A 68280-nucleotide genomic window follows, 5' to 3' on the forward strand; every position below is an offset into this window, starting at 1 on the left:
CAAACAATGGGTAGATGTAGAGAATAACATCTTCCGTGTCCCCATACACACAATACCATGGCACAACTCTGGCCAATCCTTCCTTATGCACAAACAACACCCGACCATTACTCCGACACTGAGAATGTGGTCACACATGAGTCATTGGCGGCGGACATATCACCATACCCATCACCGCTATATCCACTGACTCACAATCCGCTCTTCAAGCCTGGTGAATCGGGAGCGGCAAACCGAGAATATCATACCACAGCATACCTACCTTCACGAGACCTCCTTGACAATGAGGGAGTTAGGCCCCTGTCGTCCCTACACCCGCAGGGAACTCCCACGACCCTTCAAAAATTTCTCTACGATCAACTCATTCACTTTTTGCGGACCAACAAATACCCCCAACAAGGTCACCGAGCACTGACCAAATTCGAACTTACGTGCACCCAATGCACACTCAAAAAGAAACAGGTCAAAACCACATATGCCTACTACAGGACACTAGCCAACCAATCAACCTACTCTACAAAAAACACTGGGAACAAGAACTGCACTTATCTTTCGCAGATAATGACTGGAAGCAAATATTCCTCCTGACACAAAAATCATCCACCAGCTTAGCGACACAAGAAAGTAACTATAAGAAAATAGCTAGATGGCACTACACCCCATCCAAACTCAAACGGGCATTCCCAGGCACGTCCAATAACTGCTGTAGATGACTAGAGGCCATTGGGGACATGGCTCACATCTGGTGGTCATGCACGGTGAACCAAAAGTTCTGGTCACGGATCTCCAGTCTCATACACCTCATAACGGGAACCACCATACCCTACCCACCTGAAACACTCCTATATCTTATATTGCCTCCCTCCATACCAAGGGACACTAGGACCCTAGACATACATCTGCTCAAAGCAGCAAATCTGCTTATCACCCTCCACTGGAAAAAAAAAAAAACAGCCCCACCTACCATTAGGGACTGGGTACGGAGAGTAGAAAGCATTAGAACAATGGAGGAAATTAGCTTCTCACTAACCGGCAAATACCACATATACATGACCTCCTGGGAACCCTAGTGTAACTTCATGAACACCAGTCAAACAGACCGATAGTGACACCCACCTGGAGATAATATGAGACCTTGAACTACCAGCGAATCTATTTGAATATCAACGCCCTTATTATTTTTGGTCTTCACTTCCCCTCTATGTCGACTACAAGTATTTCTGTTACTGAATGTGAACTTTGTACTAGACATTATGACTAAAGCAGCAATGTTATACACATTTTTGAAGTATCAATTGTTACATTTGCAAGAATTTTAAAATAAACAATTTCTAAAAAAAAAAAAAAAAGGAAAAAGGAAAAAAAGCCGAACAGACACTGCTTGATCCGTTTTAGGTCAGCTTTGGGATTTCTAGGTAGTCTCAGTAAAATCCATTCTGAGTTCTCCTTATAACCCGCAGAAAAAAAAAAAAAAATATATATATATATCTGCGAGCGGTTCAACAGAACACTGCTTGCCAAGACTGGGAGCGACTCCTACCGCACTTCTTATGTGCATATTGGGAGGTACCGCAGGAACTGCTTTGGACTATTATATGGGAGAAGATTACGAGGACCTCATCACAGTGCATTGGGATGGGGGAATGTGCTAAAACTCTGTGACCACATGGAACAGTTGGCTAAGTTGGTAAAAGAGAACCTCCAAGCTGACAAGGGGTGACAGAAAGTATGGTATGACCGGGGTACCCGACTGCGTAGTTTCCGTGTTGGACAAAAGATTTAACCGGTCTGTCATGATTAATTACAGGCGGCATGGCAGGGTCCCTACAAGGTGGTGGAGCATATCTGCAATACCACCTATGTAGTAGCCAGCTGTGCAGATGAGAGAGTAAACTGCTCCTTCCACGTTAATATGCTTAAAGAGTACAAAAAAAGGAAGGACGATGTAACTGCAGTGTGCGCCCCAGCTTCTGAGGATCTAGACAGCCTCCCATTACCTGACTTGCTAGAGGGAGACTCCCAAGTTGACCTTATCGCTCAAGTCAAACTAGGAGACAAACTGACTGATAAAGAAATAGTTCAGGCCCACAAATTATTGAAAGCTAAACGAGAGACCTTCTCCCAAGACCCTGGGTACATCACCCTGGCTGTACACAACGTGGAAATCCCAGGACAAGCACCTATGAGGCAACCACCCCTACCACATTCTCGAGGCAGTCCGGTAAGAGATACGGAAGGATATACAGTAAATGCTGTGACTAGGAGTGATTGAGGCTTCAGACTTGGCTTGTAGTCCTAGTACCGAAGCGGGACAGAACAACACTCTTCTGCGTGGACTACAGGCGACTGAACGATCGGACTCTTACCAACTCTTATCCCATGCCCTGGAGGAACTATTGCATCATATAGCATGGGGACAGTATCTCGCCACAACAGACCTATGCAAGGGCTACTAGCAGATTCACCTGGCCGAGGAGGCTATCCCCAAGTCGGCATTCGTCACCCCGCTTGGCCTATTCCAATATCAGGTCATGCCGTTCTAGATGAAGAATGTCCCAGCCACCTATGGTGGATAGGTTCCTCAATGGCTTCCAGGAATTTGCACGTTTGTACCTGGACAGCATAGCTATCAATTGTGACTCCTAGGAGGAAGATTTGATCCATGTAGGGAAGGTTCTCGGCCGAATTAGAGCAGCTGGCTTAACTCTGAAGCCAGACAAGTGTCACATTGGTATGGCTGAAGTGCGGTATCTGGGACACAGAGTAGCTGGGAGACTTCTGCCCCTACCCGAGTGGCCACCACACACTGGATAACACAGTTCTACTTCACCCTTTACTAAGTCTTGGCTCGTGTTTTTTTTTTAATTCTTTATTTTATTTGTGCATGAAAAATCACATAAAGCACACAATGCCACAACAGCTAGAGCATGCAGAGCGTCATACATAGATTTACATTGGTTAGGCATTAAAACATAGCACAGTTTTATGGATTATTATTGCATGACAAAGAGTTATATCTAATAATATTATCAATAACAGCGTTAAACTAGGTTATCCAGGTTAGATTGTTATCAGCTATATATCAGAGAATTTACAACATTGAAAACAGGTTAGACTACAATGTTAAACCGGTGAGCTATAAAACCACCTTGTAAGCACGTTAATAGAGGTGAGATATCCCCAGCAGTACCTTTCTACATTAGTAAGCATGTTGGTAGCCTGGCTGTAATCAGGCTAAGTTAAGTAATGACATGCAATTAGCCGGCATAGATGTATCTGTACCATTGAGTAATAAAACGAAAAAAAACAAAAAACAAATAGATAATGCTGCTTCTATCTATAACAAGCTCGTGTTGGGATAAAGTCACCCTCACAGGCCAGCAGTATGCATAAGGGCTAGTACTCGTGTTCGCCAAGAGGGACAGTTAATGTCCAGGGTGTAGTAGCAGTTTGTGAGTACGTCTCTCAACAGTCATGCTGTCCCAGGGCCGGTCCGACCCTCAGCCTGTTCCCCGTCTGGGAGAGTGCAGCAGGTCTGTGCCAAGGTGCTGGTCATATCGGGTGTTGGGCAGTGCATGATGGGTGACTACCTTCGGGTGGGCCCGCTCCGTCTCCGATTTCTCCGATGTAGGAGCCGCTTTAGAGGCTGTTGGAGGCCCCCGCTGTTTGGTAGGCATGTGGGGGGTACGGAGTTGAGTGAACCCGCTTGTCAGCTCTGTGTCGGGACGCTTTGTGCGGCTTCCTCCTCCGCTTCCCCGCTTGTGTAGCGCCAGCTTTCCGCCCTGGCTGTGGTGGTTTGTCCCCGTTCTGTGGAGGGCTTGTTGCAGCCGTGGGTCTTGTTTGGCTCTGTTTAGCTTGTTCCCAGTATTGCTCCCAAAAGCGTTCAAATGCCAGGGCAATGGGATCCCTGGAGTCTGGGACACACTTGGTCACGTGTTGGCGGCCATCTTTGCCCACTCTTGCTGTGCTTGTCCCCTCGGGTCCGGTTGTGGTGTGATGACCCCCGCTGGTACATGGGGGGGTCATCACACCACAACCGGACCCGAGGGAGAGCGGCCGTCTCTCCTCGTCTCGACCTTCCGCAGGCCGCAACTGTATCCCGAGCATGCGACCGGCCGGTTCAGCAGTAAGGCTCCGTCCCGTCTTGGCTCGTGTTTGGGTGAGACAGCTATACTCTGTGCAAGAGAGCTTAATCACTAGGACCCTGTTACAGGTTAGGAAAGTTTGGATAGACCCCAGCCAAGCTGCAGCGGGTAGGGGCTATAGCACTACTGGTGTCCCAGTGATAGCTAGGAAGCAAGCTTGGCAGAGGTGCCCAGTCAGGGTACCATGCAGTCCATCAAAGTGTGTCCAGGATTGTGTGTCCATGAATGGAGACCCCATGCTGGGGGTCTGTGTATAAATTCTGTGTGCCTTGCCTGAATAAACCAGATCTACTCCCAGCACTGGCGTACATACCGCGGTCGCAGGGGTTGCAGCTGCGACTGGGCCCGGCCCACCAGGGGGCCCGGCCACCTAGCGACTCGGTATGTACGCCAGTGTGGGCAGACTCTTCTACTGGGGGGACAAGGAGCTGGCCACATCAGGGCCCCCGAGGCCGGCCCTGGTGTTACCGGGCGCGCGCGCGAGGGAGCACTCTCCCCTGAGCGCTCTCTGATCAGCTCCCTTGCGCGCCCCGCACTTATGCTGCAGCCGGAATATGAAGTTATATTCTGGCTCCGGCATCAGTAAAAATGCGCGAGGGAGCTGGGCAGAGAGCGCTCAGGGGACAGTGCTCCCTCACGAGCCAGCAGGACCGGTCGCCGGGCAGCCCCTGGACTGGACTGGAAAGGGAGGCTGCGGGATTAAATCTGAAAAAAAAACACACAAAAAAACGTGTGTATGTGTGTTAGTGCTACAGTGTGTGTGTGTGTGTGTGTGTGTGTGTTAGTGCACATTTTTGTGCCAGTGTGTGTGTTACTGTGTCTGCTAGTGAGTGTCAGTGAGTGTGTTAGTTTTTGTTTGCGTGTGTTACTGTGTGTTAGTTGTGTGTGTCTGTTATTGAGTGTGTGTCTGTTAGTGAGTGTCAGTGTGTGTGTCTGTGTGTGAGTGAGTGTGTGTGTCTGTTACTGAGTGTGCTAGTTTGTGTGTGTCTGTTAGTGAGTCTGTTAGTGAGTCTTAGGTTAGTGAGTCTAGTGAGTCTTAGGTGTCTTAGTGAGTGTGTGTTTGTCAGTGAGAGTGTGTGTTTTGTAAGTGAGTGTGTATGTGTCTCTGTCTGTCACTGAGTGTGTCTTTGGCAGTAAATTTGTGTGTCTGTTAGCTAGTGTGTATGCGTCTGTTCGTGAGAGTGTGTGTGTGTTTAAAACCCCTTAAGCACTTACCTTTCTCCAGCGCCTGACTCCCTTGGCGCTGGGGATCCCTCCGCCCGACCTGCCTCTCAGCTCCCAATGCGCATGCGTGGCAAGAGCCGCGCGCGCATTCAAACCGCCCATAGAAAAGCATTACTCAATGCTTTCCTATGGACGTCGAGCGTCTTCTCACTGTGATTTTCACAGGGAGAATCGCGGAAGCGCCTCTAGCCGCTGTCAGTGACACAGCCACTAGAGGCTGGATTAATCATCAGTGAAACATAGCAGTTTCTCCGAAACTGCTATGTATTCAGCTGCAGGGTTAAACTAGAGGGCCCTGGAACCCAGACCACTTCATTGAGCTGAAGTGATCTGGGTGTCTAAAGTGGTCCTTTAAGGAACCAAGACCACTTCATTGAGCTGAAGTGATCTGGGTGTCTAAAGTGGTCCTTTAAGTGTATGTGTATCTGCATACACTTGCGTACATACCGCGGTCACAGGGGTCGCAGCCCTGCAACCCGGAGCCTGCCGCCATGTGTTGCGACCCCGGGCCGCGCAGAGTAAGTGTGGGGGGAGGGGCACGGATCAATTTTAGCACCGGGGCCCCATGGGTCGTGTGTACGCCACTGACTCCCAGCATTACGTTTAGACAAATGTATTTGTGGAAAGCTGTACTAGCTAATACAACGGGAAAGGGAATCCATGAAGGTGATACCCTGGTGGTCCGCCACACAGATCAACATGTTAGCTCCTAATTTGGTGCTAAAATCAGGACAATTTTTGCTGTCATGTTTTTATCATGATTTGAAATAGCATTGAAATGTTTTTGATGTTTTGGAAAAAGTCCCTAGAGTGCGGAACTCATTGCTGTTGTTTACTGTGCCAGACCTACACCAGGCTTCATAAAGGATTTCCTGGAGAGCACAGTGTGTGTGTGTTTTAATATAACTGGTCTTAGTTGTTGTTAGAGGGTAAACATAGATATATAACATACAATTATGTAATTATGTAATTTAAAAATTGCCACGACTAAGAGCTCTTCTGCTATGATCTTACTACATCCTACCTGAGCTACCTGTCTGAACAAACGAGGATCAAAATCCCTTTTCTCTGTTTCTTTACGACACGAGCTTCAACCCACCTTGATAACACGGGCCCCTTCCCTTTCTTGCATAAGAGTGAGAAAGAAAACCTTGGAATATATTCTTTTAATAGTTATCACAGTAATGTTTGTGGAGAACATCAGGCTCATCCCAAAGGAGATGTGTCAGCTTTCACCGGCTCTGCTAGATCGTGACAACCCTCGGGACCCATGGAGCTGCTAATGAATTCTTGGTTAGATAGTTTAGTACATTCCACGATAGATGGCATCGACCTCCGTCCTCTTATTTTACCTAAATGTATTCGTTTTATCCATTCGGAAACACAGCGTGAGAGCAGAGTGTGAAAAGATGGAGTAGGGACAGTGGAGGGTGTGTCATAAGACTGTATCCAATCAGAGCGTGGTTAGATCAGCCAATAAGATGCTAGCTGGAGATGTATAATTTGGAGGCTGCTGCGGGCGCGTATTATTGCTTGATCTTCATAGAGAATAGTGACCATGTCTGAAGCCGCCCCAGCTCCCGCCGCCGCACCTGCGGTAGAAAGCGCCTCCAAGAAGAAGCAGCCCAAGAAAGCAGCCGGTGTCAAGAAAGTCGCTAAGCCCTCCGGTCCTAGCGTGTCCGAGCTCATTGTCAAAGCTGTGTCCGCTTCTAAAGAGCGCAGCGGGGTGTCCCTGGCAGCTCTGAAGAAGGCTTTGGCTGCTTCTGGTTATGATGTGGAAAAGAATAACAGCCGCCTCAAGCTGGCTCTCAAGGGCTTGGTGACTAAAAGCACTCTCGTCCAGGTCAAAGGAAGCGGAGCTTCCGGCTCCTTCAAGCTCAACAAAAAGCAGGCGGAGAGCAAGGACAAGGCTACCAAGAAAAAGGCACCGGCTAAAGTCAAGAAGCCTGCCCCGAAGAAAGCCACCAAGTCTCCAGCCAAACCTAAGAAGGTAGCTGCAAAGAGCCCGAAAAAGGCCAAAAAGCCGGCCGCCTCCGCTAAAAAGGCCACCAAAAGTCCGAAGAAAGTCAAAGCCGCCAAGCCCAAGAAGGTAGTGAAAAGCCCGGCTAAGAAGACCGTGAAGAGCCCTGCCAAAAAGGCAGCCAAACCCAAAGCCGCAAAGAGTCCTGCAAAGGCTAAAAAGGCAGCTCCCAAAAAGAAATAAGCCTTGCTCGCATTTAATTTTATTTTCCAAACCCCAAAGGCTCTTGTAAGAGCCACCACATTCTCATTTCAGAGCTATATATCAGTGATGGCAACGTGTTTGTTTTGGTGTCATGTCACACATACCGTTCCCCCTCCATCCCTCATTCTAAAGTCAGGAATAACCTAATGAATCCTGTAATCCCAGCATCTAGTGCTCGAAAAGATTACACAGGAATGTATCTTGTCGGTGTGGCTAAGTCCCCGTATACCAGTGCTACACTTGAGCGTTGATTTTTTATTTTTTTTTGGCTTAGAAATTCCCTCCGTTCTAAGATAGTGAGGGTGTTTCTTCATTAAATTGCGAAAGGCCAGTTTTAGTGAGAAACGCATATAATATATAGAATATCACACAGTGTCCTTCCAGACTAGATTTAATGTTATTGCCTTTTTCAGTAAGATAATAAAGCAGAACATATTTTAGGGATTGCGATTTTGTACATGGTGATAATAAAAGGGACTGTCCTCGTCCTCTCTCCACGTGTGAAACGGGCGCTTATTTCGATATTCAAAGAGTGATAAAGCCCAAGAAATGATACCTTGTGCAGTAGCTAAGTCGACTATCAAAGAAACACTAAAGACATGATAAAATGATTATACTTCAAAAGATTTCACGATTGTGAAATCTTTTGAAGCATAAACAGCTTTGGTTTTAAACGCCAGAACCATTTCGAGCACGGAAGGAGAGGGTTAAGCATATTATTGAGAGGGAAAAAAAAAAGTGAAGGGGCGTATTTAAAACGCCCGCCTCCTTTGCTGCAGGTCCCCATACGGTCCGTCCGAGGAGTATATAAGGAAGAGCTTTGCACAGCATTTCATATCGTTCGTGCAGAAAGAAGAGCAGAACCATGTCTGGCAGAGGCAAAGGAGGAAAGGGTCTCGGAAAAGGTGGCGCTAAGCGTCACAGGAAGGTTCTTCGTGACAACATCCAGGGCATTACCAAGCCTGCAATTCGTCGCCTTGCTCGCAGGGGAGGCGTGAAGCGTATTTCCGGCCTCATCTATGAGGAGACTCGCGGGGTGCTGAAGGTATTCCTGGAGAACGTCATCCGGGACGCCGTCACTTACACCGAGCATGCCAAGAGGAAGACTGTCACCGCCATGGACGTAGTTTATGCTCTTAAGCGCCAGGGCCGCACTCTCTATGGCTTCGGAGGTTAAAACTCGGGCTTGACTTTACCGCACACCCCATTAACCCAAAGGCCCTTTTCAGGGCCACCCACTTTTTCACTAAAAGACTGAACCTAATCACTTTAACCCCTTCCACACCTGATAAATTGCCTGCTATCTACATAGATACACCGAGAAGGAGATAGTAGTAGAGGCTGCTCCCAAACATCTAGACGGGAAAGGTTGCTAAACACTGTATCTGTAGACCGCATGTTTGAACCATCGGAGGATTTGGAGCCGCCTTCTGTTAATGGTAGGGGATGTAAAAAATTATGATCTAGTGAGGTGCATTTAGATTATGAGCAAGTACGTACACACACTGTCAAGAAAGCTCTGGTTTTGGTGTATTGTTACTGTTGCCTACATTTAATACATGCTTGCAGCCACTTAAATAGAAACATTGTTACTAGCTTTGCATATGCACTCCTGTGTTAACTATGTATTCTCCTCTAAGCGAAAAAGTAGTCTTTTTCCTGCTGCCTCTCCACACGATGGATTCTAAATAGTGAAGTTATTGTAAAATCGCCAGTGAAATAGACCAGCAGAGATGATGGCTACATCGTTGCCTGACGTGAAAATGGGATATGTGGGGACATTTGAGCATTGTAGTGTGAGGGCTCCGTAGCTAGCCCGCTCAAAGTCACAGGCTAAAAGACACGTTTTTATAAATGTGTTGGAGCTCGTTCGAGTGCAGATTTGGTGGCTCTTAAAAGAGCCTTTGTGTTTGTTAGCAGGTTTCAACTTAAGCACGTTCTCCTCGGATCCTACGAGCCAGCTGGATGTCTTTGGGCATGATTGTGACCCTCTTAGCGTGGATGGCGCACAAGTTGGTATCCTCAAAAAGACCAACCAGGTAAGCCTCGCTAGCCTCTTGCAGAGCCATGACAGCAGAGCTCTGGAAGCGCAGATCAGTCTTGAAATCCTGAGCGATCTCACGGACAAGGCGCTGGAAGGGCAGCTTGCGGATGAGCAGCTCGGTGGACTTCTGATAACGGCGGATCTCCCTGAGAGCCACAGTTCCTGGACGGTAACGGTGAGGCTTTTTCACTCCCCCGGTAGCTGGGGCGCTCTTTCTAGCAGCTTTGGTGGCTAGCTGCTTGCGGGGAGCCTTGCCTCCGGTCGACTTACGGGCTGTCTGCTTAGTTCTGGCCATTGTAGCAAAACGAAAGGGAATGAACGCTGCTCGCTGTAGCCTGGGCTTTATAGCCGATACGGCGTTTTCATTGGTTCATCAAGTGGGTGGTATGTTCTGATTGGCTGAAAACAAATAGTAAATCATTTCAAAATACCCGCTCAAATCAACTGCTTCTCATCCCCTCCCCCACATTCAAAATGCCCGCTCAAATCAACTGCTTCATCCCCTCCCCCCTCCTCCATCTATTGAGACCACGCGCCCAAAGAAGGGATCTAAGCCTTTAGTGACCCTTCCTGTCCTGACAGCATTTATTATAGACGCTACTAGTTGAAAGGAATGGCAGTGGGCAGTAATGGACGTATTCCTCCCAACATACTTATTAATAGCTGTATAGGCTTTATCGAGGGGGAGGGGTGCATGGGACATTGACCTCTTACACATGCAGAAAGGCCGCTTCTTTCGATGGGATAGAAGCCACGTCTGATAAAGGACTTTCACTCACAGGACGCTCAGTAGCCATACAAATGAGCTCCAGGAGACAGAGCAGCAGGAAATGTTACAAAGCATCCACTTATTGAAACAATGTTTTCAGCCGAGAGGCCAGGCTATTAAGGCTGCGTTAACTCATCCAGCAGCACAGACAACAGAGCTGTAGCGCCGCTAGGATTTGAACGCTCATAGTAGGTTTCACCCGGCATGTCCTCCAGACAGCGGGAGAGGGGGGAATCCTGAGAGTGAGCGACATGTAGAGATGCCCCGCTTAACAAAAGAGGACCTGCACACTATATACACTTGCCCCAATTGGCATTAATTTGCTGCTGCGTTTATCATAGACATGCATGGCAGCCATTGATTTTAACTAGTTCTATAGCTGGAATGTTGGACAGGATATGGACTGCAAATGGGACTCAGTCAGTGCTGTGACAGAAGCGCCCTAATATTTTAGCTTGCTTATGAGCTCCCAGCGTGGTGTGTGTGTGTGTGTGTATAGATACAAGGAACGGTTTGCGCGCAGCAGAACAATTAATCGGCTCTTTGTGGAGAACGTGGGTGGCTCTTAAAAGAGCCTTTGTGTTTGGTAGGTGAGGGAGGCCGGTGCAGCAGCTGTCCGCTTTACTTGCTCTTGGGCTTGTGGCTCTCGGTCTTCTTGGGCAGCAGCACAGCCTGGATGTTAGGCAGGACACCTCCCTGGGCGATAGTCACTCCTCCCAGCAGTTTGTTGAGCTCTTCATCGTTACGGACAGCGAGCTGGAGATGGCGGGGAATGATGCGGGTCTTTTTGTTGTCTCTAGCGGCATTCCCTGCCAGCTCCAGAATCTCAGCGGTCAGGTACTCCAGCACTGCAGCCAGATAGACGGGGGCACCGGCTCCCACACGCTCTGCATAATTGCCCTTCCTCAGCAAACGGTGGACTCTGCCGACTGGGAACTGAAGTCCCGCTCGGGATGAGCGAGTCTTCGCCTTTGCACGGGTCTTTCCACCTTGCTTTCCGCGGCCAGACATGTTTGTTCTTGATTGAATGCAAGAAGATGAAAACTCCTCCCCTACCACAGGCTATTTATAAACACACTCTGCTCTGTGATTGGATGACTTTACAAGCAGCCAATTAGAGACACGTTATACAGGGAACCAATCTATTGCTGGAGCTAGTGTTAAACAGCCGCTTCCTTACGTCATCTGACTTTAGCAACCAATCGCAGGAAGGGAAGCGGAAGGGCCTCATTTACATGGTCCGCTTATAAATAGAACCGCCGGAGGAGCAGCTTGCTATTCGCTCGCGAGCTAACAGCGTTAATCATGCCTGATCCAGCAAAGTCCGCACCAGCCCCCAAGAAAGGCTCCAAAAAAGCCGTCACCAAGACTCAGAAGAAAGATGGCAAGAAGCGTAGAAAGAGCAGGAAGGAGAGCTATGCCATCTACGTGTACAAGGTGCTGAAGCAGGTCCATCCCGACACCGGCATCTCCTCCAAGGCAATGGGGATCATGAACTCCTTTGTCAATGATATCTTTGAGCGCATCGCAGGAGAAGCTTCTCGCCTGGCTCACTACAACAAGCGCTCCACCATCACCTCCCGGGAGATCCAGACTGCCGTGCGCCTGCTACTACCCGGAGAGCTGGCAAAGCACGCCGTGTCTGAGGGCACCAAGGCTGTCACAAAGTACACCAGCGCCAAGTAAATGTCCGCCTCCCTGACCACCCGCTAACACAAAGGCTCTTTTAAGAGCCACCCACACTGTCTCTCTCAGAGCTGGCATCACACCCATGCATCAACTCTACAGCTTACTTGCTGCCCACCACAAGCTCACGCAAACGTGTAGCTTTCCTTTCACTTAACCCTTTCCATGCTGTCCTGTAACTCTGAAGATCTCGAGCTGCTAGTGTTTGCACATTTTAGACACTTGTATCACTCACATGCTGATTTAGCCACCTAATGCTCAGTTTGCTCCGCTCTATTACTTTCAAGTCTACCTAGATACCGGACTTGATCTTAGAAGATATTCGTTGGGCGGCTGTATATCTAGTAACTGTAGATTAGGGACAGGCTTCTTATTCAGGGTAGCGCTTGAAGTCACATTAGGGATATTATAAAAGCTGCTACTGTAGGAGATCTTATACCTAATCCTTTACCAAATGGCTACATGGCCAGGGATTTCACTCGATAAGTGTATCCCTTTCTTTCTCTCTTTTGTTATAGCCTATTGAAACAATGTTTCACTTCATCCTGATACTGTCTATTACTATGTTGCAACTCATGGAAGCCTAGTATGTGGTTCTAGCGTCTTTTTGCTCACGCTAGTATTTTACTAGACTTTAAAAGGTCTTTTTGACATATATACCTCAAAACAGCTAGTGTGCAATATCTAGCCTACCTACCCTATTTTCTATCATTTCCACTAGTTATGGGGAATGTGCGCAGGCTTACTTTGGAACATTTAGCAGGCTTTTCCCTTTATTGCACATTGGATATGTACGGATTTATTTTTGTAATTGTCTTTATTTTGTGTAAGTCTTGATATTGGTGACTTCTTTTGGGGTATCCCACCCCTTTAGCTTTATTCTTATTAAAGGTTTAGTTGTATCCATTTGTTCAGCCAACCCCCGACTGAATTAGATACCTGTCCTTAGAAAGTATCTACATTAGTCCACATACGATTACTTTTTGGATACATGGAAATCCTCTTTTTTTTTTTTTTTTTTTTGATTTGGTGTTTGCCAGTAAAGAACAATTTAGACCATTGAGGCTTCATCTAAATATCAGCATGATGATTTTAGTGTCTGCAGAAATGTTGAGCTTATTAAAGACAATCTGATAAGCCTGTTTTGATCTTAAAGACATAAGCATTTTTTTTTTTTTTTTGTAACTTGCCTTTTTTCCTGTTTATTGCGCCAACACATTATACACTTTCTCACCAGATGTGCCTGTATACACTCAAACAGCGTTTTTCCAATTGGTTTTCTGCAGGAACCTATGGTCCAGCGAGAACAAAATTGGAGTTCTGTAGTGATTTGCCCATTGGGTAGCCCATACACTTAAAGAAACCTGATGGGCATTGCTGCAGAGGGACTCGGTAAGCACTGTTTAATTGCCCAACGGGATCCCTGTAGCATGAGATGCTGGGAAGTGACTGACTATCATTACCTCCCAGCTTCAAATAGAAAATGCTGCACTGGAGGGAGAGAGACCGCAGTCGGCACTGAGCAGCGATTTAGGCGGCTGCCTAAGGCCTAACTCGCCATAGGGCAGGCATACTGTGTCAGGTACAAGGACCCCACACCTTGCCCGGTATGCCGCTGGTTGCGAGGTCCCTCCACTCTGTCCTGAGAAGCAGAAAGCCAGCACAGTCTGCAGCTCCGCTGACTAGGCAGTGTCTCGCGATCTCTGGCCAATCAGACCGTCGCCGCGGGATACCACTTCAATGCTCTGACTTCTGGATATTGTGAGGCACTGCACAATCTGCAGCTCACACCTGGTGGAGTTGCAGACTGTGCAGTCTCTCAGGACAAATTGTAGAGCGAGCTTACTGGAGCACCAGGGATCAAAGACACCAGGGGCCACCAGTTGGAATCCCCTCCCTCACTTTCACACCACTGTACCGCTCCCTTACTGTGTCACCCTGTCTCTCCCTCAGGCACTCTACCACCGTTCACCACCTCCCTCAATCTTCCACCTCCTCCCTACATCTCTCTGCCACCTAACCCCTCCCTTAGTTGATCCTGTTTTGTAGATTTAAGCACCAGAACCTTTTGTTTCTGTTTCTTCTGTCTCTCCTGGGCCATTTTCAAGCTCTCCCGAACGGATTCAGTAAGAGCCTGCAGCTGGTCCCAGAGTTCCAGATCATATGGCACAATGGAGGTTCCCTCTTCTCCCATGTCTCCCCCCCCCCCTCCCCCACACCTCCACAGTGCTCTTTTACTAGGTCTAACAATCCCTTTACTCTTCTACCATACAACAATTCCAAGGGTTAGAAGGTTAGAACCCAGTGGAATCTTATGGGAATTCTCTTTATGCGAGCAGTAAGTTGGGCAAGAACCTTTCCCAGTCCATGTGGGTGGCGGTAAAATTCTTAAGCATCTGCTTAAGGGTACCGTTAAAGCACTCACATAATCCATTGGTTTGGGGGTGATATGGGGATGTGATATTAGGCTCTGCTCTGCAACTTTGCCACATCTGTTGAGTCAGAGTTGCTGTAAACTGGGTTTCTTGGTCAGATTGTATTTCTCTGGGAAACCCAACCGTGGTTAATATACTAACCAAGACGTCTGCAACCAGTTCAGCTTTTATATTGGGAGGGCAATAGCTTCCGCGTATATGCTTGCGTAATCTACCACCGCTATGACAAATTTCTTCCCCGATGGGCTAGACTTACTTAGGGGCCATATGAGATCCACTGCTACTCGGTGAAAGGGTTCATCTACTATGGGTAGGGATTTTTATTTAGCTTTCGGGTATTCACCTTTTTTCTCTACTCGCTGACACATATCAAAGGTTTGGCTATATCCCTGTATGATCCGATGATTCGCTTTCCAAATGTCTAATTGCCCTGCAAGGGGAATATCATGGCTGAGCTTCAAAATGCCCATTTGGTATAGTAGTCTTTGTGCCCTTAACGTAATCCTCTCGTTTGTTTGTTTTTCCGGTAGGTTTCCGGGGTTATATTGTATTGAACCATTCATTTCTCCTTGACCTTCTCGTATAGATGCATTTCCGATTCTGATACTGCTCGATATGCCTCTGCAGCTCTGCCGGACAATTTGCTAGTTAAAATAGGTGCCCGGTTGTTTGTTGAAACACTTGAATCCACAGACAAAAACAACCTAGACCTCACCACATATAAAACACTTTTGGATAAACGCTCAGAGCTAGCCACCCTTAATGGAACACAAATCAAGAAAAGTCTTCTTCTTACCAGACACCGGTACTATACCCAAGGGGGCAAAGGGGGACGACTATCAGCGCAAGCTCTAAAAACACAAAGACAAACCACATTTATCTCATCCATACAGACTCCACAAGGGACCAAGTCAAATCTGATGGCGGACATCATGCTAGCCTTCCAGGAGTTTTACCACAAACTTTACAACTTGAGGGACTCTCCCCCCAGATGTTACTGACATAAGAGCTTTCCTCAAACAAAGGATCGCCAAGACAATCCCACCCAACGTACAACAAAGACTTGACTCTCCCACAACTAAAGAGGAGTTAGAAGTAGTGATACACTCCCTCCCACTAGGAAAGAGCCCGGGCCCAGATGTCTTCACGGCCAAATACTACAAGAGCTTTTCCATCCAGCTCATACCCCCACTCCTAGACGCACTCAACTCCCTACTTAAAGACAATTCCATACCCCCACAGGCATCGGAAGCCACTATTGCACTCTACCCAAACCAGGTAAAGATTTGACCCAATGTGGGAGATATTGGCCTATCTCACTTAAAAATATTGATTTAAAAAAATTTCACTAAAACACTAGCTAACCGCCTACGCCTCAAGCTCCCAGAGCTAATTCACCCAGACCAGGCTGGATTTATACAAGGCCGAGAAGCTAAAAAATAATATCACCAAACTCATTAATCTCATGCATCACTCTGAACACACAAACACCCAGACACTGTTACTCTCCAGAGATGCCGAAAAGGCTTTCAACAGGGTGGACTGGTCCCTGATGCTTGCCACCCTGGAACAGATGGGCTTTGGCCCAAACTGGCTAAGGTGGATGGGAGCTATATACTCCAGACCAACGGCTAGGCTACTCGTGAACGGCCAACTCTCACTCCCAGTACCCATCTCCAATAGCACCCCTCTTCGTTTCGTCCTGGTCCTGGAGCCATTCCTCCAGGGAGTTAGAGAAAATCCTAACATCAAGGGTTTCAAATTTGGAGGGGCAGAACACAAAATATCAGCATTTGCAGATGACATGCTATTCACGGTCTCCGAACCCAGCTCCTCACTCCCTCATATACTGGAGGAGATGTCTCTCTATAGCAAAGTGTTCACCTTTCAAGCCACTCTAGGTAAATGTGAACTCCTCCCACTGAAAGTACTAAACTCGACCAAAACACATCTACAATCAAACTTCCCATTCTCCTGGGGAACAGAGCATATAACATATCTGGGGGTAGCACTACCATCCGTTATCTCACGACTATATGAAACCACCCCCCACCCCCCTGCTAATCCAAGCTAGAACCAAAGATCTTACTAAATGGCACACTTCGCAGTTCAGCTGGTTTTGCAGGATAAATATCCTGAAAATTAGTATTCTCCCAAGAATATTATACTTGCTGCAAGTTCTCCCGATCACTCTACCCACAACCTTCTTTGCTGCCATACAAAAACTATTTACGACATTTATTTGGTCCCACAAACGCCCCAGGCTAGCCTATCAGCTGCTCACAAGATCAAAGACGGAGGGGGATCTGGGGCTGCCAGATGTGGAACGATACCACAGTGCAGTACTATTGGCCAGGATTTATGACTGGACAGGCAAAAACACGACCAAACAATGGGTAGATGTAGAGAATAACATCTTCCGTGTCCCCATACACACAATACCATGGCACAACTCTGGCCAATCCTTCCTTATGCACAAACAACACCCGACCATTACTCCGACACTGAGAATGTGGTCACACATGAGTCATTGGCGGCGGACATATCACCATACCCATCACCGCTATATCCACTGACTCACAATCCGCTCTTCAAGCCTGGTGAATCGGGAGCGGCAAACCGAGAATATCATACCACAGCATACCTACCTTCACGAGACCTCCTTGACAATGAGGGAGTTAGGCCCCTGTCGTCCCTACACCCGCAGGGAACTCCCACGACCCTTCAAAAATTTCTCTACGATCAACTCATTCACTTTTTGCGGACCAACAAATACCCCCAACAAGGTCACCGAGCACTGACCAAATTCGAACTTACGTGCACCCAATGCACACTCAAAAAGAAACAGGTCAAAACCACATATGCCTACTACAGGACACTAGCCAACCAATCAACCTACTCTACAAAAAACACTGGGAACAAGAACTGCACTTATCTTTCGCAGATAATGACTGGAAGCAAATATTCCTCCTGACACAAAAATCATCCACCAGCTTAGCGACACAAGAAAGTAACTATAAGAAAATAGCTAGATGGCACTACACCCCATCCAAACTCAAACGGGCATTCCCAGGCACGTCCAATAACTGCTGTAGATGACTAGAGGCCATTGGGGACATGGCTCACATCTGGTGGTCATGCACGGTGAACCAAAAGTTCTGGTCACGGATCTCCAGTCTCATACACCTCATAACGGGAACCACCATACCCTACCCACCTGAAACACTCCTATATCTTATATTGCCTCCCTCCATACCAAGGGACACTAGGACCCTAGACATACATCTGCTCAAAGCAGCAAATCTGCTTATCACCCTCCACTGGAAAAAAAAAAAAAACAGCCCCACCTACCATTAGGGACTGGGTACGGAGAGTAGAAAGCATTAGAACAATGGAGGAAATTAGCTTCTCACTAACCGGCAAATACCACATATACATGACCTCCTGGGAACCCTAGTGTAACTTCATGAACACCAGTCAAACAGACCGATAGTGACACCCACCTGGAGATAATATGAGACCTTGAACTACCAGCGAATCTATTTGAATATCAACGCCCTTATTATTTTTGGTCTTCACTTCCCCTCTATGTCGACTACAAGTATTTCTGTTACTGAATGTGAACTTTGTACTAGACATTATGACTAAAGCAGCAATGTTATACACATTTTTGAAGTATCAATTGTTACATTTGCAAGAATTTTAAAATAAACAATTTCTAAAAAAAAAAAAAAAGGAAAAAGGAAAAAAAGCCGAACAGACACTGCTTGATCCGTTTTAGGTCAGCTTTGGGATTTCTAGGTAGTCTCAGTAAAATCCATTCTGAGTTCTCCTTATAACCCGCAGAAAAAAAAAAAAAAAATATATATATATATCTGCGAGCGGTTCAACAGAACACTGCTTGCCAAGACTGGGAGCGACTCCTACCGCACTTCTTATGTGCATATTGGGAGGTACCGCAGGAACTGCTTTGGACTATTATATGGGAGAAGATTACGAGGACCTCATCACAGTGCATTGGGATGGGGGAATGTGCTAAAACTCTGTGACCACATGGAACAGTTGGCTAAGTTGGTAAAAGAGAACCTCCAAGCTGACAAGGGGTGACAGAAAGTATGGTATGACCGGGGTACCCGACTGCGTAGTTTCCGTGTTGGACAAAAGATTTAACCGGTCTGTCATGATTAATTACAGGCGGCATGGCAGGGTCCCTACAAGGTGGTGGAGCATATCTGCAATACCACCTATGTAGTAGCCAGCTGTGCAGATGAGAGAGTAAACTGCTCCTTCCACGTTAATATGCTTAAAGAGTACAAAAAAAGGAAGGACGATGTAACTGCAGTGTGCGCCCCAGCTTCTGAGGATCTAGACAGCCTCCCATTACCTGACTTGCTAGAGGGAGACTCCCAAGTTGACCTTATCGCTCAAGTCAAACTAGGAGACAAACTGACTGATAAAGAAATAGTTCAGGCCCACAAATTATTGAAAGCTAAACGAGAGACCTTCTCCCAAGACCCTGGGTACATCACCCTGGCTGTACACAACGTGGAAATCCCAGGACAAGCACCTATGAGGCAACCACCCCTACCACATTCTCGAGGCAGTCCGGTAAGAGATACGGAAGGATATACAGTAAATGCTGTGACTAGGAGTGATTGAGGCTTCAGACTTGGCTTGTAGTCCTAGTACCGAAGCGGGACAGAACAACACTCTTCTGCGTGGACTACAGGCGACTGAACGATCGGACTCTTACCAACTCTTATCCCATGCCCTGGAGGAACTATTGCATCATATAGCATGGGGACAGTATCTCGCCACAACAGACCTATGCAAGGGCTACTAGCAGATTCACCTGGCCGAGGAGGCTATCCCCAAGTCGGCATTCGTCACCCCGCTTGGCCTATTCCAATATCAGGTCATGCCGTTCTAGATGAAGAATGTCCCAGCCACCTATGGTGGATAGGTTCCTCAATGGCTTCCAGGAATTTGCACGTTTGTACCTGGACAGCATAGCTATCAATTGTGACTCCTAGGAGGAAGATTTGATCCATGTAGGGAAGGTTCTCGGCCGAATTAGAGCAGCTGGCTTAACTCTGAAGCCAGACAAGTGTCACATTGGTATGGCTGAAGTGCGGTATCTGGGACACAGAGTAGCTGGGAGACTTCTGCCCCTACCCGAGTGGCCACCACACACTGGATAACACAGTTCTACTTCACCCTTTACTAAGTCTTGGCTCGTGTTTTTTTTTTAATTCTTTATTTTATTTGTGCATGAAAAATCACATAAAGCACACAATGCCACAACAGCTAGAGCATGCAGAGCGTCATACATAGATTTACATTGGTTAGGCATTAAAACATAGCACAGTTTTATGGATTATTATTGCATGACAAAGAGTTATATCTAATAATATTATCAATAACAGCGTTAAACTAGGTTATCCAGGTTAGATTGTTATCAGCTATATATCAGAGAATTTACAACATTGAAAACAGGTTAGACTACAATGTTAAACCGGTGAGCTATAAAACCACCTTGTAAGCACGTTAATAGAGGTGAGATATCCCCAGCAGTACCTTTCTACATTAGTAAGCATGTTGGTAGCCTGGCTGTAATCAGGCTAAGTTAAGTAATGACATGCAATTAGCCGGCATAGATGTATCTGTACCATTGAGTAATAAAACGAAAAAAAACAAAAAACAAATAGATAATGCTGCTTCTATCTATAACAAGCTCGTGTTGGGATAAAGTCACCCTCACAGGCCAGCAGTATGCATAAGGGCTAGTACTCGTGTTCGCCAAGAGGGACAGTTAATGTCCAGGGTGTAGTAGCAGTTTGTGAGTACGTCTCTCAACAGTCATGCTGTCCCAGGGCCGGTCCGACCCTCAGCCTGTTCCCCGTCTGGGAGAGTGCAGCAGGTCTGTGCCAAGGTGCTGGTCATATCGGGTGTTGGGCAGTGCATGATGGGTGACTACCTTCGGGTGGGCCCGCTCCGTCTCCGATTTCTCCGATGTAGGAGCCGCTTTAGAGGCTGTTGGAGGCCCCCGCTGTTTGGTAGGCATGTGGGGGGTACGGAGTTGAGTGAACCCGCTTGTCAGCTCTGTGTCGGGACGCTTTGTGCGGCTTCCTCCTCCGCTTCCCCGCTTGTGTAGCGCCAGCTTTCCGCCCTGGCTGTGGTGGTTTGTCCCCGTTCTGTGGAGGGCTTGTTGCAGCCGTGGGTCTTGTTTGGCTCTGTTTAGCTTGTTCCCAGTATTGCTCCCAAAAGCGTTCAAATGCCAGGGCAATGGGATCCCTGGAGTCTGGGACACACTTGGTCACGTGTTGGCGGCCATCTTTGCCCACTCTTGCTGTGCTTGTCCCCTCGGGTCCGGTTGTGGTGTGATGACCCCCGCTGGTACATGGGGGGGGGGGGGGGGGTCATCACACCACAACCGGACCCGAGGGAGAGCGGCCGTCTCTCCTCGTCTCGACCTTCCGCAGGCCGCAACTGTATCCCGAGCATGCGACCGGCCGGTTCAGCAGTAAGGCTCCGTCCCGTCTTGGCTCGTGTTTGGGTGAGACAGCTATACTCTGTGCAAGAGAGCTTAATCACTAGGACCCTGTTACAGGTTAGGAAAGTTTGGATAGACCCCAGCCAAGCTGCAGCGGGTAGGGGCTATAGCACTACTGGTGTCCCAGTGATAGCTAGGAAGCAAGCTTGGCAGAGGTGCCCAGTCAGGGTACCATGCAGTCCATCAAAGTGTGTCCAGGATTGTGTGTCCATGAATGGAGACCCCATGCTGGGGGTCTGTGTATAAATTCTGTGTGCCTTGCCTGAATAAACCAGATCTACTCCCAGCACTGGCGTACATACCGCGGTCGCAGGGGTTGCAGCTGCGACTGGGCCCGGCCCACCAGGGGGCCCGGCCACCTAGCGACTCGGTATGTACGCCAGTGTGGGCAGACTCTTCTACTGGGGGGACAAGGAGCTGGCCACATCAGGGCCCCCGAGGCCGGCCCTGGTGTTACCGGGCGCGCGCGCGAGGGAGCACTCTCCCCTGAGCGCTCTCTGATCAGCTCCCTTGCGCGCCCCGCACTTATGCTGCAGCCGGAATATGAAGTTATATTCTGGCTCCGGCATCAGTAAAAATGCGCGAGGGAGCTGGGCAGAGAGCGCTCAGGGGACAGTGCTCCCTCACGAGCCAGCAGGACCGGTCGCCGGGCAGCCCCTGGACTGGACTGGAAAGGGAGGCTGCGGGATTAAATCTGAAAAAAAAACACACAAAAAAACGTGTGTATGTGTGTTAGTGCTACAGTGTGTGTGTGTGTGTGTGTGTGTGTGTTAGTGCACATTTTTGTGCCAGTGTGTGTGTTACTGTGTCTGCTAGTGAGTGTCAGTGAGTGTGTTAGTTTTTGTTTGCGTGTGTTACTGTGTGTTAGTTGTGTGTGTCTGTTATTGAGTGTGTGTCTGTTAGTGAGTGTCAGTGTGTGTGTCTGTGTGTGAGTGAGTGTGTGTGTCTGTTACTGAGTGTGCTAGTTTGTGTGTGTCTGTTAGTGAGTCTGTTAGTGAGTCTTAGGTTAGTGAGTCTAGTGAGTCTTAGGTGTCTTAGTGAGTGTGTGTTTGTCAGTGAGAGTGTGTGTTTTGTAAGTGAGTGTGTATGTGTCTCTGTCTGTCACTGAGTGTGTCTTTGGCAGTAAATTTGTGTGTCTGTTAGCTAGTGTGTATGCGTCTGTTCGTGAGAGTGTGTGTGTGTTTAAAACCCCTTAAGCACTTACCTTTCTCCAGCGCCTGACTCCCTTGGCGCTGGGGATCCCTCCGCCCGACCTGCCTCTCAGCTCCCAATGCGCATGCGTGGCAAGAGCCGCGCGCGCATTCAAACCGCCCATAGAAAAGCATTACTCAATGCTTTCCTATGGACGTCGAGCGTCTTCTCACTGTGATTTTCACAGGGAGAATCGCGGAAGCGCCTCTAGCCGCTGTCAGTGACACAGCCACTAGAGGCTGGATTAATCATCAGTGAAACATAGCAGTTTCTCCGAAACTGCTATGTATTCAGCTGCAGGGTTAAACTAGAGGGCCCTGGAACCCAGACCACTTCATTGAGCTGAAGTGATCTGGGTGTCTAAAGTGGTCCTTTAAGGAACCAAGACCACTTCATTGAGCTGAAGTGATCTGGGTGTCTAAAGTGGTCCTTTAAGTGTATGTGTATCTGCATACACTTGCGTACATACCGCGGTCACAGGGGTCGCAGCCCTGCAACCCGGAGCCTGCCGCCATGTGTTGCGACCCCGGGCCGCGCAGAGTAAGTGTGGGGGGAGGGGCACGGATCAATTTTAGCACCGGGGCCCCATGGGTCGTGTGTACGCCACTGACTCCCAGCATTACGTTTAGACAAATGTATTTGTGGAAAGCTGTACTAGCTAATACAACGGGAAAGGGAATCCATGAAGGTGATACCCTGGTGGTCCGCCACACAGATCAACATGTTAGCTCCTAATTTGGTGCTAAAATCAGGACAATTTTTGCTGTCATGTTTTTATCATGATTTGAAATAGCATTGAAATGTTTTTGATGTTTTGGAAAAAGTCCCTAGAGTGCGGAACTCATTGCTGTTGTTTACTGTGCCAGACCTACACCAGGCTTCATAAAGGATTTCCTGGAGAGCACAGTGTGTGTGTGTTTTAATATAACTGGTCTTAGTTGTTGTTAGAGGGTAAACATAGATATATAACATACAATTATGTAATTATGTAATTTAAAAATTGCCACGACTAAGAGCTCTTCTGCTATGATCTTACTACATCCTACCTGAGCTACCTGTCTGAACAAACGAGGATCAAAATCCCTTTTCTCTGTTTCTTTACGACACGAGCTTCAACCCACCTTGATAACACGGGCCCCTTCCCTTTCTTGCATAAGAGTGAGAAAGAAAACCTTGGAATATATTCTTTTAATAGTTATCACAGTAATGTTTGTGGAGAACATCAGGCTCATCCCAAAGGAGATGTGTCAGCTTTCACCGGCTCTGCTAGATCGTGACAACCCTCGGGACCCATGGAGCTGCTAATGAATTCTTGGTTAGATAGTTTAGTACATTCCACGATAGATGGCATCGACCTCCGTCCTCTTATTTTACCTAAATGTATTCGTTTTATCCATTCGGAAACACAGCGTGAGAGCAGAGTGTGAAATGATGGAGTAGGGACAGTGGAGGGTGTGTCATAAGACTGTATCCAATCAGAGCGTGGTTAGATCAGCCAATAAGATGCTAGCTGGAGATGTATAATTTGGAGGCTGCTGCGGGCGCGTATTATTGCTTGATCTTCATAGAGAATAGTGACCATGTCTGAAGCCGCCCCAGCTCCCGCCGCCGCACCTGCGGTAGAAAGCGCCTCCAAGAAGAAGCAGCCCAAGAAAGCAGCCGGTGTCAAGAAAGTCGCTAAGCCCTCCGGTCCTAGCGTGTCCGAGCTCATTGTCAAAGCTGTGTCCGCTTCTAAAGAGCGCAGCGGGGTGTCCCTGGCAGCTCTGAAGAAGGCTTTGGCTGCTTCTGGTTATGATGTGGAAAAGAATAACAGCCGCCTCAAGCTGGCTCTCAAGGGCTTGGTGACTAAAAGCACTCTCGTCCAGGTCAAAGGAAGCGGAGCTTCCGGCTCCTTCAAGCTCAACAAAAAGCAGGCGGAGAGCAAGGACAAGGCTACCAAGAAAAAGGCACCGGCTAAAGTCAAGAAGCCTGCCCCGAAGAAAGCCACCAAGTCTCCAGCCAAACCTAAGAAGGTAGCTGCAAAGAGCCCGAAAAAGGCCAAAAAGCCGGCCGCCTCCGCTAAAAAGGCCACCAAAAGTCCGAAGAAAGTCAAAGCCGCCAAGCCCAAGAAGGTAGTGAAAAGCCCGGCTAAGAAGACCGTGAAGAGCCCTGCCAAAAAGGCAGCCAAACCCAAAGCCGCAAAGAGTCCTGCAAAGGCTAAAAAGGCAGCTCCCAAAAAGAAATAAGCCTTGCTCGCATTTAATTTTATTTTCCAAACCCCAAAGGCTCTTGTAAGAGCCACCACATTCTCATTTCAGAGCTATATATCAGTGATGGCAACGTGTTTGTTTTGGTGTCATGTCACACATACCGTTCCCCCTCCATCCCTCATTCTAAAGTCAGGAATAACCTAATGAATCCTGTAATCCCAGCATCTAGTGCTCGAAAAGATTACACAGGAATGTATCTTGTCGGTGTGGCTAAGTCCCCGTATACCAGTGCTACACTTGAGCGTTGATTTTTTATTTTTTTTTGGCTTAGAAATTCCCTCCGTTCTAAGATAGTGAGGGTGTTTCTTCATTAAATTGCGAAAGGCCAGTTTTAGTGAGAAACGCATATAATATATAGAATATCACACAGTGTCCTTCCAGACTAGATTTAATGTTATTGCCTTTTTCAGTAAGATAATAAAGCAGAACATATTTTAGGGATTGCGATTTTGTACATGGTGATAATAAAAGGGACTGTCCTCGTCCTCTCTCCACGTGTGAAACGGGCGCTTATTTCGATATTCAAAGAGTGATAAAGCCCAAGAAATGATACCTTGTGCAGTAGCTAAGTCGACTATCAAAGAAACACTAAAGACATGATAAAATGATTATACTTCAAAAGATTTCACGATTGTGAAATCTTTTGAAGCATAAACAGCTTTGGTTTTAAACGCCAGAACCATTTCGAGCACGGAAGGAGAGGGTTAAGCATATTATTGAGAGGGAAAAAAAAAAGTGAAGGGGCGTATTTAAAACGCCCGCCTCCTTTGCTGCAGGTCCCCATACGGTCCGTCCGAGGAGTATATAAGGAAGAGCTTTGCACAGCATTTCATATCGTTCGTGCAGAAAGAAGAGCAGAACCATGTCTGGCAGAGGCAAAGGAGGAAAGGGTCTCGGAAAAGGTGGCGCTAAGCGTCACAGGAAGGTTCTTCGTGACAACATCCAGGGCATTACCAAGCCTGCAATTCGTCGCCTTGCTCGCAGGGGAGGCGTGAAGCGTATTTCCGGCCTCATCTATGAGGAGACTCGCGGGGTGCTGAAGGTATTCCTGGAGAACGTCATCCGGGACGCCGTCACTTACACCGAGCATGCCAAGAGGAAGACTGTCACCGCCATGGACGTAGTTTATGCTCTTAAGCGCCAGGGCCGCACTCTCTATGGCTTCGGAGGTTAAAACTCGGGCTTGACTTTACCGCACACCCCATTAACCCAAAGGCCCTTTTCAGGGCCACCCACTTTTTCACTAAAAGACTGAACCTAATCACTTTAACCCCTTCCACACCTGATAAATTGCCTGCTATCTACATAGATACACCGAGAAGGAGATAGTAGTAGAGGCTGCTCCCAAACATCTAGACGGGAAAGGTTGCTAAACACTGTATCTGTAGACCGCATGTTTGAACCATCGGAGGATTTGGAGCCGCCTTCTGTTAATGGTAGGGGATGTAAAAAAATATGATCTAGTGAGGTGCATTTAGATTATGAGCAAGTACGTACACACACTGTCAAGAAAGCTCTGGTTTTGGTGTATTGTTACTGTTGCCTACATTTAATACATGCTTGCAGCCACTTAAATAGAAACATTGTTACTAGCTTTGCATATGCACTCCTGTGTTAACTATGTATTCTCCTCTAAGCGAAAAAGTAGTCTTTTTCCTGCTGCCTCTCCACACGATGGATTCTAAATAGTGAAGTTATTGTAAAATCGCCAGTGAAATAGACCAGCAGAGATGATGGCTACATCGTTGCCTGACGTGAAAATGGGATATGTGGGGACATTTGAGCATTGTAGTGTGAGGGCTCCGTAGCTAGCCCGCTCAAAGTCACAGGCTAAAAGACACGTTTTTATAAATGTGTTGGAGCTCGTTCGAGTGCAGATTTGGTGGCTCTTAAAAGAGCCTTTGTGTTTGTTAGCAGGTTTCAACTTAAGCACGTTCTCCTCGGATCCTACGAGCCAGCTGGATGTCTTTGGGCATGATTGTGACCCTCTTAGCGTGGATGGCGCACAAGTTGGTATCCTCAAAAAGACCAACCAGGTAAGCCTCGCTAGCCTCTTGCAGAGCCATGACAGCAGAGCTCTGGAAGCGCAGATCAGTCTTGAAATCCTGAGCGATCTCACGGACAAGGCGCTGGAAGGGCAGCTTGCGGATGAGCAGCTCGGTGGACTTCTGATAACGGCGGATCTCCCTGAGAGCCACAGTTCCTGGACGGTAACGGTGAGGCTTTTTCACTCCCCCGGTAGCTGGGGCGCTCTTTCTAGCAGCTTTGGTGGCTAGCTGCTTGCGGGGAGCCTTGCCTCCGGTCGACTTACGGGCTGTCTGCTTAGTTCTGGCCATTGTAGCAAAACGAAAGGGAATGAACGCTGCTCGCTGTAGCCTGGGCTTTATAGCCGATACGGCGTTTTCATTGGTTCATCAAGTGGGTGGTATGTTCTGATTGGCTGAAAACAAATAGTAAATCATTTCAAAATACCCGCTCAAATCAACTGCTTCTCATCCCCTCCCCCACATTCAAAATGCCCGCTCAAATCAACTGCTTCATCCCCTCCCCCCTCCTCCATCTATTGAGACCACGCGCCCAAAGAAGGGATCTAAGCCTTTAGTGACCCTTCCTGTCCTGACAGCATTTATTATAGACGCTACTAGTTGAAAGGAATGGCAGTGGGCAGTAATGGACGTATTCCTCCCAACATACTTATTAATAGCTGTATAGGCTTTATCGAGGGGGAGGGGTGCATGGGACATTGACCTCTTACACATGCAGAAAGGCCGCTTCTTTCGATGGGATAGAAGCCACGTCTGATAAAGGACTTTCACTCACAGGACGCTCAGTAGCCATACAAATGAGCTCCAGGAGACAGAGCAGCAGGAAATGTTACAAAGCATCCACTTATTGAAACAATGTTTTCAGCCGAGAGGCCAGGCTATTAAGGCTGCGTTAACTCATCCAGCAGCACAGACAACAGAGCTGTAGCGCCGCTAGGATTTGAACGCTCATAGTAGGTTTCACCCGGCATGTCCTCCAGACAGCGGGAGAGGGGGGAATCCTGAGAGTGAGCGACATGTAGAGATGCCCCGCTTAACAAAAGAGGACCTGCACACTATATACACTTGCCCAAATTGGCATTAATTTGCTGCTGCGTTTATCATAGACATGCATGGCAGCCATTGATTTTAACTAGTTCTATAGCTGGAATGTTGGACAGGATATGGACTGCAAATGGGACTCAGTCAGTGCTGTGACAGAAGCGCCCTAATATTTTAGCTTGCTTATGAGCTCCCAGCGTGCTCTTACACATGCAGAAAGGCCGCTTCTTTCGATGGGATAGAAGCCACGTCTGATAAAGGACTTTCACTCACAGGACGCTCAGTAGCCATACAAATGAGCTCCAGGAGACAGAGCAGCAGGAAATGTTACAAAGCATCCACTTATTGAAACAATGTTTTCAGCCGAGAGGCCAGGCTATTAAGGCTGCGTTAACTCATCCAGCAGCACAGACAACAGAGCTGTAGCGCCGCTAGGATTTGAACGCTCATAGTAGGTTTCACCCGGCATGTCCTCCAGACAGCGGGAGAGGGGGGAATCCTGAGAGTGAGCGACATGTAGAGATGCCCCGCTTAACAAAAGAGGACCTGCACACTATATACACTTGCCCCAATTGGCATTAATTTGCTGCTGCGTTTATCATAGACATGCATGGCAGCCATTGATTTTAACTAGTTCTATAGCTGGAATGTTGGACAGGATATGGACTGCAAATGGGACTCAGTCAGTGCTGTGACAGAAGCGCCCTAATATTTTAGCTTGCTTATGAGCTCCCAGCGTGGTGTGTGTGTGTGTGTGTGTGTGTATAGATACAAGGAACGGTTTGCGCGCAGCAGAACAATTAATCGGCTCTTTGTGGAGAACGTGGGTGGCTCTTAAAAGAGCCTTTGTGTTTGGTAGGTGAGGGAGGCAGGTGCAGCAGCTGTCCGCTTTACTTGCTCTTGGGCTTGTGGCTCTCGGTCTTCTTGGGCAGCAGCACAGCCTGGATGTTAGGCAGGACACCTCCCTGGGCGATAGTCACTCCTCCCAGCAGTTTGTTGAGCTCTTCATCGTTACGGACAGCGAGCTGGAGATGGCGGGGAATGATGCGGGTCTTTTTGTTGTCTCTAGCGGCATTCCCTGCCAGCTCCAGAATCTCAGCGGTCAGGTACTCCAGCACTGCAGCCAGATAGACGGGGGCACCGGCTCCCACACGCTCTGCATAATTGCCCTTCCTCAGCAAACGGTGGACTCTGCCGACTGGGAACTGAAGTCCCGCTCGGGATGAGCGAGTCTTCGCCTTTGCACGGGTCTTTCCACCTTGCTTTCCGCGGCCAGACATGTTTGTTCTTGATTGAATGCAAGAAGATGAAAACTCCTCCCCTACCACAGGCTATTTATAAACACACTCTGCTCTGTGATTGGATGACTTTACAAGCAGCCAATTAGAGACACGTTATACAGGGAACCAATCTATTGCTGGAGCTAGTGTTAAACAGCCGCTTCCTTACGTCATCTGACTTTAGCAACCAATCGCAGGAAGGGAAGCGGAAGGGCCTCATTTACATGGTCCGCCTATAAATAGAACCGCCGGAGGAGCAGCTTGCTATTCGCTCGCGAGCTAACAGCGTTAATCATGCCTGATCCAGCAAAGTCCGCACCAGCCCCCAAGAAAGGCTCCAAAAAAGCCGTCACCAAGACTCAGAAGAAAGATGGCAAGAAGCGTAGAAAGAGCAGGAAGGAGAGCTATGCCATCTACGTGTACAAGGTGCTGAAGCAGGTCCATCCCGACACCGGCATCTCCTCCAAGGCAATGGGGATCATGAACTCCTTTGTCAATGATATCTTTGAGCGCATCGCAGGAGAAGCTTCTCGCCTGGCTCACTACAACAAGCGCTCCACCATCACCTCCCGGGAGATCCAGACTGCCGTGCGCCTGCTACTACCCGGAGAGCTGGCAAAGCACGCCGTGTCTGAGGGCACCAAGGCTGTCACAAAGTACACCAGCGCCAAGTAAATGTCCGCCTCCCTGACCACCCGCTAACACAAAGGCTCTTTTAAGAGCCACCCACACTGTCTCTCTCAGAGCTGGCATCACACCCATGCATCAACTCTACAGCTTACTTGCTGCCCACCACAAGCTCACGCAAACGTGTAGCTTTCCTTTCACTTAACCCTTCCCATGCTGTCCTGTAACTCTGAAGATCTCGAGCTGCTAGTGTTTGCACATTTTAGACACTTGTATCACTCACATGCTGATTTAGCCACCTAATGCTCAGTTTGCTCCGCTCTATTACTTTCAAGTCTACCTAGATACCGGACTTGATCTTAGAAGATATTCGTTGGGCGGCTGTATATCTAGTAACTGTAGATTAGGGACAGGCTTCTTATTCAGGGTAGCGCTTGAAGTCACATTAGGGATATTATAAAAGCTGCTACTGTAGGAGATCTTATACCTAATCCTTTACCAAATGGCTACATGGCCAGGGATTTCACTCGATAAGTGTATCCCTTTCTTTCTCTCTTTTGTTATAGCCTATTGAAACAATGTTTCACTTCATCCTGATACTGTCTATTACTATGTTGCAACTCATGGAAGCCTAGTATGTGGTTCTAGCGTCTTTTTGCTCACGCTAGTATTTTACTAGACTTTAAAAGGTCTTTTTGACATATATACCTCAAAACAGCTAGTGTGCAATATCTAGCCTACCTACCCTATTTTCTATCATTTCCACTAGTTATGGGGAATGTGCGCAGGCTTACTTTGGAACATTTAGCAGGCTTTTCCCTTTATTGCACATTGGATATGTACGGATTTATTTTTGTAATTGTCTTTATTTTGTGTAAGTCTTGATATTGGTGACTTCTTTTGGGGTATCCCACCCCTTTAGCTTTATTCTTATTAAAGGTTTAGTTGTATCCATTTGTTCAGCCAACCCCCGACTGAATTAGATACCTGTCCTTAGAAAGTATCTACATTAGTCCACATACGATTACTTTTTGGATACATGGAAATCCTCTTTTTTTTTTTTTTTTTTTTGATTTGGTGTTTGCCAGTAAAGAACAATTTAGACCATTGAGGCTTCATCTAAATATCAGCATGATGATTTTAGTGTCTGCAGAAATGTTGAGCTTATTAAAGACAATCTGATAAGCCTGTTTTGATCTTAAAGACATAAGCATTTTTTTTTTTTTTTTGTAACTTGCCTTTTTTCCTGTTTATTGCGCCAACACATTATACACTTTCTCACCAGATGTGCCTGTATACACTCAAACAGCGTTTTTCCAATTGGTTTTCTGCAGGAACCTATGGTCCAGCGAGAACAAAATTGGAGTTCTGTAGTGATTTGCCCATTGGGTAGCCCATACACTTAAAGAAACCTGATGGGCATTGCTGCAGAGGGACTCGGTAAGCACTGTTTAATTGCCCAACGGGATCCCTGTAGCATGAGATGCTGGGAAGTGACTGACTATCATTACCTCCCAGCTTCAAATAGAAAATGCTGCACTGGAGGGAGAGAGACCGCAGTCGGCACTGAGCAGCGATTTAGGCGGCTGCCTAAGGCCTAACTCGCCATAGGGCAGGCATACTGTGTCAGGTACAAGGACCCCACACCTTGCCCGGTATGCCGCTGGTTGCGAGGTCCCTCCACTCTGTCCTGAGAAGCAGAAAGCCAGCACAGTCTGCAGCTCCGCTGACTAGGCAGTGTCTCGCGATCTCTGGCCAATCAGACCGTCGCCGCGGGATACCACTTCAATGCTCTGACTTCTGGATATTGTGAGGCACTGCACAATCTGCAGCTCACACCTGGTGGAGTTGCAGACTGTGCAGTCTCTCAGGACAAATTGTAGAGCGAGCTTACTGGAGCACCAGGGATCAAAGACACCAGGGGCCACCAGTTGGAATCCCCTCCCTCACTTTCACACCACTGTACCGCTCCCTTACTGTGTCACCCTGTCTCTCCCTCAGGCACTCTACCACCGTTCACCACCTCCCTCAATCTTCCACCTCCTCCCTACATCTCTCTGCCACCTAACCCCTCCCTTAGTTGATCCTGTTTTGTAGATTTAAGCACCAGAACCTTTTGTTTCTGTTTCTTCTGTCTCTCCTGGGCCATTTTCAAGCTCTCCCGAACGGATTCAGTAAGAGCCTGCAGCTGGTCCCAGAGTTCCAGATCATATGGCACAATGGAGGTTCCCTCTTCTCCCATGTCTCCCCCCCCCCCTCCCCCACACCTCCACAGTGCTCTTTTACTAGGTCTAACAATCCCTTTACTCTTCTACCATACAACAATTCCAAGGGTTAGAAGGTTAGAACCCAGTGGAATCTTATGGGAATTCTCTTTATGCGAGCAGTAAGTTGGGCAAGAACCTTTCCCAGTCCATGTGGGTGGCGGTAAAATTCTTAAGCATCTGCTTAAGGGTACCGTTAAAGCACTCACATAATCCATTGGTTTGGGGGTGATATGGGGATGTGATATTAGGCTCTGCTCTGCAACTTTGCCACATCTGTTGAGTCAGAGTTGCTGTAAACTGGGTTTCTTGGTCAGATTGTATTTCTCTGGGAAACCCAACCGTGGTTAATATACTAACCAAGACGTCTGCAACCAGTTCAGCTTTTATATTGGGAGGGCAATAGCTTCCGCGTATATGCTTGCGTAATCTACCACCGCTATGACAAATTTCTTCCCCGATGGGCGAGACTTACTTAGGGGCCATATGAGATCCACTGCTACTCGGTGAAAGGGTTCATCTACTATGGGTAGGGATTTTTATTTAGCTTTCGGGTATTCACCTTTTTTCTCTACTCGCTGACACATATCAAAGGTTTGGCTATATCCCTGTATGATCCGATGATTCGCTTTCCAAATGTCTAATTGCCCTGCAAGGGGAATATCATGGCTGAGCTTCAAAATGCCCATTTGGTATAGTAGTCTTTGTGCCCTTAACGTAATCCTCTCGTTTGTTTGTTTTTCCGGTAGGTTTCCGGGGTTATATTGTATTGAACCATTCATTTCTCCTTGACCTTCTCGTATAGATGCATTTCCGATTCTGATACTGCTCGATATGCCTCTGCAGCTCTGCCGGACAATTTGCTAGTTAAAATAGGTGCCCGGTTGTTTGTTGAAACACTTGAATCCACAGACAAAAACAACCTAGACCTCACCACATATAAAACACTTTTGGATAAACGCTCAGAGCTAGCCACCCTTAATGGAACACAAATCAAGAAAAGTCTTCTTCTTACCAGACACCGGTACTATACCCAAGGGGGCAAAGGGGGACGACTATCAGCGCAAGCTCTAAAAACACAAAGACAAACCACATTTATCTCATCCATACAGACTCCACAAGGGACCAAGTCAAATCTGATGGCGGACATCATGCTAGCCTTCCAGGAGTTTTACCACAAACTTTACAACTTGAGGGACTCTCCCCCCAGATGTTACTGACATAAGAGCTTTCCTCAAACAAAGGATCGCCAAGACAATCCCACCCAACGTACAACAAAGACTTGACTCTCCCACAACTAAAGAGGAGTTAGAAGTAGTGATACACTCCCTCCCACTAGGAAAGAGCCCGGGCCCAGATGTCTTCACGGCCAAATACTACAAGAGCTTTTCCATCCAGCTCATACCCCCACTCCTAGACGCACTCAACTCCCTACTTAAAGACAATTCCATACCCCCACAGGCATCGGAAGCCACTATTGCACTCTACCCAAACCAGGTAAAGATTTGACCCAATGTGGGAGATATTGGCCTATCTCACTTAAAAATATTGATTTAAAAAAATTTCACTAAAACACTAGCTAACCGCCTACGCCTCAAGCTCCCAGAGCTAATTCACCCAGACCAGGCTGGATTTATACAAGGCCGAGAAGCTAAAAAATAATATCACCAAACTCATTAATCTCATGCATCACTCTGAACACACAAACACCCAGACACTGTTACTCTCCAGAGATGCCGAAAAGGCTTTCAACAGGGTGGACTGGTCCCTGATGCTTGCCACCCTGGAACAGATGGGCTTTGGCCCAAACTGGCTAAGGTGGATGGGAGCTATATACTCCAGACCAACGGCTAGGCTACTCGTGAACGGCCAACTCTCACTCCCAGTACCCATCTCCAATAGCACCCCTCTTCGTTTCGTCCTGGTCCTGGAGCCATTCCTCCAGGGAGTTAGAGAAAATCCTAACATCAAGGGTTTCAAATTTGGAGGGGCAGAACACAAAATATCAGCATTTGCAGATGACATGCTATTCACGGTCTCCGAACCCAGCTCCTCACTCCCTCATATACTGGAGGAGATGTCTCTCTATAGCAAAGTGTTCACCTTTCAAGCCACTCTAGGTAAATGTGAACTCCTCCCACTGAAAGTACTAAACTCGACCAAAACACATCTACAATCAAACTTCCCATTCTCCTGGGGAACAGAGCATATAACATATCTGGGGGTAGCACTACCATCCGTTATCTCACGACTATATGAAACCACCCCCCACCCCCCTGCTAATCCAAGCTAGAACCAAAGATCTTACTAAATGGCACACTTCGCAGTTCAGCTGGTTTTGCAGGATAAATATCCTGAAAATTAGTATTCTCCCAAGAATATTATACTTGCTGCAAGTTCTCCCGATCACTCTACCCACAACCTTCTTTGCTGCCATACAAAAACTATTTACGACATTTATTTGGTCCCACAAACGCCCCAGGCTAGCCTATCAGCTGCTCACAAGATCAAAGACGGAGGGGGATCTGGGGCTGCCAGATGTGGAACGATACCACAGTGCAGTACTATTGGCCAGGATTTATGACTGGACAGGCAAAAACACGACCAAACAATGGGTAGATGTAGAGAATAACATCTTCCGTGTCCCCATACACACAATACCATGGCACAACTCTGGCCAATCCTTCCTTATGCACAAACAACACCCGACCATTACTCCGACACTGAGAATGTGGTCACACATGAGTCATTGGCGGCGGACATATCACCATACCCATCACCGCTATATCCACTGACTCACAATCCGCTCTTCAAGCCTGGTGAATCGGGAGCGGCAAACCGAGAATATCATACCACAGCATACCTACCTTCACGAGACCTCCTTGACAATGAGGGAGTTAGGCCCCTGTCGTCCCTACACCCGCAGGGAACTCCCACGACCCTTCAAAAATTTCTCTACGATCAACTCATTCACTTTTTGCGGACCAACAAATACCCCCAACAAGGTCACCGAGCACTGACCAAATTCGAACTTACGTGCACCCAATGCACACTCAAAAAGAAACAGGTCAAAACCACATATGCCTACTACAGGACACTAGCCAACCAATCAACCTACTCTACAAAAAACACTGGGAACAAGAACTGCACTTATCTTTCGCAGATAATGACTGGAAGCAAATATTCCTCCTGACACAAAAATCATCCACCAGCTTAGCGACACAAGAAAGTAACTATAAGAAAATAGCTAGATGGCACTACACCCCATCCAAACTCAAACGGGCATTCCCAGGCACGTCCAATAACTGCTGTAGATGACTAGAGGCCATTGGGGACATGGCTCACATCTGGTGGTCATGCACGGTGAACCAAAAGTTCTGGTCACGGATCTCCAGTCTCATACACCTCATAACGGGAACCACCATACCCTACCCACCTGAAACACTCCTATATCTTATATTGCCTCCCTCCATACCAAGGGACACTAGGACCCTAGACATACATCTGCTCAAAGCAGCAAATCTGCTTATCACCCTCCACTGGAAAAAAAAAAAAAACAGCCCCACCTACCATTAGGGACTGGGTACGGAGAGTAGAAAGCATTAGAACAATGGAGGAAATTAGCTTCTCACTAACCGGCAAATACCACATATACATGACCTCCTGGGAACCCTAGTGTAACTTCATGAACACCAGTCAAACAGACCGATAGTGACACCCACCTGGAGATAATATGAGACCTTGAACTACCAGCGAATCTATTTGAATATCAACGCCCTTATTATTTTTGGTCTTCACTTCCCCTCTATGTCGACTACAAGTATTTCTGTTACTGAATGTGAACTTTGTACTAGACATTATGACTAAAGCAGCAATGTTATACACATTTTTGAAGTATCAATTGTTACATTTGCAAGAATTTTAAAATAAACAATTTCTAAAAAAAAAAAAAAAGGAAAAAGGAAAAAAAGCCGAACAGACACTGCTTGATCCGTTTTAGGTCAGCTTTGGGATTTCTAGGTAGTCTCAGTAAAATCCATTCTGAGTTCTCCTTATAACCCGCAGAAAAAAAAAAAAAAAATATATATATATATCTGCGAGCGGTTCAACAGAACACTGCTTGCCAAGACTGGGAGCGACTCCTACCGCACTTCTTATGTGCATATTGGGAGGTACCGCAGGAACTGCTTTGGACTATTATATGGGAGAAGATTACGAGGACCTCATCACAGTGCATTGGGATGGGGGAATGTGCTAAAACTCTGTGACCACATGGAACAGTTGGCTAAGTTGGTAAAAGAGAACCTCCAAGCTGACAAGGGGTGACAGAAAGTATGGTATGACCGGGGTACCCGACTGCGTAGTTTCCGTGTTGGACAAAAGATTTAACCGGTCTGTCATGATTAATTACAGGCGGCATGGCAGGGTCCCTACAAGGTGGTGGAGCATATCTGCAATACCACCTATGTAGTAGCCAGCTGTGCAGATGAGAGAGTAAACTGCTCCTTCCACGTTAATATGCTTAAAGAGTACAAAAAAAGGAAGGACGATGTAACTGCAGTGTGCGCCCCAGCTTCTGAGGATCTAGACAGCCTCCCATTACCTGACTTGCTAGAGGGAGACTCCCAAGTTGACCTTATCGCTCAAGTCAAACTAGGAGACAAACTGACTGATAAAGAAATAGTTCAGGCCCACAAATTATTGAAAGCTAAACGAGAGACCTTCTCCCAAGACCCTGGGTACATCACCCTGGCTGTACACAACGTGGAAATCCCAGGACAAGCACCTATGAGGCAACCACCCCTACCACATTCTCGAGGCAGTCCGGTAAGAGATACGGAAGGATATACAGTAAATGCTGTGACTAGGAGTGATTGAGGCTTCAGACTTGGCTTGTAGTCCTAGTACCGAAGCGGGACAGAACAACACTCTTCTGCGTGGACTACAGGCGACTGAACGATCGGACTCTTACCAACTCTTATCCCATGCCCTGGAGGAACTATTGCATCATATAGCATGGGGACAGTATCTCGCCACAACAGACCTATGCAAGGGCTACTAGCAGATTCACCTGGCCGAGGAGGCTATCCCCAAGTCGGCATTCGTCACCCCGCTTGGCCTATTCCAATATCAGGTCATGCCGTTCTAGATGAAGAATGTCCCAGCCACCTATGGTGGATAGGTTCCTCAATGGCTTCCAGGAATTTGCACGTTTGTACCTGGACAGCATAGCTATCAATTGTGACTCCTAGGAGGAAGATTTGATCCATGTAGGGAAGGTTCTCGGCCGAATTAGAGCAGCTGGCTTAACTCTGAAGCCAGACAAGTGTCACATTGGTATGGCTGAAGTGCGGTATCTGGGACACAGAGTAGCTGGGAGACTTCTGCCCCTACCCGAGTGGCCACCACACACTGGATAACACAGTTCTACTTCACCCTTTACTAAGTCTTGGCTCGTGTTTTTTTTTTAATTCTTTATTTTATTTGTGCATGAAAAATCACATAAAGCACACAATGCCACAACAGCTAGAGCATGCAGAGCGTCATACATAGATTTACATTGGTTAGGCATTAAAACATAGCACAGTTTTATGGATTATTATTGCATGACAAAGAGTTATATCTAATAATATTATCAATAACAGCGTTAAACTAGGTTATCCAGGTTAGATTGTTATCAGCTATATATCAGAGAATTTACAACATTGAAAACAGGTTAGACTACAATGTTAAACCGGTGAGCTATAAAACCACCTTGTAAGCACGTTAATAGAGGTGAGATATCCCCAGCAGTACCTTTCTACATTAGTAAGCATGTTGGTAGCCTGGCTGTAATCAGGCTAAGTTAAGTAATGACATGCAATTAGCCGGCATAGATGTATCTGTACCATTGAGTAATAAAACGAAAAAAAACAAAAAACAAATAGATAATGCTGCTTCTATCTATAACAAGCTCGTGTTGGGATAAAGTCACCCTCACAGGCCAGCAGTATGCATAAGGGCTAGTACTCGTGTTCGCCAAGAGGGACAGTTAATGTCCAGGGTGTAGTAGCAGTTTGTGAGTACGTCTCTCAACAGTCATGCTGTCCCAGGGCCGGTCCGACCCTCAGCCTGTTCCCCGTCTGGGAGAGTGCAGCAGGTCTGTGCCAAGGTGCTGGTCATATCGGGTGTTGGGCAGTGCATGATGGGTGACTACCTTCGGGTGGACCCGCTCCGTCTCCGATTTCTCCGATGTAGGAGCCGCTTTAGAGGCTGTTGGAGGCCCCCGCTGTTTGGTAGGCATGTGGGGGGTACGGAGTTGAGTGAACCCGCTTGTCAGCTCTGTGTCGGGACGCTTTGTGCGGCTTCCTCCTCCGCTTCCCCGCTTGTGTAGCGCCAGCTTTCCGCCCTGGCTGTGGTGGTTTGTCCCCGTTCTGTGGAGGGCTTGTTGCAGCCGTGGGTCTTGTTTGGCTCTGTTTAGCTTGTTCCCAGTATTGCTCCCAAAAGCGTTCAAATGCCAGGGCAATGGGATCCCTGGAGTCTGGGACACACTTGGTCACGTGTTGGCGGCCATCTTTGCCCACTCTTGCTGTGCTTGTCCCCTCGGGTCCGGTTGTGGTGTGATGACCCCCGCTGGTACATGGGGGGGGGGGGGGGGTCATCACACCACAACCGGACCCGAGGGAGAGCGGCCGTCTCTCCTCGTCTCGACCTTCCGCAGGCCGCAACTGTATCCCGAGCATGCGACCGGCCGGTTCAGCAGTAAGGCTCCGTCCCGTCTTGGCTCGTGTTTGGGTGAGACAGCTATACTCTGTGCAAGAGAGCTTAATCACTAGGACCCTGTTACAGGTTAGGAAAGTTTGGATAGACCCCAGCCAAGCTGCAGCGGGTAGGGGCTATAGCACTACTGGTGTCCCAGTGATAGCTAGGAAGCAAGCTTGGCAGAGGTGCCCAGTCAGGGTACCATGCAGTCCATCAAAGTGTGTCCAGGATTGTGTGTCCATGAATGGAGACCCCATGCTGGGGGTCTGTGTATAAATTCTGTGTGCCTTGCCTGAATAAACCAGATCTACTCCCAGCACTGGCGTACATACCGCGGTCGCAGGGGTTGCAGCTGCGACTGGGCCCGGCCCACCAGGGGGCCCGGCCACCTAGCGACTCGGTATGTACGCCAGTGTGGGCAGACTCTTCTACTGGGGGGACAAGGAGCTGGCCACATCAGGGCCCCCGAGGCCGGCCCTGGTGTTACCGGGCGCGCGCGCGAGGGAGCACTCTCCCCTGAGCGCTCTCTGATCAGCTCCCTTGCGCGCCCCGCACTTATGCTGCAGCCGGAATATGAAGTTATATTCTGGCTCCGGCATCAGTAAAAATGCGCGAGGGAGCTGGGCAGAGAGCGCTCAGGGGACAGTGCTCCCTCACGAGCCAGCAGGACCGGTCGCCGGGCAGCCCCTGGACTGGACTGGAAAGGGAGGCTGCGGGATTAAATCTGAAAAAAAAACACACAAAAAAACGTGTGTATGTGTGTTAGTGCTACAGTGTGTGTGTGTGTGTGTGTGTGTGTGTTAGTGCACATTTTTGTGCCAGTGTGTGTGTTACTGTGTCTGCTAGTGAGTGTCAGTGAGTGTGTTAGTTTTTGTTTGCGTGTGTTACTGTGTGTTAGTTGTGTGTGTCTGTTATTGAGTGTGTGTCTGTTAGTGAGTGTCAGTGTGTGTGTCTGTGTGTGAGTGAGTGTGTGTGTCTGTTACTGAGTGTGCTAGTTTGTGTGTGTCTGTTAGTGAGTCTGTTAGTGAGTCTTAGGTTAGTGAGTCTAGTGAGTCTTAGGTGTCTTAGTGAGTGTGTGTTTGTCAGTGAGAGTGTGTGTTTTGTAAGTGAGTGTGTATGTGTCTCTGTCTGTCACTGAGTGTGTCTTTGGCAGTAAATTTGTGTGTCTGTTAGCTAGTGTGTATGCGTCTGTTCGTGAGAGTGTGTGTGTGTTTAAAACCCCTTAAGCACTTACCTTTCTCCAGCGCCTGACTCCCTTGGCGCTGGGGATCCCTCCGCCCGACCTGCCTCTCAGCTCCCAATGCGCATGCGTGGCAAGAGCCGCGCGCGCATTCAAACCGCCCATAGAAAAGCATTACTCAATGCTTTCCTATGGACGTCGAGCGTCTTCTCACTGTGATTTTCACAGGGAGAATCGCGGAAGCGCCTCTAGCCGCTGTCAGTGACACAGCCACTAGAGGCTGGATTAATCATCAGTGAAACATAGCAGTTTCTCCGAAACTGCTATGTATTCAGCTGCAGGGTTAAACTAGAGGGCCCTGGAACCCAGACCACTTCATTGAGCTGAAGTGATCTGGGTGTCTAAAGTGGTCCTTTAAGGAACCAAGACCACTTCATTGAGCTGAAGTGATCTGGGTGTCTAAAGTGGTCCTTTAAGTGTATGTGTATCTGCATACACTTGCGTACATACCGCGGTCACAGGGGTCGCAGCCCTGCAACCCGGAGCCTGCCGCCATGTGTTGCGACCCCGGGCCGCGCAGAGTAAGTGTGGGGGGAGGGGCACGGATCAATTTTAGCACCGGGGCCCCATGGGTCGTGTGTACGCCACTGACTCCCAGCATTACGTTTAGACAAATGTATTTGTGGAAAGCTGTACTAGCTAATACAACGGGAAAGGGAATCCATGAAGGTGATACCCTGGTGGTCCGCCACACAGATCAACATGTTAGCTCCTAATTTGGTGCTAAAATCAGGACAATTTTTGCTGTCATGTTTTTATCATGATTTGAAATAGCATTGAAATGTTTTTGATGTTTTGGAAAAAGTCCCTAGAGTGCGGAACTCATTGCTGTTGTTTACTGTGCCAGACCTACACCAGGCTTCATAAAGGATTTCCTGGAGAGCACAGTGTGTGTGTGTTTTAATATAACTGGTCTTAGTTGTTGTTAGAGGGTAAACATAGATATATAACATACAATTATGTAATTATGTAATTTAAAAATTGCCACGACTAAGAGCTCTTCTGCTATGATCTTACTACATCCTACCTGAGCTACCTGTCTGAACAAACGAGGATCAAAATCCCTTTTCTCTGTTTCTTTACGACACGAGCTTCAACCCACCTTGATAACACGGGCCCCTTCCCTTTCTTGCATAAGAGTGAGAAAGAAAACCTTGGAATATATTCTTTTAATAGTTATCACAGTAATGTTTGTGGAGAACATCAGGCTCATCCCAAAGGAGATGTGTCAGCTTTCACCGGCTCTGCTAGATCGTGACAACCCTCGGGACCCATGGAGCTGCTAATGAATTCTTGGTTAGATAGTTTAGTACATTCCACGATAGATGGCATCGACCTCCGTCCTCTTATTTTACCTAAATGTATTCGTTTTATCCATTCGGAAACACAGCGTGAGAGCAGAGTGTGAAATGATGGAGTAGGGACAGTGGAGGGTGTGTCATAAGACTGTATCCAATCAGAGCGTGGTTAGATCAGCCAATAAGATGCTAGCTGGAGATGTATAATTTGGAGGCTGCTGCGGGCGCGTATTATTGCTTGATCTTCATAGAGAATAGTGACCATGTCTGAAGCCGCCCCAGCTCCCGCCGCCGCACCTGCGGTAGAAAGCGCCTCCAAGAAGAAGCAGCCCAAGAAAGCAGCCGGTGTCAAGAAAGTCGCTAAGCCCTCCGGTCCTAGCGTGTCCGAGCTCATTGTCAAAGCTGTGTCCGCTTCTAAAGAGCGCAGCGGGGTGTCCCTGGCAGCTCTGAAGAAGGCTTTGGCTGCTTCTGGTTATGATGTGGAAAAGAATAACAGCCGCCTCAAGCTGGCTCTCAAGGGCTTGGTGACTAAAAGCACTCTCGTCCAGGTCAAAGGAAGCGGAGCTTCCGGCTCCTTCAAGCTCAACAAAAAGCAGGCGGAGAGCAAGGACAAGGCTACCAAGAAAAAGGCACCGGCTAAAGTCAAGAAGCCTGCCCCGAAGAAAGCCACCAAGTCTCCAGCCAAACCTAAGAAGGTAGCTGCAAAGAGCCCGAAAAAGGCCAAAAAGCCGGCCGCCTCCGCTAAAAAGGCCACCAAAAGTCCGAAGAAAGTCAAAGCCGCCAAGCCCAAGAAGGTAGTGAAAAGCCCGGCTAAGAAGACCGTGAAGAGCCCTGCCAAAAAGGCAGCCAAACCCAAAGCCGCAAAGAGTCCTGCAAAGGCTAAAAAGGCAGCTCCCAAAAAGAAATAAGCCTTGCTCGCATTTAATTTTATTTTCCAAACCCCAAAGGCTCTTGTAAGAGCCACCACATTCTCATTTCAGAGCTATATATCAGTGATGGCAACGTGTTTGTTTTGGTGTCATGTCACACATACCGTTCCCCCTCCATCCCTCATTCTAAAGTCAGGAATAACCTAATGAATCCTGTAATCCCAGCATCTAGTGCTCGAATAGATTACACAGGAATGTATCTTGTCGGTGTGGCTAAGTCCCCGTATACCAGTGCTACACTTGAGCGTTGATTTTTTATTTTTTTTTGGCTTAGAAATTCCCTCCGTTCTAAGATAGTGAGGGTGTTTCTTCATTAAATTGCGAAAGGCCAGTTTTAGTGAGAAACGCATATAATATATAGAATATCACACAGTGTCCTTCCAGACTAGATTTAATGTTATTGCCTTTTTCAGTAAGATAATAAAGCAGAACATATTTTAGGGATTGCGATTTTGTACATGGTGATAATAAAAGGGACTGTCCTCGTCCTCTCTCCACGTGTGAAACGGGCGCTTATTTCGATATTCAAAGAGTGATAAAGCCCAAGAAATGATACCTTGTGCAGTAGCTAAGTCGACTATCAAAGAAACACTAAAGACATGATAAAATGATTATACTTCAAAAGATTTCACGATTGTGAAATCTTTTGAAGCATAAACAGCTTTGGTTTTAAACGCCAGAACCATTTCGAGCACGGAAGGAGAGGGTTAAGCATATTATTGAGAGGGAAAAAAAAAAGTGAAGGGGCGTATTTAAAACGCCCGCCTCCTTTGCTGCAGGTCCCCATACGGTCCGTCCGAGGAGTATATAAGGAAGAGCTTTGCACAGCATTTCATATCGTTCGTGCAGAAAGAAGAGCAGAACCATGTCTGGCAGAGGCAAAGGAGGAAAGGGTCTCGGAAAAGGTGGCGCTAAGCGTCACAGGAAGGTTCTTCGTGACAACATCCAGGGCATTACCAAGCCTGCAATTCGTCGCCTTGCTCGCAGGGGAGGCGTGAAGCGTATTTCCGGCCTCATCTATGAGGAGACTCGCGGGGTGCTGAAGGTATTCCTGGAGAACGTCATCCGGGACGCCGTCACTTACACCGAGCATGCCAAGAGGAAGACTGTCACCGCCATGGACGTAGTTTATGCTCTTAAGCGCCAGGGCCGCACTCTCTATGGCTTCGGAGGTTAAAACTCGGGCTTGACTTTACCGCACACCCCATTAACCCAAAGGCCCTTTTCAGGGCCACCCACTTTTTCACTAAAAGACTGAACCTAATCACTTTAACCCCTTCCACACCTGATAAATTGCCTGCTATCTACATAGATACACCGAGAAGGAGATAGTAGTAGAGGCTGCTCCCAAACATCTAGACGGGAAAGGTTGCTAAACACTGTATCTGTAGACCGCATGTTTGAACCATCGGAGGATTTGGAGCCGCCTTCTGTTAATGGTAGGGGATGTAAAAAAATATGATCTAGTGAGGTGCATTTAGATTATGAGCAAGTACGTACACACACTGTCAAGAAAGCTCTGGTTTTGGTGTATTGTTACTGTTGCCTACATTTAATACATGCTTGCAGCCACTTAAATAGAAACATTGTTACTAGCTTTGCATATGCACTCCTGTGTTAACTATGTATTCTCCTCTAAGCGAAAAAGTAGTCTTTTTCCTGCTGCCTCTCCACACGATGGATTCTAAATAGTGAAGTTATTGTAAAATCGCCAGTGAAATAGACCAGCAGAGATGATGGCTACATCGTTGCCTGACGTGAAAATGGGATATGTGGGGACATTTGAGCATTGTAGTGTGAGGGCTCCGTAGCTAGCCCGCTCAAAGTCACAGGCTAAAAGACACGTTTTTATAAATGTGTTGGAGCTCGTTCGAGTGCAGATTTGGTGGCTCTTAAAAGAGCCTTTGTGTTTGTTAGCAGGTTTCAACTTAAGCACGTTCTCCTCGGATCCTACGAGCCAGCTGGATGTCTTTGGGCATGATTGTGACCCTCTTAGCGTGGATGGCGCACAAGTTGGTATCCTCAAAAAGACCAACCAGGTAAGCCTCGCTAGCCTCTTGCAGAGCCATGACAGCAGAGCTCTGGAAGCGCAGATCAGTCTTGAAATCCTGAGCGATCTCACGGACAAGGCGCTGGAAGGGCAGCTTGCGGATGAGCAGCTCGGTGGACTTCTGATAACGGCGGATCTCCCTGAGAGCCACAGTTCCTGGACGGTAACGGTGAGGCTTTTTCACTCCCCCGGTAGCTGGGGCGCTCTTTCTAGCAGCTTTGGTGGCTAGCTGCTTGCGGGGAGCCTTGCCTCCGGTCGACTTACGGGCTGTCTGCTTAGTTCTGGCCATTGTAGCAAAACGAAAGGGAATGAACGCTGCTCGCTGTAGCCTGGGCTTTATAGCCGATACGGCGTTTTCATTGGTTCATCAAGTGGGTGGTATGTTCTGATTGGCTGAAAACAAATAGTAAATCATTTCAAAATACCCGCTCAAATCAACTGCTTCTCATCCCCTCCCCCACATTCAAAATGCCCGCTCAAATCAACTGCTTCATCCCCTCCCCCCTCCTCCATCTATTGAGACCACGCGCCCAAAGAAGGGATCTAAGCCTTTAGTGACCCTTCCTGTCCTGACAGCATTTATTATAGACGCTACTAGTTGAAAGGAATGGCAGTGGGCAGTAATGGACGTATTCCTCCCAACATACTTATTAATAGCTGTATAGGCTTTATCGAGGGGGAGGGGTGCATGGGACATTGACCTCTTACACATGCAGAAAGGCCGCTTCTTTCGATGGGATAGAAGCCACGTCTGATAAAGGACTTTCACTCACAGGACGCTCAGTAGCCATACAAATGAGCTCCAGGAGACAGAGCAGCAGGAAATGTTACAAAGCATCCACTTATTGAAACAATGTTTTCAGCCGAGAGGCCAGGCTATTAAGGCTGCGTTAACTCATCCAGCAGCACAGACAACAGAGCTGTAGCGCCGCTAGGATTTGAACGCTCATAGTAGGTTTCACCCGGCATGTCCTCCAGACAGCGGGAGAGGGGGGAATCCTGAGAGTGAGCGACATGTAGAGATGCCCCGCTTAACAAAAGAGGACCTGCACACTATATACACTTGCCCAAATTGGCATTAATTTGCTGCTGCGTTTATCATAGACATGCATGGCAGCCATTGATTTTAACTAGTTCTATAGCTGGAATGTTGGACAGGATATGGACTGCAAATGGGACTCAGTCAGTGCTGTGACAGAAGCGCCCTAATATTTTAGCTTGCTTATGAGCTCCCAGCGTGCTCTTACACATGCAGAAAGGCCGCTTCTTTCGATGGGATAGAAGCCACGTCTGATAAAGGACTTTCACTCACAGGACGCTCAGTAGCCATACAAATGAGCTCCAGGAGACAGAGCAGCAGGAAATGTTACAAAGCATCCACTTATTGAAACAATGTTTTCAGCCGAGAGGCCAGGCTATTAAGGCTGCGTTAACTCATCCAGCAGCACAGACAACAGAGCTGTAGCGCCGCTAGGATTTGAACGCTCATAGTAGGTTTCACCCGGCATGTCCTCCAGACAGCGGGAGAGGGGGGAATCCTGAGAGTGAGCGACATGTAGAGATGCCCCGCTTAACAAAAGAGGACCTGCACACTATATACACTTGCCCCAATTGGCATTAATTTGCTGCTGCGTTTATCATAGACATGCATGGCAGCCATTGATTTTAACTAGTTCTATAGCTGGAATGTTGGACAGGATATGGACTGCAAATGGGACTCAGTCAGTGCTGTGACAGAAGCGCCCTAATATTTTAGCTTGCTTATGAGCTCCCAGCGTGGTGTGTGTGTGTGTGTGTGTGTGTATAGATACAAGGAACGGTTTGCGCGCAGCAGAACAATTAATCGGCTCTTTGTGGAGAACGTGGGTGGCTCTTAAAAGAGCCTTTGTGTTTGGTAGGTGAGGGAGGCAGGTGCAGCAGCTGTCCGCTTTACTTGCTCTTGGGCTTGTGGCTCTCGGTCTTCTTGGGCAGCAGCACAGCCTGGATGTTAGGCAGGACACCTCCCTGGGCGATAGTCACTCCTCCCAGCAGTTTGTTGAGCTCTTCATCGTTACGGACAGCGAGCTGGAGATGGCGGGGAATGATGCGGGTCTTTTTGTTGTCTCTAGCGGCATTCCCTGCCAGCTCCAGAATCTCAGCGGTCAGGTACTCCAGCACTGCAGCCAGATAGACGGGGGCACCGGCTCCCACACGCTCTGCATAATTGCCCTTCCTCAGCAAACGGTGGACTCTGCCGACTGGGAACTGAAGTCCCGCTCGGGATGAGCGAGTCTTCGCCTTTGCACGGGTCTTTCCACCTTGCTTTCCGCGGCCAGACATGTTTGTTCTTGATTGAATGCAAGAAGATGAAAACTCCTCCCCTACCACAGGCTATTTATAAACACACTCTGCTCTGTGATTGGATGACTTTACAAGCAGCCAATTAGAGACACGTTATACAGGGAACCAATCTATTGCTGGAGCTAGTGTTAAACAGCCGCTTCCTTACGTCATCTGACTTTAGCAACCAATCGCAGGAAGGGAAGCGGAAGGGCCTCATTTACATGGTCCGCCTATAAATAGAACCGCCGGAGGAGCAGCTTGCTATTCGCTCGCGAGCTAACAGCGTTAATCATGCCTGATCCAGCAAAGTCCGCACCAGCCCCCAAGAAAGGCTCCAAAAAAGCCGTCACCAAGACTCAGAAGAAAGATGGCAAGAAGCGTAGAAAGAGCAGGAAGGAGAGCTATGCCATCTACGTGTACAAGGTGCTGAAGCAGGTCCATCCCGACACCGGCATCTCCTCCAAGGCAATGGGGATCATGAACTCCTTTGTCAATGATATCTTTGAGCGCATCGCAGGAGAAGCTTCTCGCCTGGCTCACTACAACAAGCGCTCCACCATCACCTCCCGGGAGATCCAGACTGCCGTGCGCCTGCTACTACCCGGAGAGCTGGCAAAGCACGCCGTGTCTGAGGGCACCAAGGCTGTCACAAAGTACACCAGCGCCAAGTAAATGTCCGCCTCCCTGACCACCCGCTAACACAAAGGCTCTTTTAAGAGCCACCCACACTGTCTCTCTCAGAGCTGGCATCACACCCATGCATCAACTCTACAGCTTACTTGCTGCCCACCACAAGCTCACGCAAACGTGTAGCTTTCCTTTCACTTAACCCTTCCCATGCTGTCCTGTAACTCTGAAGATCTCGAGCTGCTAGTGTTTGCACATTTTAGACACTTGTATCACTCACATGCTGATTTAGCCACCTAATGCTCAGTTTGCTCCGCTCTATTACTTTCAAGTCTACCTAGATACCGGACTTGATCTTAGAAGATATTCGTTGGGCGGCTGTATATCTAGTAACTGTAGATTAGGGACAGGCTTCTTATTCAGGGTAGCGCTTGAAGTCACATTAGGGATATTATAAAAGCTGCTACTGTAGGAGATCTTATACCTAATCCTTTACCAAATGGCTACATGGCCAGGGATTTCACTCGATAAGTGTATCCCTTTCTTTCTCTCTTTTGTTATAGCCTATTGAAACAATGTTTCACTTCATCCTGATACTGTCTATTACTATGTTGCAACTCATGGAAGCCTAGTATGTGGTTCTAGCGTCTTTTTGCTCACGCTAGTATTTTACTAGACTTTAAAAGGTCTTTTTGACATATATACCTCAAAACAGCTAGTGTGCAATATCTAGCCTACCTACCCTATTTTCTATCATTTCCACTAGTTATGGGGAATGTGCGCAGGCTTACTTTGGAACATTTAGCAGGCTTTTCCCTTTATTGCACATTGGATATGTACGGATTTATTTTTGTAATTGTCTTTATTTTGTGTAAGTCTTGATATTGGTGACTTCTTTTGGGGTATCCCACCCCTTTAGCTTTATTCTTATTAAAGGTTTAGTTGTATCCATTTGTTCAGCCAACCCCCGACTGAATTAGATACCTGTCCTTAGAAAGTATCTACATTAGTCCACATACGATTACTTTTTGGATACATGGAAATCCTCTTTTTTTTTTTTTTTTTTTTGATTTGGTGTTTGCCAGTAAAGAACAATTTAGACCATTGAGGCTTCATCTAAATATCAGCATGATGATTTTAGTGTCTGCAGAAATGTTGAGCTTATTAAAGACAATCTGATAAGCCTGTTTTGATCTTAAAGACATAAGCATTTTTTTTTTTTTTTTGTAACTTGCCTTTTTTCCTGTTTATTGCGCCAACACATTATACACTTTCTCACCAGATGTGCCTGTATACACTCAAACAGCGTTTTTCCAATTGGTTTTCTGCAGGAACCTATGGTCCAGCGAGAACAAAATTGGAGTTCTGTAGTGATTTGCCCATTGGGTAGCCCATACACTTAAAGAAACCTGATGGGCATTGCTGCAGAGGGACTCGGTAAGCACTGTTTAATTGCCCAACGGGATCCCTGTAGCATGAGATGCTGGGAAGTGACTGACTATCATTACCTCCCAGCTTCAAATAGAAAATGCTGCACTGGAGGGAGAGAGACCGCAGTCGGCACTGAGCAGCGATTTAGGCGGCTGCCTAAGGCCTAACTCGCCATAGGGCAGGCATACTGTGTCAGGTACAAGGACCCCACACCTTGCCCGGTATGCCGCTGGTTGCGAGGTCCCTCCACTCTGTCCTGAGAAGCAGAAAGCCAGCACAGTCTGCAGCTCCGCTGACTAGGCAGTGTCTCGCGATCTCTGGCCAATCAGACCGTCGCCGCGGGATACCACTTCAATGCTCTGACTTCTGGATATTGTGAGGCACTGCACAATCTGCAGCTCACACCTGGTGGAGTTGCAGACTGTGCAGTCTCTCAGGACAAATTGTAGAGCGAGCTTACTGGAGCACCAGGGATCAAAGACACCAGGGGCCACCAGTTGGAATCCCCTCCCTCACTTTCACACCACTGTACCGCTCCCTTACTGTGTCACCCTGTCTCTCCCTCAGGCACTCTACCACCGTTCACCACCTCCCTCAATCTTCCACCTCCTCCCTACATCTCTCTGCCACCTAACCCCTCCCTTAGTTGATCCTGTTTTGTAGATTTAAGCACCAGAACCTTTTGTTTCTGTTTCTTCTGTCTCTCCTGGGCCATTTTCAAGCTCTCCCGAACGGATTCAGTAAGAGCCTGCAGCTGGTCCCAGAGTTCCAGATCATATGGCACAATGGAGGTTCCCTCTTCTCCCATGTCTCCCCCCCCCCCTCCCCCACACCTCCACAGTGCTCTTTTACTAGGTCTAACAATCCCTTTACTCTTCTACCATACAACAATTCCAAGGGTTAGAAGGTTAGAACCCAGTGGAATCTTATGGGAATTCTCTTTATGCGAGCAGTAAGTTGGGCAAGAACCTTTCCCAGTCCATGTGGGTGGCGGTAAAATTCTTAAGCATCTGCTTAAGGGTACCGTTAAAGCACTCACATAATCCATTGGTTTGGGGGTGATATGGGGATGTGATATTAGGCTCTGCTCTGCAACTTTGCCACATCTGTTGAGTCAGAGTTGCTGTAAACTGGGTTTCTTGGTCAGATTGTATTTCTCTGGGAAACCCAACCGTGGTTAATATACTAACCAAGACGTCTGCAACCAGTTCAGCTTTTATATTGGGAGGGCAATAGCTTCCGCGTATATGCTTGCGTAATCTACCACCGCTATGACAAATTTCTTCCCCGATGGGCGAGACTTACTTAGGGGCCATATGAGATCCACTGCTACTCGGTGAAAGGGTTCATCTACTATGGGTAGGGATTTTTATTTAGCTTTCGGGTATTCACCTTTTTTCTCTACTCGCTGACACATATCAAAGGTTTGGCTATATCCCTGTATGATCCGATGATTCGCTTTCCAAATGTCTAATTGCCCTGCAAGGGGAATATCATGGCTGAGCTTCAAAATGCCCATTTGGTATAGTAGTCTTTGTGCCCTTAACGTAATCCTCTCGTTTGTTTGTTTTTCCGGTAGGTTTCCGGGGTTATATTGTATTGAACCATTCATTTCTCCTTGACCTTCTCGTATAGATGCATTTCCGATTCTGATACTGCTCGATATGCCTCTGCAGCTCTGCCGGACAATTTGCTAGTTAAAATAGGTGCCCGGTTGTTTGTTGAAACACTTGAATCCACAGACAAAAACAACCTAGACCTCACCACATATAAAACACTTTTGGATAAACGCTCAGAGCTAGCCACCCTTAATGGAACACAAATCAAGAAAAGTCTTCTTCTTACCAGACACCGGTACTATACCCAAGGGGGCAAAGGGGGACGACTATCAGCGCAAGCTCTAAAAACACAAAGACAAACCACATTTATCTCATCCATACAGACTCCACAAGGGACCAAGTCAAATCTGATGGCGGACATCATGCTAGCCTTCCAGGAGTTTTACCACAAACTTTACAACTTGAGGGACTCTCCCCCCAGATGTTACTGACATAAGAGCTTTCCTCAAACAAAGGATCGCCAAGACAATCCCACCCAACGTACAACAAAGACTTGACTCTCCCACAACTAAAGAGGAGTTAGAAGTAGTGATACACTCCCTCCCACTAGGAAAGAGCCCGGGCCCAGATGTCTTCACGGCCAAATACTACAAGAGCTTTTCCATCCAGCTCATACCCCCACTCCTAGACGCACTCAACTCCCTACTTAAAGACAATTCCATACCCCCACAGGCATCGGAAGCCACTATTGCACTCTACCCAAACCAGGTAAAGATTTGACCCAATGTGGGAGATATTGGCCTATCTCACTTAAAAATATTGATTTAAAAAAATTTCACTAAAACACTAGCTAACCGCCTACGCCTCAAGCTCCCAGAGCTAATTCACCCAGACCAGGCTGGATTTATACAAGGCCGAGAAGCTAAAAAATAATATCACCAAACTCATTAATCTCATGCATCACTCTGAACACACAAACACCCAGACACTGTTACTCTCCAGAGATGCCGAAAAGGCTTTCAACAGGGTGGACTGGTCCCTGATGCTTGCCACCCTGGAACAGATGGGCTTTGGCCCAAACTGGCTAAGGTGGATGGGAGCTATATACTCCAGACCAACGGCTAGGCTACTCGTGAACGGCCAACTCTCACTCCCAGTACCCATCTCCAATAGCACCCCTCTTCGTTTCGTCCTGGTCCTGGAGCCATTCCTCCAGGGAGTTAGAGAAAATCCTAACATCAAGGGTTTCAAATTTGGAGGGGCAGAACACAAAATATCAGCATTTGCAGATGACATGCTATTCACGGTCTCCGAACCCAGCTCCTCACTCCCTCATATACTGGAGGAGATGTCTCTCTATAGCAAAGTGTTCACCTTTCAAGCCACTCTAGGTAAATGTGAACTCCTCCCACTGAAAGTACTAAACTCGACCAAAACACATCTACAATCAAACTTCCCATTCTCCTGGGGAACAGAGCATATAACATATCTGGGGGTAGCACTACCATCCGTTATCTCACGACTATATGAAACCACCCCCCACCCCCCTGCTAATCCAAGCTAGAACCAAAGATCTTACTAAATGGCACACTTCGCAGTTCAGCTGGTTTTGCAGGATAAATATCCTGAAAATTAGTATTCTCCCAAGAATATTATACTTGCTGCAAGTTCTCCCGATCACTCTACCCACAACCTTCTTTGCTGCCATACAAAAACTATTTACGACATTTATTTGGTCCCACAAACGCCCCAGGCTAGCCTATCAGCTGCTCACAAGATCAAAGACGGAGGGGGATCTGGGGCTGCCAGATGTGGAACGATACCACAGTGCAGTACTATTGGCCAGGATTTATGACTGGACAGGCAAAAACACGACCAAACAATGGGTAGATGTAGAGAATAACATCTTCCGTGTCCCCATACACACAATACCATGGCACAACTCTGGCCAATCCTTCCTTATGCACAAACAACACCCGACCATTACTCCGACACTGAGAATGTGGTCACACATGAGTCATTGGCGGCGGACATATCACCATACCCATCACCGCTATATCCACTGACTCACAATCCGCTCTTCAAGCCTGGTGAATCGGGAGCGGCAAACCGAGAATATCATACCACAGCATACCTACCTTCACGAGACCTCCTTGACAATGAGGGAGTTAGGCCCCTGTCGTCCCTACACCCGCAGGGAACTCCCACGACCCTTCAAAAATTTCTCTACGATCAACTCATTCACTTTTTGCGGACCAACAAATACCCCCAACAAGGTCACCGAGCACTGACCAAATTCGAACTTACGTGCACCCAATGCACACTCAAAAAGAAACAGGTCAAAACCACATATGCCTACTACAGGACACTAGCCAACCAATCAACCTACTCTACAAAAAACACTGGGAACAAGAACTGCACTTATCTTTCGCAGATAATGACTGGAAGCAAATATTCCTCCTGACACAAAAATCATCCACCAGCTTAACGACACAAGAAAGTAACTATAAGAAAATAGCTAGATGGCACTACACCCCATCCAAACTCAAACGGGCATTCCCAGGCACGTCCAATAACTGCTGTAGATGACTAGAGGCCATTGGGGACATGGCTCACATCTGGTGGTCATGCACGGTGAACCAAAAGTTCTGGTCACGGATCTCCAGTCTCATACACCTCATAACGGGAACCACCATACCCTACCCACCTGAAACACTCCTATATCTTATATTGCCTCCCTCCATACCAAGGGACACTAGGACCCTAGACATACATCTGCTCAAAGCAGCAAATCTGCTTATCACCCTCCACTGGAAAAAAAAAAAACAGCCCCACCTACCATTAGGGACTGGGTACGGAGAGTAGAAAGCATTAGAACAATGGAGGAAATTAGCTTCTCACTAACCGGCAAATACCACATATACATGACCTCCTGGGAACCCTAGTGTAACTTCATGAACACCAGTCAAACAGACCGATAGTGACACCCACCTGGAGATAATATGAGACCTTGAACTACCAGCGAATCTATTTGAATATCAACGCCCTTATTATTTTTGGTCTTCACTTCCCCTCTATGTCGACTACAAGTATTTCTGTTACTGAATGTGAACTTTGTACTAGACATTATGACTAAAGCAGCAATGTTATACACATTTTTGAAGTATCAATTGTTACATTTGCAAGAATTTTAAAATAAACAATTTCTAAAAAAAAAAAAAGGAAAAAGGAAAAAAAGCCGAACAGACACTGCTTGATCCGTTTTAGGTCAGCTTTGGGATTTCTAGGTAGTCTCAGTAAAATCCATTCTGAGTTCTCCTTATAACCCGCAGAAAAAAAAAAAAAACAATATATATATATATCTGCGAGCGGTTCAACAGAACACTGCTTGCCAAGACTGGGAGCGACTCCTACCGCACTTCTTATGTGCATATTGGGAGGTACCGCAGGAACTGCTTTGGACTATTATATGGGAGAAGATTACGAGGACCTCATCACAGTGCATTGGGATGGGGGAATGTGCTAAAACTCTGTGACCACATGGAACAGTTGGCTAAGTTGGTAAAAGAGAACCTCCAAGCTGACAAGGGGTGACAGAAAGTATGGTATGACCGGGGTACCCGACTGCCTAGTTTCCGTGTTGGACAAAAGATTTAACCGGTCTGTCATGATTAATTACAGGCGGCATGGCAGGGTCCCTACAAGGTGGTGGAGCATATCTGCAATACCACCTATGTAGTAGCCAGCTGTGCAGATGAGAGAGTAAACTGCTCCTTCCACGTTAATATGCTTAAAGAGTACAAAAAAAGGAAGGACGATGTAACTGCAGTGTGCGCCCCAGCTTCTGAGGATCTAGACAGCCTCCCATTACCTGACTTGCTAGAGGGAGACTCCCAAGTTGACCTTATCGCTCAAGTCAAACTAGGAGACAAACTGACTGATAAAGAAATAGTTCAGGCCCACAAATTATTGAAAGCTAAACGAGAGACCTTCTCCCAAGACCCTGGGTACATCACCCTGGCTGTACACAACGTGGAAATCCCAGGACAAGCACCTATGAGGCAACCACCCCTACCACATTCTCGAGGCAGTCCGGTAAGAGATACGGAAGGATATACAGTAAATGCTGTGACTAGGAGTGATTGAGGCTTCAGACTTGGCTTGTAGTCCTAGTACCGAAGCGGGACAGAACAACACTCTTCTGCGTGGACTACAGGCGACTGAACGATCGGACTCTTACCAACTCTTATCCCATGCCCTGGAGGAACTATTGCATCATATAGCATGGGGACAGTATCTCACCACAACAGACCTATGCAAGGGCTACTAGCAGATTCACCTGGCCGAGGAGGCTATCCCCAAGTCGGCATTCGTCACCCCGCTTGGCCTATTCCAATATCAGGTCATGCCGTTCTAGATGAAGAATGTCCCAGCCACCTATGGTGGATAGGTTCCTCAATGGCTTCCAGGAATTTGCACGTTTGTACCTGGACAGCATAGCTATCAATTGTGACTCCTAGGAGGAAGATTTGATCCATGTAGGGAAGGTTCTCGGCCGAATTAGAGCAGCTGGCTTAACTCTGAAGCCAGACAAGTGTCACATTGGTATGGCTGAAGTGCGGTATCTGGGACACAGAGTAGCTGGGAGACTTCTGCCCCTACCCGAGTGGCCACCACACACTGGATAACACAGTTCTACTTCACCCTTTACTAAGTCTTGGCTCGTGTTTTTTTTTTAATTCTTTATTTTATTTGTGCATGAAAAATCACATAAAGCACACAATGCCACAACAGCTAGAGCATGCAGAGCGTCATACATAGATTTACATTGGTTAGGCATTAAAACATAGCACAGTTTTATGGATTATTATTGCATGACAAAGAGTTATATCTAATAATATTATCAATAACAGCGTTAAACTAGGTTATCCAGGTTAGATTGTTATCAGCTATATATATATCAGAGAATTTACAACATTGAAAACAGGTTAGACTACAATGTTAAACCGGTGAGCTATAAAACCACCTGGTAAGCACGTTAATAGAGGTGAGATATCCCCAGCAGTACCTTTCTACATTAGTAAGCATGTTGGTAGCCTGGCTGTAATCAGGCTAAGTTAAGTAATGACATGCAATTAGCCGGCATAGATGTATCTGTACCATTGAGTAATAAAACGAAAAAAACAAAAAAAACAAATAGATAATGCTGCTTCTATCTATAACAAGCTCGTGTTGGGATAAAGTCACCCTCACAGGCCAGCAGTATGCATAAGGGCTAGTACTCGTGTTCGCCAAGAGGGACAGTTAATGTCCAGGGTGTAGTAGCAGTTTGTGAGTACGTCTCTCAACAGTCATGCTGTCCCAGGGCCGGTCCGACCCTCAGCCTGTTCCCCGTCTGGGAGAGTGCAGCAGGTCTGTGCCAAGGTGCTGGTCATATCGGGTGTTGGGCAGTGCATGATGGGTGACTACCTTCGGGTGGGCCCGCTCCGTCTCCGATTTCTCCGATGTAGGAGCCGCTTTAGAGGCTGTTGGCGGCCCCCGCTGTTTGGTAGGCATGTGGGGGGTACGGAGATGAGTGCACCCGCTTGTCAGCTCTGTGTCGGGACGCTTTGTGCGGCTTCCTCCTCCGCTTCCCCGCTTGTGTAGCGCCAGCTTTCCGCCCTGGCTGTGGTGGTTTGTCCCCGTTCTGTGGAGGGCTTGTTGCAGCCGTGGGTCTTGTTTGGCTCTGTTTAGCTTGTTCCCAGTATTGCTCCCAAAAGCGTTCAAATGCCAGGGCAATGGGATCCCTGGAGTCTGGGACACACTTGGTCACGTGTTGGCGGCCATCTTTGCCCACTCTTGCTGTGCTTGTCCCCTCGGGTCCGGTTGTGGTGTGATGACCCCCGCTGGTACATGGGGGGGGGGGGGGTCATCACACCACAACCGGACCCGAGGGAGAGCGGCCGTCTCTCCTCGTCTCGACCTTCCGCAGGCCGCAACTGTATCCCGAGCATGCGACCGGCCGGTTCAGCAGTAAGGCTCCGTCCCGTCTTGGCTCGTGTTTGGGTGAGACAGCTATACTCTGTGCAAGAGAGCTTAATCACTAGGACCCTGTTACAGGTTAGGAAAGTTTGGATAGACCCCAGCCAAGCTGCAGCGGGTAGGGGCTATAGCACTACTGGTGTCCCAGTGATAGCTAGGAAGCAAGCTTGGCAGAGGTGCCCAGTCAGGGTACCATGCAGTCCATCAAAGTGTGTCCAGGAATGTGTGTCCATGAATGGAGACCCCATGCTGGGGGTCTGTGTATAAATTCTGTGTGCCTTGCCTGAATAAACCAGATCTACTCCCAGCACTGGCGTACATACCGCGGTCGCAGGGGTTGCAGCTGCGACTGGGCCCGGCCCACCAGGGGGCCCGGCCACCTAGCGACTCGGTATGTACGCCAGTGTGGGCAGACTCTTCTACTGGGGGGACAAGGAGCTGGCCACATCAGGGCCCCCGAGGCCGGCCCTGGTGTTACCGGGCGCGCACGCGAGGGAGCACTCTCCCCTGAGCGCTCTCTGATCAGCTCCTTTGCGCGCCCCGCACTTATGCTGCAGCCGGAATATGAAGTTATATTCTGGCTCCGGCATCAGTAAAAATGCGCGAGGGAGCTGGGCAGAGAGCGCTCAGGGGACAGTGCTCCCTCACGAGCCAGCAGGACCGGTCGCCGGGCAGCCCCTGGACTGGACTGGAAAGGGAGGCTGCGGGATTAAATCTGAAAAAAAAACACACAAAAAAACGTGTGTATGTGTGTTAGTGCTACAGTGTGTGTGTGTGTGTGTGTGTGTTAGTGCACATTTTTGTGCCAGTGTGTGTGTTACTGTGTCTGCTAGTGAGTGTCAGTGAGTGTGTTAGTTTTTGTTTGCGTGTGTTACTGTGTGTTAGTTGTGTGTGTCTGTTATTGAGTGTGTGTCTGTTAGTGAGTGTCAGTGTGTGTGTCTGTGTGTGAGTGAGTGTGTGTGTCTGTTACTGAGTGTGCTAGTTTGTGTGTGTCTGTTAGTGAGTCTGTTAGTGAGTCTTAGGTTAGTGAGTCTAGTGAGTCTTAGGTGTCTTAGTGAGTGTGTGTTTGTCAGTGAGAGTGTGTGTTTTGTAAGTGAGTGTGTATGTGTCTCTGTCTGTCACTGAGTGTGTCTTTGGCAGTAAATTTGTGTGTCTGTTAGCTAGTGTGTATGCGTCTGTTCGTGAGAGTGTGTGTGTGTTTAAAACCCCTTAAGCACTTACCTTTCTCCAGCGCCTGACTCCCTTGGCGCTGGGGATCCCTCCGCCCGACCTGCCTCTCAGCTCCCAATGCGCATGCGTGGCAAGAGCCGCGCGCGCATTCAAACCGCCCATAGAAAAGCATTACTCAATGCTTTCCTATGGACGTCGAGCGTCTTCTCACTGTGATTTTCACAGGGAGAATCGCGGAAGCGCCTCTAGCCGCTGTCAGTGACACAGCCACTAGAGGCTGGATTAATCATCAGTGAAACATAGCAGTTTCTCCGAAACTGCTATGTATTCAGCTGCAGGGTTAAACTAGAGGGCCCTGGAACCCAGACCACTTCATTGAGCTGAAGTGATCTGGGTGTCTAAAGTGGTCCTTTAAGGAACCAAGACCACTTCATTGAGCTGAAGTGATCTGGGTGTCTAAAGTGGTCCTTTAAGTGTATGTGTATCTGCATACACTTGCGTACATACCGCGGTCACAGGGGTCGCAGCCCTGCAACCCGGAGCCTGCCGCCATGTGTTGCGACCCCGGGCCGCGCAGAGTAAGTGTGGGGGGAGGGGCACGGATCAATTTTAGCACCGGGGCCCCATGGGTCGTGTGTACGCCACTGACTCCCAGCATTACGTTTAGACAAATGTATTTGTGGAAAGCTGTACTAGCTAATACAACGGGAAAGGGAATCCATGAAGGTGATACCCTGGTGGTCCGCCACACAGATCAACATGTTAGCTCCTAATTTGGTGCTAAAATCAGGACAATTTTTGCTGTCATGTTTTTATCATGATTTGAAATAGCATTGAAATGTTTTTGATGTTTTGGAAAAAGTCCCTAGAGTGCGGAACTCATTGCTGTTGTTTACTGTGCCAGACCTACACCAGGCTTCATAAAGGATTTCCTGGAGAGCACAGTGTGTGTGTGTTTTAATATAACTGGTCTTAGTTGTTGTTAGAGGGTAAACATAGATATATAACATACAATTATGTAATTATGTAATTTAAAAATTGCCACGACTAAGAGCTCTTCTGCTATGATCTTACTACATCCTACCTGAGCTACCTGTCTGAACAAACGAGGATCAAAATCCCTTTTCTCTGTTTCTTTACGACACGAGCTTCAACCCACCTTGATAACACGGGCCCCTTCCCTTTCTTGCATAAGAGTGAGAAAGAAAACCTTGGAATATATTCTTTTAATAGTTATCACAGTAATGTTTGTGGAGAACATCAGGCTCATCCCAAAGGAGATGTGTCAGCTTTCACCGGCTCTGCTAGATCGTGACAACCCTCGGGACCCATGGAGCTGCTAATGAATTCTTGGTTAGATAGTTTAGTACATTCCACGATAGATGGCATCGACCTCCGTCCTCTTATTTTACCTAAATGTATTCGTTTTATCCATTCGGAAACACAGCGTGAGAGCAGAGTGTGAAAAGATGGAGTAGGGACAGTGGAGGGTGTGTCATAAGACTGTATCCAATCAGAGCGTGGTTAGATCAGCCAATAAGATGCTAGCTGGAGATGTATAATTTGGAGGCTGCTGCGGGCGCGTATTATTGCTTGATCTTCATAGAGAATAGTGACCATGTCTGAAGCCGCCCCAGCTCCCGCCGCCGCACCTGCGGTAGAAAGCGCCTCCAAGAAGAAGCAGCCCAAGAAAGCAGCCGGTGTCAAGAAAGCCGCTAAGCCCTCCGGTCCTAGCGTGTCCGAGCTCATTGTCAAAGCTGTGTCCGCTTCTAAAGAGCGCAGCGGGGTGTCCCTGGCAGCTTTGAAGAAGGCTTTGGCTGCTTCTGGTTATGATGTGGAAAAGAATAACAGCCGCCTCAAGCTGGCTCTCAAGGGCTTGGTGACTAAAAGCACTCTCGTCCAGGTCAAAGGAAGCGGAGCTTCCGGCTCCTTCAAGCTCAACAAAAAGCAGGCGGAGAGCAAGGACAAGGCTACCAAGAAAAAGGCACCGGCTAAAGTCAAGAAGCCTGCCCCGAAGAAAGCCACCAAGTCTCCAGCCAAACCTAAGAAGGTAGCTGCAAAGAGCCCGAAAAAGGCCAAAAAGCCGTCCGCCTCCGCTAAAAAGGCCACCAAAAGTCCGAAGAAAGTCAAAGCCGCCAAGCCCAAGAAGGTAGTGAAAAGCCCGGCTAAGAAGACCGTGAAGAGCCCTGCCAAAAAGGCAGCCAAACCCAAAGCCGCAAAGAGTCCTGCAAAGGCTAAAAAGGCAGCTCCCAAAAAGAAATAAGCCTTGCTCGCATTTAATTTTATTTTCCAAACCCCAAAGGCTCTTGTAAGAGCCACCACATTCTCATTTCAGAGCTATATATCAGTGATGGCAACGTGTTTGTTTTGGTGTCATGTCACACATACCGTTCCCCCTCCATCCCTCATTCTAAAGTCAGGAATAACCTAATGAATCCTGTAATCCCAGCATCTAGTGCTCGAAAAGATTACACAGGAATGTATCTTGTCGGTGTGGCTAAGTCCCTGTATACCAGTGCTACACTTGAGCGTTGATTTTTTATTTTATTTTTGGCTTAGAAATTCCCTCCGTTCTAAGATACCGAGGGTGTTTCTTCATTAAATTGCGAAAGCCAGTTTTAGTGAGAAACGCATATAATATATAGAATATCACACAGTGTCCTTCCAGACTAGATTTAATGTTATTGCCTTTTTCAGTAAGATAATAAAGCAGAACATATTTTAGGGATTGCGATTTTGTACATGGTGATAATAAAAGGGACTGTCCTCGTCCTCTCTCCACGTGTGAAACGGGCGCTTATTTCGATATTCAAAGAGTGATAAAGCCCAAGAAATGATACCTTGTGCAGTAGCTAAGCCGACTATCAAAGAAACACTAAAGACATGATAAAATGATTATACTTCAAAAGATTTCACGATTGTGAAATCTTTTGAAGCATAAACAGCTTTGGTTTTAAAAGCCAGAACCATTTCGAGCACGGAAGGAGAGGGTTAAGCATATTATTGAGAGGAAAAAAAAAAAGTGAAGGGGCGTATTTAAAACGCCCGCCTCCTTTGCTGCAGGTCCCCATACGGTCCGTCCGATGAGTATATAAGGAAGAGCTTTGCACAGCATCTCATATCGTTCGTGCAGAAAGAAGAGCAGAACCATGTCTGGCAGAGGCAAAGGAGGAAAGGGTCTCGGAAAAGGTGGCGCTAAGCGTCACAGGAAGGTTCTTCGTGACAACATCCAGGGCATTACCAAGCCTGCAATTCGTCGCCTTGCTCGCAGGGGAGGCGTGAAGCGTATTTCCGGCCTCATCTATGAGGAGACTCGCGGGGTGCTGAAGGTATTCCTGGAGAACGTCATCCGGGACGCCGTCACTTACACCGAGCATGCCAAGAGGAAGACTGTCACCGCCATGGACGTAGTTTATGCTCTTAAGCGCCAGGGCCGCACTCTCTATGGCTTCGGAGGTTAAAACTCGGGCTTGACTTTACCGCACACCCCATTAACCCAAAGGCCCTTTTCAGGGCCACCCACTTTTTCACTAAAAGACTGAACCTAATCACTTTAACCCCTTCCACACCTGATAAATTGCCTGCTATCTACATAGATACACCGAGAAGGAGATAGTAGTAGAGGCTGCTCCCAAACATCTAGACGGGAAAGGTTGCTAAACACTGTATCTGTAGACCGCATGTTTGAACCATCGGAGGATTTGGAGCCGCCTTCTGTTAATGGTAGGGGATGTAAAAAATTATGATCTAGTGAGGTGCATTTAGATTATGAGCAAGTACGTACACACACTGTCAAGAAAGCTCTGGTTTTGGTGTATTGTTACTGTTGCCTACATTTAATACATGCTTGCAGCCACTTAAATAGAAACATTGTTACTAGCTTTGCATATGCACTCCTGTGTTAACTATGTATTCTCCTCTAAGCGAAAAAGTAGTCTTTTTCCTGCTGCCTCTCCACACGATGGATTCTAAATAGTGAAGTTATTGTAAAATCGCCAGTGAAATAGACCAGCAGAGATGATGGCTACATCGTTGCCTGACGTGAAAATGGGATATGTGGGGACATTTGAGCATTGTAGTGTGAGGGCTCCGTAGCTAGCCCGCTCAAAGTCACAGGCTAAAAGACACGTTTTTATAAATGTGTTGGAGCTCGTTCGAGTGCAGATTTGGTGGCTCTTAAAAGAGCCTTTGTGTTTGTTAGCAGGTTTCAACTTAAGCACGTTCTCCTCGGATCCTACGAGCCAGCTGGATGTCTTTGGGCATGATTGTGACCCTCTTAGCGTGGATGGCGCACAAGTTGGTATCCTCAAAAAGACCAACCAGGTAAGCCTCGCTAGCCTCTTGCAGAGCTCTGGAAGCGCAGATCAGTCTTGAAATCCTGAGCGATCTCACGGACAAGGCGCTGGAAGGGCAGCTTGCGGATGAGCAGCTCGGTGGACTTCTGATAACGGCGGATCTCCCTGAGAGCCACAGTTCCTGGACGGTAACGGTGAGGCTTTTTCACTCCCCCGGTAGCTGGGGCGCTCTTTCTAGCAGCTTTGGTGGCTAGCTGCTTGCGGGGAGCCTTGCCTCCGGTCGACTTACGGGCTGTCTGCTTAGTTCTGGCCATTGTAGCAAAACGAAAGGGAATGAACGCTGCTCGCTGTAGCCTGGGCTTTATAGCCGATACGGCGTTTTCATTGGTTCATCAAGTGGGTGGTATGTTCTGATTGGCTGAAAACAAATAGTAAACCATTTCAAAATACCCGCTCAAATCAACTGCTTCTCATCCCCTCCCCCACATTCAAAATGCCCGCTCAAATCAACTGCTTCATCCCCTCCCCCCTCCTCCATCTATTGAGACCACGCGCCCAAAGAAGGGATCTAAGCCTTTAATGACCCTTCCTGTCCTGACAGCATTTATTATAGACGCTACTAGTTGAAAGGAATGGCAGTGGGCAGTAATGGACGTATTCCTCCCAACATACTTATTAATAGCTGTATAGGCTTTATCGAGGGGGAGGGGTGCATGGGACATTGACCTCTTACACATGCAGAAAGGCCGCTTCTTTCGATGGGATAGAAGCCACGTCTGATAAAGGACTTTCACTCACAGGACGCTCAGTAGCCATACAAATGAGCTCCAGGAGACAGAGCAGCAGGAAATGTTACAAAGCATCCACTTATTGAAACAATGTTTTCAGCCGAGAGGCCAGGCTATTAAGGCTGCGTTAACTCATCCAGCAGCACAGACAACAGAGCTGTAGCGCCGCTAGGATTTGAACGCTCATAGTAGGTTTCACCCGGCATGTCCTCCAGACAGCGGGAGAGGGGGGAATCCTGAGAGTGAGCGACATGTAGAGATGCCCCGCTTAACAAAAGAGGACCTGTACACTATATACACTTGCCCCAATTGGTATTAATTTGCTGCTGCGTTTATCATAGACATGCATGGCAGCCATTGATTTTAACTAGTTCTATAGCTGGAATGTTGGACAGGATATGGACTGCAAATGGGACTCAGTCAGTGCTGTGACAGAAGCGCCCTAATATTTTAGCTTGCTTATGAGCTGCCAGCGTGGTGTGTGTGTGTAGATACAGGGAACGGTTTGCGCGCAGCAGAACAATTAATCGGCTCTTTGTGGAGAACGTGGGTGGCTCTTAAAAGAGCCTTTGTGTTTGGTAGGTGAGGGAGGCAGGTGCAGCAGCTGTCCGCTTTACTTGCTCTTGGGCTTGTGGCTCTCGGTCTTCTTGGGCAGCAGCACAGCCTGGATGTTAGGCAGGACACCTCCCTGGGCGATAGTCACTCCTCCCAGCAGTTTGTTGAGCTCTTCATCGTTACGGACAGCGAGCTGGAGATGGCGGGGAATGATGCGGGTCTTTTTGTTGTCTCTAGCGGCATTCCCTGCCAGCTCCAGAATCTCAGCGGTCAGGTACTCCAGCACTGCAGCCAGATAGACGGGGGCACCGGCTCCCACACGCTCTGCATAATTGCCCTTCCTCAGCAAACGGTGGACTCTGCCGACTGGGAACTGAAGTCCCGCTCGGGATGAGCGAGTCTTCGCCTTTGCACGGGTCTTTCCACCTTGCTTTCCGCGGCCAGACATGTTTGTTCTTGATTGAATGCAAGAAGATGAAAACTCCTCCCCTACCACAGGCTATTTATAAACACACTGTGCTCTGTGATTGGATGACTTTACAAGCAGCCAATTAGAGACACGTTATACAGGGAACCAATCTATTGCTGGAGCTAGTGTTAAACAGCCGCTTCCTTACGTCATCTGACTTTAGCAACCAATCGCAGGAAGGGAAGCGGAAGGGCCTCATTTACATGGTCCGCCTATAAATAGAACCGCCGGAGCAAGCAGCTTGCTATTCGCTCGCGAGCTAACAGCGTTAATCATGCCTGATCCAGCAAAGTCCGCACCAGCCCCCAAGAAAGGCTCCAAAAAAGCCGTCACCAAGACTCAGAAGAAAGATGGCAAGAAGCGTAGAAAGAGCAGGAAGGAGAGCTATGCCATCTACGTGTACAAGGTGCTGAAGCAGGTCCATCCCGACACCGGCATCTCCTCCAAGGCAATGGGGATCATGAACTCCTTTGTCAATGATATCTTTGAGCGCATCGCAGGAGAAGCTTCTCGCCTGGCTCACTACAACAAGCGCTCCACCATCACCTCCCGGGAGATCCAGACTGCCGTGCGCCTGCTACTACCCGGAGAGCTGGCAAAGCACGCCGTGTCTGAGGGCACCAAGGCTGTCACAAAGTACACCAGCGCCAAGTAAATGTCCGCCTCCCTGACCACCCGCTAACACAAAGGCTCTTTTAAGAGCCACCCACACTGTCTCTCTCAGAGCTGGCATCACACCCATGCATCAACTCTACAGCTTACTTGCTGCCCACCACAAGCTCACGCAAACGTGTAGCTTTCCTTTCACTTAACCCTTTCCATGCTGTCCTGTAACTCTGAAGATCTCGAGCTGCTAGTGTTTGCACATTTTAGACACTTGTATCACTCACATGCTGATTTAGCCACCTAATGCTCAGTTTGCTCCGCTCTATTACTTTCAAGTCTACCTAGATACCGGACTTGATCTTAGAAGATATTCGTTGGGCGGCTGTATATCTAGTAACTGTAGATTAGGGACAGGCTTCTTATTCAGGGTAGCGCTTGAAGTCACATTAGGGATATTATAAAAGCTGCTACTGTAGGAGATCTTATACCTAATACTTTACCAAATGGCTACATGGCCAGGGATTTCACTCGATAAGTGTATCCCTTTCTTTCTCTCTTTTGTTATAGCCTATTGAAACAATGTTTCACTTCATCCTGATACTGTCTATTACTATGTTGCAACTCATGGAAGCCTAGTATGTGGTTCTAGCGTCTTTTTGCTCACGCTAGTATTTTACTAGACTTTAAAAGGTCTTTTTGACATATATACCTCAAAACAGCTAGTGTGCAATATCTAGCCTACCTACCCTATTTTCTATCATTTCCACTAGTTATGGGGAATGTGCGCAGGCTTACTTTGGAACATTTAGCAGGCTTTTCCCTTTATTGCACATTGGATATGTACGGATTTATTTTTGTAATTGTCTTTATTTTGTGTAAGTCTTGATATTGGTGACTTCTTTTGGGGTATCCCACCCCTTTAGCTTTATTCTTATTAAAGGTTTAGTTGTATCCATTTGTTCAGCCAACCCCCGACTGAATTAGATACCTGTCCTTAGAAAGTATCTACATTAGTCCACATACGATTGTTCATTACTTTTTGGATACATGGAAATCCTCCTTTTTTTTTTTTTTTTTTTTTTTTGATTTGGTGTTTGCCAGTAAAGAACAATTTAGACCATTGAGGCTTCATCTAAATATCAGCATGATGATTTCAGTGTCTGCAGACATGTTGAGCTTATTAAAGACAATCTGATAAGCCTGTTTTGATCTTAAAGACATAAGCATTTTTTTTTTTTTTGTAACTTGCCTTTTTGTCCTGTTTATTGCGCCAACACATTATACACTTTCTCACCAGATGTGCCTGTATACACTCAAACAGCGTTTTCCAATTGGTTTTCTGCAGGAACCTATGGTCCAGCGAGAACAAAACTGGAGTTCTGTAGTGATTTGCCCATTGGGTAGCCCATACACTTAAAGAAACCTGATGGGCATTGCTGCAGAGGGACTCGGTAAGCACTGTTTAATTGCCCAACGGGATCCCTGTAGCATGAGATGCTGGGAAGTGACTATCATTACCTCCCAGCTTCAAATAGAAAATGCTGCACTGGAGGGAGAGAGACCGCAGTCGGCACTGAGCAGCGATTTAGGCGGCTGCCTAAGGCCTAACTCGCCATCGGGCAGGCATACTGTGTCAGGTACAAGGACCCCACACCTTGCCCGGTATGCTGCTGGTTGCGAGGTCCCTCCACTCTGTCCTGAGAAGCAGAAAGCCAGCACAGTCTGCAGCTCCGCTGACTATGCAGTGTCTCGCGATCTCTGGCCAATCAGACCGTCGCCGCGGGATACCACTTCAATGCTCTGACTTCTGGATATTGTGAGGCACTGCACAATCTGCAGCTCACACCTGGTGGAGTTGCAGACTGTGCAGTCTCTCAGGGCAAATTGTAGAGAGAGCTTACTGGAGCACCAGGGATCAAAGACACCAGGGGCCACCAGTTGCAATCCCCTCCCTCACTTTCACACCACTGTGCAACCTGCTCCCTTACTGTGTCACCCCGTCTCTCCCTCAGGCACTCTACCACCGTTCAACCTCTACCACCGTGAGGTTGGAGTGCCTCGTGTCGCCTGCTGCGTTCAGATAGCTGGGGTGGTGATTGATGCCACAGTCTGTTCCCCCAGTGGGGACCGGGATAACCCCCACCGGTCCAGAGGGGGGGGGGGGGGGGGGTAGGAGACCTGTAGAGACGCTTGGTGTGTCTGGCGTCGGGGTGAGCGGCCGTCTCTCCCCGGCTCCAACTTTAGTAGGCCGCACTCGGCGTTTCGGTTTCCCTGCCTCGACGGTTTTCAGAGGGGTGTCCTTCGGTTCCGCAGTGCATTCCCAGCATGGGTAGCACAACCCGGTGAGTCTGCGGTCAGTGTAGCCGTTGAGTTTGACCCAAATTTGGCCCGTCAGGCGAGAGCTCGTGGTGCCCACGTCTGTACTGCTTGTCGGTCAGGCTCCGCCCCCTGGGTACGGATTTTTATTTAGCTTTCGGGTATTCACCTTTTTTCTCTACTCGCTGACACATATCAAAGGTTTGGCTATATCCCTGTATGATCCGATGATTCGCTTTCCAAATGCCTAATTGCCCTGCAAGGGGAATATCATGGCTGAGCTTCAAAATGCCCATTTGGTATAGTAGTCTTTGTGCCCTTAACGTAATCCTCTTGTTTGTTTGTTTTTCCGGTAGGTTTCCGGGGTTAAATTGTATTGAACCATTCATTTCTCCTTGACCTTCTCGTATAGATGCATTTCCGATTCTGATACTGCTCGATATGCCTCTGCAGCTCTGCCGGACAATTTGCTAGTTAAAATAGGTGCCCGGTTGTTTGTTGAAACACTTGAATCCACAGACAAAACCAACCTAGACCTCACCACATATAAAACACTTTTGGATAAACGCTCAGAGCTAGCCACCCTTAATGGAACACAAATCAAGAAAAGTCTTCTTCTTACCAGACACCGGTACTATACCCAAGGGGGCAAAGGGGGACGACTATCAGCGCAAGCTCTAAAAACACAAAGACAAACCACATTTATCTCATCCATACAGACTCCACAAGGGACCAAGTCAAATCTGATGGCGGACATCATGCTAGCCTTCCAGGAGTTTTACCACAAACTTTACAACTTGAGGGACTCTCCCCCCAGATGTTACTGACATAAGAGCCTTCCTCAAACAAAGGATCGCCAAGACAATCCCACCCAACGTACAACAAAGACTTGACTCTCCCACAACTAAAGAGGAGTTAGAAGTAGTGATAGAGGGGCGTGTCCGACTTCCGGCGAGTGCAGTCGCATGGACTGAGAGCTCCGTCGACCTGCAAACCTAACGAGCGACAATATCAGCATTAACTGCTAAATTTCAACTAATTATATCCCCAAGGAGCATCCCTCACTAATGTCTCCTCCCAAGCAACTGAAACTGCCCGATATGGCAAGAAATAAAAAGAAAAAAGATTGCAGACGAGAAATCCAAGATGGCGGCGACAGAGCTACCTTATCGGAAGCCAACTCTGACTGCGAATCGACCTCCTCAAAACACTCTGATATCGCGGTCACGGACCGTAGCCTGCACAAAATGCTCCAGGAACTCCGATCGACTATACGTCAAGACTTCCTGAAGATTGACCGGGAGCTAAGGAAAGAAATTTCGTCCCTGGGTGACAGAACGAGCCAACTTGAACATAGATCCGATGAGATTTGCTCAGCCCACAACGAAATGGCTGATAAGTTACAGAAAATCTCGGAAGAAAATACCACGCTCAAATTTAAATTAGCTGACCTAGAAGATAGGTCGAGAAGACAAAATGTTCGGTTCAGGGGCATACCGGACGATGTGTCCCACAACGCTTTACCAGCATTCATACTAGCTGTATGTAAATCCTTGGTCCCGGAACTGCCAGACTCTGCATGGACCTTTGACCGCATGCACAGGCTACCACGACCGGCCCGCATGTCTAGTGATGTACCGAAGGACGTCATAGTGAAATTTCATTATTTCACACACAAAGACGCTCTGCTGAATGCGGCCAGGAAAGCTGATCAGCTCCCGGACCCCTACCAACAAATATCCTTGTATGCTGATTTATCGGCCACTACCATGGCACGAAGGAAGGAATTCCTAACCGTCACAAAGACACTACGCAACAACAAAGTCTCTTACAGATGGGGTTACCCCACAAAAGTTTTGATTTGGCGACAAGGAAAAACATATGCAATCAACGAACCAGAAGACGGGATGAAACTCCTCATCAAATGGGGCCTATGGACTAACTCCAACGCTGTTCCGCTTAATTCCCCGTCTAGAAGCTGCTCTCCCAGACGACTTCAAAAGGAGTGGAAGATGGCGGGCTCGCAACACATGAACTTTCCGTCCATTATAAATTGCGATGAGTATAAGTTCTTATTGTGGTGCTA

At 47.7% G+C, this 68280-nt stretch overlaps 15 protein-coding genes and 1 pseudogene across 15 annotated transcripts; 10 read left to right on the forward strand and 6 right to left on the reverse strand.

Annotated features, from left to right (window-relative positions):
* Window positions 1-6927: 6927 nt before the first annotated feature.
* On the forward strand, window positions 6928-7572 carry LOC134584792 (histone H1B-like). Its single transcript, XM_063440617.1, has one exon. It carries the CDS (start codon window positions 6928-6930, stop codon window positions 7570-7572), a length of 645 nt encoding a protein of 214 aa, XP_063296687.1.
* Window positions 7573-8455: 883 nt separating this feature from the next.
* LOC134584798 (histone H4) lies at window positions 8456-8770 on the forward strand. The gene has a single exon (XM_063440622.1). It carries the CDS (start codon window positions 8459-8461, stop codon window positions 8768-8770), a length of 312 nt encoding a protein of 103 aa, XP_063296692.1. The 5' UTR covers window positions 8456-8458.
* A 737-nt stretch (window positions 8771-9507) lies between these two features.
* LOC134584803 (uncharacterized) lies at window positions 9508-26856 on the reverse strand. Its single transcript, XM_063440627.1, has 4 exons — window positions 26454-26856; window positions 25803-25947; window positions 23886-24467; window positions 9508-9972 (listed from the first exon to the last, which is right to left on the reverse strand). The coding sequence occupies exons 1-4, from the start codon at window positions 26854-26856 to the stop codon at window positions 9522-9524; spliced, it is 1581 nt and encodes a 526-aa protein (XP_063296697.1). The 3' UTR covers window positions 9508-9521.
* Window positions 11028-11417, reverse strand: LOC134584794 (histone H2A type 2-B-like). The gene has a single exon (XM_063440619.1). It carries the CDS (start codon window positions 11415-11417, stop codon window positions 11028-11030), a length of 390 nt encoding a protein of 129 aa, XP_063296689.1.
* On the forward strand, window positions 11712-12092 carry LOC134584795 (histone H2B 1.1-like). Its single transcript, XM_063440620.1, has one exon. The coding sequence runs from the start codon at window positions 11712-11714 to the stop codon at window positions 12090-12092; it is 381 nt and encodes a 126-aa protein (XP_063296690.1).
* On the forward strand, window positions 18727-25694 carry LOC134584797 (histone H4-like). The gene is made up of 2 exons (XM_063440621.1): window positions 18727-18748; window positions 25396-25694. Exons 1-2 carry the CDS (start codon window positions 18727-18729, stop codon window positions 25692-25694), a joined length of 321 nt encoding a protein of 106 aa, XP_063296691.1.
* A 1640-nt stretch (window positions 26857-28496) lies between the features above and the next one.
* On the reverse strand, window positions 28497-28886 carry LOC134584844 (histone H2A type 2-B-like). The gene has a single exon (XM_063440662.1). The coding sequence runs from the start codon at window positions 28884-28886 to the stop codon at window positions 28497-28499; it is 390 nt and encodes a 129-aa protein (XP_063296732.1).
* Window positions 28887-29180: 294 nt separating this feature from the next.
* LOC134584764 (histone H2B 1.1-like) lies at window positions 29181-29561 on the forward strand. Its single transcript, XM_063440593.1, has one exon. It carries the CDS (start codon window positions 29181-29183, stop codon window positions 29559-29561), a length of 381 nt encoding a protein of 126 aa, XP_063296663.1.
* An 11758-nt stretch (window positions 29562-41319) lies between these two features.
* Window positions 41320-41964, forward strand: LOC134584793 (histone H1B-like). Its single transcript, XM_063440618.1, has one exon. The coding sequence runs from the start codon at window positions 41320-41322 to the stop codon at window positions 41962-41964; it is 645 nt and encodes a 214-aa protein (XP_063296688.1).
* Window positions 41965-42847: 883 nt separating this feature from the next.
* On the forward strand, window positions 42848-43162 carry LOC134584749 (histone H4). The gene has a single exon (XM_063440580.1). It carries the CDS (start codon window positions 42851-42853, stop codon window positions 43160-43162), a length of 312 nt encoding a protein of 103 aa, XP_063296650.1. The 5' UTR covers window positions 42848-42850.
* A 2802-nt stretch (window positions 43163-45964) lies between these two features.
* On the reverse strand, window positions 45965-46354 carry LOC134584737 (histone H2A type 2-B-like). The gene has a single exon (XM_063440570.1). It carries the CDS (start codon window positions 46352-46354, stop codon window positions 45965-45967), a length of 390 nt encoding a protein of 129 aa, XP_063296640.1.
* Window positions 46355-46648: 294 nt separating this feature from the next.
* Window positions 46649-47029, forward strand: LOC134584744 (histone H2B 1.1-like). Its single transcript, XM_063440576.1, has one exon. It carries the CDS (start codon window positions 46649-46651, stop codon window positions 47027-47029), a length of 381 nt encoding a protein of 126 aa, XP_063296646.1.
* Window positions 47030-53660: 6631 nt separating this feature from the next.
* On the forward strand, window positions 53661-60626 carry LOC134584745 (histone H4-like). Its single transcript, XM_063440577.1, has 2 exons — window positions 53661-53682; window positions 60328-60626. Exons 1-2 carry the CDS (start codon window positions 53661-53663, stop codon window positions 60624-60626), a joined length of 321 nt encoding a protein of 106 aa, XP_063296647.1.
* Window positions 60627-61363: 737 nt separating this feature from the next.
* Window positions 61364-61777, reverse strand: LOC134584748 (histone H3-like; annotated as a pseudogene).
* Window positions 61778-62861: 1084 nt separating this feature from the next.
* On the reverse strand, window positions 62862-63251 carry LOC134584736 (histone H2A type 2-B-like). The gene has a single exon (XM_063440569.1). It carries the CDS (start codon window positions 63249-63251, stop codon window positions 62862-62864), a length of 390 nt encoding a protein of 129 aa, XP_063296639.1.
* Window positions 63252-63546: 295 nt separating this feature from the next.
* On the forward strand, window positions 63547-63927 carry LOC134584740 (histone H2B 1.1-like). The gene has a single exon (XM_063440573.1). It carries the CDS (start codon window positions 63547-63549, stop codon window positions 63925-63927), a length of 381 nt encoding a protein of 126 aa, XP_063296643.1.
* The last annotated feature ends 4353 nt before the right edge of the window (window positions 63928-68280 follow it).

The sequence above is a fragment of the Pelobates fuscus genome, unplaced genomic scaffold, assembly GCF_036172605.1.
Source record: "Pelobates fuscus isolate aPelFus1 unplaced genomic scaffold, aPelFus1.pri scaffold_24, whole genome shotgun sequence".
Classification (NCBI taxonomy): domain Eukaryota; kingdom Metazoa; phylum Chordata; class Amphibia; order Anura; family Pelobatidae; genus Pelobates; species Pelobates fuscus.

Excerpts from the sequence above, each read along its gene's own strand:
- LOC134584736 (XM_063440569.1), bottom strand. The coding sequence starts at position 63,251 with ATGTCTGGCCGCGGAAAGCAAGGTGGAAAGACCCGTGCAAAGGCGAAG.
- LOC134584737 (XM_063440570.1), bottom strand. The coding sequence starts at position 46,354 with ATGTCTGGCCGCGGAAAGCAAGGTGGAAAGACCCGTGCAAAGGCGAAG.
- LOC134584798 (XM_063440622.1), top strand. The coding sequence starts at position 8,459 with ATGTCTGGCAGAGGCAAAGGAGGAAAGGGTCTCGGAAAAGGTGGCGCT.
- LOC134584795 (XM_063440620.1), top strand. The coding sequence starts at position 11,712 with ATGCCTGATCCAGCAAAGTCCGCACCAGCCCCCAAGAAAGGCTCCAAA.
- LOC134584749 (XM_063440580.1), top strand. The coding sequence starts at position 42,851 with ATGTCTGGCAGAGGCAAAGGAGGAAAGGGTCTCGGAAAAGGTGGCGCT.
- LOC134584793 (XM_063440618.1), top strand. The coding sequence starts at position 41,320 with ATGTCTGAAGCCGCCCCAGCTCCCGCCGCCGCACCTGCGGTAGAAAGC.
- LOC134584792 (XM_063440617.1), top strand. The coding sequence starts at position 6,928 with ATGTCTGAAGCCGCCCCAGCTCCCGCCGCCGCACCTGCGGTAGAAAGC.
- LOC134584794 (XM_063440619.1), bottom strand. The coding sequence starts at position 11,417 with ATGTCTGGCCGCGGAAAGCAAGGTGGAAAGACCCGTGCAAAGGCGAAG.
- LOC134584740 (XM_063440573.1), top strand. The coding sequence starts at position 63,547 with ATGCCTGATCCAGCAAAGTCCGCACCAGCCCCCAAGAAAGGCTCCAAA.
- LOC134584797 (XM_063440621.1), top strand. The coding sequence starts at position 18,727 with ATGGCAGGGTCCCTACAAGGTG. Across the intron at positions 18,749-25,395 it reads GGCAGGGTCCCTACAAGGTG|GCAAAGGAGGAAAGGGTCTC; the intron begins GTGGAGCATATC and ends TGTCTGGCAGAG.
- LOC134584764 (XM_063440593.1), top strand. The coding sequence starts at position 29,181 with ATGCCTGATCCAGCAAAGTCCGCACCAGCCCCCAAGAAAGGCTCCAAA.
- LOC134584803 (XM_063440627.1), bottom strand. The coding sequence starts at position 26,856 with ATGGCCAGAACTAAGCAGACAGCCCGTAAGTCGACCGGAGGCAAGGCT. Across the intron at positions 24,468-25,802 it reads GATAGCAGGCAATTTATCAG|CCTTTGCAGGACTCTTTGCG; the intron begins GTGTGGAAGGGG and ends CTGCCTTTTTAG. Across the intron at positions 9,973-23,885 it reads GGAGGCGCTTTCTACCGCAG|GCTACAGCGAGCAGCGTTCA; the intron begins GTGCGGCGGCGG and ends TATAAAGCCCAG.
- LOC134584744 (XM_063440576.1), top strand. The coding sequence starts at position 46,649 with ATGCCTGATCCAGCAAAGTCCGCACCAGCCCCCAAGAAAGGCTCCAAA.
- LOC134584745 (XM_063440577.1), top strand. The coding sequence starts at position 53,661 with ATGGCAGGGTCCCTACAAGGTG. Across the intron at positions 53,683-60,327 it reads GGCAGGGTCCCTACAAGGTG|GCAAAGGAGGAAAGGGTCTC; the intron begins GTGGAGCATATC and ends TGTCTGGCAGAG.
- LOC134584844 (XM_063440662.1), bottom strand. The coding sequence starts at position 28,886 with ATGTCTGGCCGCGGAAAGCAAGGTGGAAAGACCCGTGCAAAGGCGAAG.